The sequence below is a fragment of the Taudactylus pleione genome, unplaced genomic scaffold, assembly GCF_031769625.1.
Source record: "Taudactylus pleione unplaced genomic scaffold, aTauple2 ptg000044l, whole genome shotgun sequence".
NCBI lineage: Eukaryota > Metazoa > Chordata > Amphibia > Anura > Myobatrachidae > Taudactylus > Taudactylus pleione.
Window position 1 is genome coordinate 9225501 of NW_028284446.1, and position 72089 is coordinate 9297589.

At 44.7% G+C, this 72089-nt stretch overlaps 1 protein-coding gene across 1 annotated transcript; it reads left to right on the top strand.

Annotated features, from left to right (window-relative positions):
• The first annotated feature begins 3878 nt into the window (after positions 1–3878).
• APC2 (APC regulator of Wnt signaling pathway 2) lies at positions 3879–58320 on the top strand. The gene is made up of 15 exons (XM_088460387.1): positions 3879–3895; positions 20756–20914; positions 22519–22603; positions 22944–23130; positions 23580–23688; positions 23841–23954; positions 29702–29782; positions 30530–30616; positions 31394–31772; positions 40040–40135; positions 40748–40887; positions 48557–48634; positions 48712–48828; positions 49567–49781; positions 51886–58320. Exons 1-15 carry the CDS (start codon positions 3890–3892, stop codon positions 57071–57073), a joined length of 7041 nt encoding a protein of 2346 aa, XP_088316513.1. The 5' UTR covers positions 3879–3889; the 3' UTR covers positions 57074–58320.
• Positions 58321–72089: the final 13769 nt, after the last annotated feature.

The following is a 72089-nucleotide window of genomic DNA, read 5'->3' on the forward strand; positions in this document are numbered from 1 at the left end:
CCACTGACATCACTAGTGATGTCAGTGGGCCGGCTTCTGACGGGAGGCGTTCCCGTGGGAACGCCCCCGTCAGGAAGGCACGCCCCCGGCACGCCCACCAAAGGGGGCGTGCTGTCAATCAACATCGACAGCACGCCCCCTTTGATCAGACACTACGAGCGAAGGAAAATCCTTCGCTCGTCACGTCTGGCGCATGCGCACGACGGAGCTCCCTCCGTCGTGCGCATGCTCAGTGCAGAACATCGACCCACTTGCAAGCGGACAGCCGCTCGCGAGTGGGTCTGAATCAGGTCAACATTTTAATTTATGGTCTAGATATGATTTTTCATGGCTAATCTACCATGCCTAGCCTTTTTTATGTTTGCATCCTTGAACAAACTGTTTAGCAAAATAATAAAATGTGATCCTTTGAAAATAAGTGAAGAGGGCGATTGACTACATTCATCTTCATTACAAACAAACTAGTCAAATTAGGGATGGTGTTTATTAATTGTGTATGAAATGTACTGTGAGACAGCCAGTAGATGGCGCTGTTAAACTCAGACACTGGCAGTGTATATTTTTGATATATGCATACAGACTTTCAAAAATAACATGGTTATAACATGTTGTCTTATTTTGAAATAGTTTAGATTAAAAAGTGCACATATAAAATGTATATGCTACCTGATTACATTGTAGATTTGATAACAAGCAGTATAGGCCCAAGAGGTCATAATGAGTTGACTTGGGAAGAAAGGGATAACTGGGAGGATGTTTAGTCAAGTATTTTTTCATAAGCAAGGGTAGCAGTAGCAGGGACGTGCAGTCAGGGTAGGCAGAACCTCCCCTGTCATACTCCTGAGATTTGATCTAAAAATGATTACAATAATACTAAGAATATATTTATAACTTATAAACATCTTCTTTGCTTATTGTAATAATTTTTATAGTTAACACTCATCAGCTTTGTGGAGCTCCCTGGGACTGCAGGGAGACAAGAGATGAGGCAGCAACAGCTCAGTCTTAGTCAAGCACTGCTTGCAGAGCTGGGGGCACCTTGGATGTATCATGTGACGAGGAAGTGCACTGCAGTGTTTAGAGATCGGAGCTCAGTCAGAAGCAGCAGGAAGAGAAGACACAGTGATGCAGGTAGGAGAATCAATGTATATTATGTATATTTGTATATGCATCAATGTAGGTGCAGACTACATTGATAAATAGTGCCTACATAATTATACTGAGGTTTGCTCATGAGCATCAGTTAAATATTTGGAGGGTTTACTACTTGGGGACCCATTTATCATTGCATATGTGAGGTAAAATCACCAGTTTTCGGGGGTTTACCATAAATATTAAGTATCCCCCGGATGTATTAAGGAGGGACCACAGCAGATATCTCCGATACCTGCTGTGATCCCTCCATTCCTGCAGGCAGCCGCCTCCCCGATAGGATTCTATGGGGGATGCGATGCCAGATGTACCAATGTCCAGAATGAGATACATTCTCAATATTGGCCCCCTCAGCTAACACCATCTGAAGATGACATTAGTCGCTGTAGTCTATGGCTACACACCGCATAATTAGCCCGCGGAAGGTTCCTCCGGAATCCTCCCCCAGCAATGGCCACCAGTCACCGGGACTGCGCATGCGCAGCAACCCCGGCACTGGCCGGCAGCTCTCTGGAGACATCGCAGGGACAGGCTCCTGTGTCCCTTTATGTCCCGGATGATACATCCGGCTGTTATGATCACATTTTGCAATGCGATCATGGGCGTTACTGACATGCTCTGATCACATTGCAAAAGTGATCATTAATAAATGGGGGCCTTGATCATTATTGTTCTGCTGTCAAACATATGGGGACAGTATGTAATATGCATTAAAGCATACTGGGGCATATTTATTAATCACTTCTGCCCTTATAATATATGGAAACTGCTGTGTCTGCATGCTTAAGACCAGAATGTACCAATACAGAAAACAGATATCAGAGAGAGATATTTGTTTTCTGCCTGCCAGTCCCCGCAGCAGTCATCCGTCCCTATAGTTTTCTATGAGGATGGTATTTAACAAGATCTTCAGATGGTATTAGCCCATTGACTGCAATGGGGCAGCCCTGCCAGAGAGGAATCTTGCCACCCCTTTCTGTTGGGCTGCAGGAGGTCCCGGTGGTGCACATCACGACTTTTGCCACTTTGCACATGCTCAGCTCACAATCGATTACTTTTTTTCTTTCTGAGATTTTTATTAATACATTTAAGTGAATAAGGAATACTTATTGCTGCGATAAGGATTCTTAGCATTCGGGGGACAAGCCCCCCTTTACCTGTACAAGAGAAGCAGAAAGTGGATACCAAAATGTAACCAACTTAAAGCTAATTGGTTTCATAGTTTTACCTACAGTAAAAAGAATTGATATAAAGCAAAAACTAAGTAGAGCCACTAAGTCAGTGGATATGAAACAGCTACTATCCCTCCAGAGGAAATGTTGATAACATACATGACAATCGCTGAGCAATTTTGTATTAAGATCACATTTGAATACCATCCGTGTTTGTATCAATGCTGCACTTTTAATTACATTCAAACAAATAGCAGAACCTGGAGCAGAAGAGCGACAGACATTATATGTAGATGTGATCGGTCAGTAAAATACAGCATTTGTCAGTAAAATACAGTGCAATACAAAATAAAGGGTCCAATCATGGTATTAGGGAATTAGTAGGCATTTCAGTTGCAGGCAGCAGTAGAGAGAGTAGAGGCAGAAGGCACTCTGGTAGGGAGAAGAGATGGATGGATGCAGCCTGGGAGATGATGGAATAGTACAGTACAGTATAGAGCAGTGAGGAAGGAGGGGGAATGTAGTCAGGGGAGAGGAGGGATTGAGATATACAGGGAGGGGGAGGTGAGATGGGTGGAGGAGAGATAGAGAGGAAGGATTCATGGAGGTGGCTGAAAATACAACAGCTCTCAGCATCCTCCTGTTTTCTGCATCATAGCAGGTAAGTGAGAGGCAGGTGAATTATTTTACAATCCCAGTGTGGATGCAAAGGCTTATGTCATTGGAGGGTGTGTAGGGTTATTTCTATATTGTTCCAGCTCTTTTTGTGTTCCATATTAATGATGAGATTGTTTCCGGCTCAGCCACAAGCAGATTTTAATGGAAAAAAAGATCTGTCAGATTCTGCTTGGAGACACAATGTTCTGAGAGCATCAGATATAAACAAAGAATTGGGGGAAAGTGATGGGAGTTGATGGGTTCTGCATATGATGGAAGTGGGTGGGCTTAGTGACGCGTGCACAGAACCGATTTATTTTGCCATTAAACAAAGAAATCGAGAGGTGAGGAAGGGGCCTCTAATATATTCAGCAATAAGAGCGGATGCTGCTGGGTTATGGTGCAGCAGAACAGAGATGGGATTACAGGGAAATAATTGTGTGTTTACATGGATGTATGTGATGGGGGGCAGCTGTAGGTGGGAGACTCTCAGACAGTCACAGTGCACTATGGTTACGCATGTAGGGAACTGATTATAAAAGCAGGAATCTGAGGTGGCTGACATGTACATGTCTGGGATCTGGTAATCAGTGCTATCCAATTATAAAGGACAGTATGTGTGTGTCAGAAACATGTTACTGGGTAGATCTGTACTGTACATGTCTCAGTGGGATATAGAATAATGGTAATAACGCTGCATGTCTCGGTTGCTATTTCAATCATTGAGATAATAACGAATGGCTGGAGGCCATATATAGGCCTTGGAAAGATCCCTGTATTAATTGTGTCTTTATATGAAATGTTTGCATCAGATTAATCAGTGAAATTTGTATTTTATCCCCAGAATGAAGAACCTGGCGGATTATCTTTGGCATTTATACTGAACGACAAGCCTTGTTGTATCTGCAATGGAGGTATGAGGGAATGGAATTATGGATGGTAGTCTCTGACTGTGGCAGAGCGCAGTACATTTTATAAGTAAAGCTTTGTCTTATGCACACTAAATTAGTCAATGTTTCGATGTCACTTATTATTGCTAATACATAACAATAACATAGCTAAGGCAGTGATAACAGTAAGCTTTCTCTTGTGCATGTTCCTTACAACCTGCAAATCCTTCTCAGAAATGGAAAGAGAAATAATGTATAACCATGCTAATAGTCACCCTTCTACTATCAGTTTGTGTTGGCACAAAAACAATAAAATGTCCTTTGGTTAAATTTTTGGTGACATAGATATTATAAGTACATATGAACCTAGATAACAGAATGGCCCCCAAGAGTTTTGCCCGTTAAGCTGTGATATTGATATCAAAATGCCATATAATTGCATTGTATTGACTAAGTAGTGTCTTCTCATCCAGTGATGAATCAACCAAGGATTATTCTGCTATTTTTGGGACATTTTTATGCAATATAAGACCCTAGACATAAATCATGGCGGTCCAGACTTAGGGGCCCATTTATCAATGAGTTTTATCATATGCAACGAGTTTTCAAACTGGTTGCGTATGATAATGAATGCTCCAGCCAATCAGCTCTTGTCATCTGTTTGAAAATGACAGTTGGGAGCTGATTGGCTGGAGCACCATTTATCATACGCAATGAGTTGCATACGATAAAACTCATTGATAAATGGGCCCATTAGTTCCAGCTCACATTCACCACCGACAGCCCTATTACATAGCAGAATTCCATGCCAAGTTTAACAGAACATTGGCAGCAACATTATACAACAACATTCTAGTAACCATTGTACTGACCGTTTTTAAAGTGCACCCTCTCCTTACTGGCTGTGCTAGAAAAATGACAGTTAGAAACTGAGTGGTTGGTACTTTGGGGCTGATTCAGACCTCGCAAGCACTCGCAAGCGGGTCGATGGTCCCCCTCTGTGCATGCGCCGCCTCCGGTATGCGCATGCGCGAGACCTGTCCAGCGACGGCAGCTCAGTCTCTACGGGTCTTGCTACAAGACAGGGCGACTGTCAATGTTGATTGACAGCTTGCCCCATTTTGTAGGCGGGAAGGTGGTTGGCTGCACAAACGCAGGCGTTCCCTTAGGTACGCTTGGCATTTGTGGGCAGCCCTACTGACATCACTTGTGATGCCAGTAGTGGACTTCCTGCTCTATTAGAGCAGGGACTCCACTCGGGCTTGCGAGAGCTGAGACCCTACCACAGGGTCTCCTCGCAAGCCCGATGGTCGCGATAATCGTGACGGGCTCCAGGCCACTCGCAAAAGCTTTGGGTGGTCACCCACAGCTTAGGGAGCGGCCTGGTAAAAAAAAAAATCCCTGCCCTGATTCAGAGCGAGTGCTTGCCAGCAGTGAGCGGCTCGGAATCAGGCCCCTTATCTCTCTCCAAGGCTTGATACATAGGGGTAAATTTACTAAAATTAGAGTTTTAGAAGTGGAGATGTTGCCCATAGCAACCAATCAGATTATACTTAACATTTAACTAGCACCTTCTAGAAGATAATAGCTGGAATCTGATTGGTTGCTATGGGCAACATCTCCATTTCTAAAAACTCTCATCTTAGTAAATTTACCCCATAGAGTGAAAAATTCTCTTTTTTATTATTGTTTCATTTTCCAGTAGTTGGATATCCTGATAACTATGTTATTGTGTTTATGACTTGTTGTTTGTGTATGATTTTTTGAGATTATAGCACACAAAGGGGTAAATTTACTAAGGTGCCGGGTTCAATTCTATGTCATCCGAGATCAATCTCGGATGACATCGTCCGGATTCATGTGTTTCATTCAGGTTACTGAATTTACTAAGCTGCCGAGTTCCTGTCATTCGTGTTGTTCGATGGTGTATGGCTATTCAGAACCAGTCCTGGTTGCCAAAATACAAGGGACGAAAGACATAGGGGTCCCCTGTATTAAGCACAACCAGCACTGGGCTCTGAGCCAGTCCTGGTTCTGGAAATACAGGGGAAAAAATGAGTAGGATCCCCCTGTATTTACCAGAACCAGCACCAAACTTTTTCTAGCGGGGGGAGCTAATGACACAGCCAGGGGAACCTTCTCACCAGGTCCCCCGGCCGAAGCATTAACCCTGACCGCTAGTCAACCCAGGTTGGGGATTCTGGGGAACTGGGGACCCCCTCAATAAAGGGGTCCCCCTCTCCAGGGCACCCCAGGCCTAGGCTGAGAGCCCGGGCCTTTCCCCGGCACCCCTGGGCGGTGGGTGCCTGGTTGATTGTGTAAAATGTGTATAAAAATGGAATTAAGAACCCGCTGGTACCATTAGTCCATTTGTAAAGAAATGTTAAAATAAAGACAAGACACACACTCCGTTAAAGTATAAGTTTATTACAGACATACACACTCACACATATTTAGCTATAATACCTGGACAGGTCCTCTTCTCTATGTAGGAATCCACCATCTTATGCATTTGAAGGTAAAAAGTCGCACAAAAAGACGATCGGCGCTACAGAGTCACGCCACGGCATGTATGACTTCACCATCGGCCAAGGCTGACCATGCTCAGTTTCATGACCCTGGTTTCTTCCAGCCTGGCGGCAGAGCCTCAGGTATCTCTCAGCCCCCACAAGATCTCCATCCAGCACAGAAAACTCTGCCATGCTTTGTTTCTCTTTGTAGCAGGAGAGAAGTGTATGCATATGCTTAACTCCCTTTTAGTGGTCACAGATTTGAGTTGTCAGTAATGGTTAAGTATGTTCAGATGTCAAACTTGAATTGAAAAAGGTGTTCTATTTGAGATTTCTATTTGGGTTCGTTTTAGCATCTTTACGGCCGGTTTGCACTATATTTCGGCCACGATTACAAATTTGAATCCTTAGTAAATTTCCAGGTCCTGTTGCTTTCTATGGCAAAGTGCTGCTGAGTTGTTCCGATGGTCTATGTTTCCGAAAACATGTTACCGGCCGAGTTACAGGTATTGTCGGCAAAGTTTAAGAAATTGAATAGAGCAAAATCGTCAGAGTTTAGCCTTTAGTAAATTCCAAATATGCATTTAACTTGCGATTTTGACGCATTCTAATTCATTCGAGCTTAGTAAATTTACCCCAAAATGTAGCATGGAGTATCTTATTTGGACTGGCAGGCCTAAAGGTGGGTACACATTAGACGATATGTTGCCCAATGCGGCAGATAGGGCCGACATATCATCCACATCGGCAAGTGTGTACCCACTATGTCTGCCCTTGCTCGCTCCCGCAGTGTCATTCATCACATTGACAGATGTGCAGTACATGCTGCTCAATATGTCAATGTGCTCAACGACCCCATGCATTTGGATGCGGCTGGTGAACGACATATCGTGCGGATCTTCACCAGATCGTGCTGTGTGTATGGACTACACGATATATTGTCCGTTGCATCATGGGTCGGCTGGGTCCACACAGCGTGTAATGTGTACCCAACTTGGAATTATAAGAAAATTAGCACAAAATGTCAATTCAAACCACATACATATTTGTCTGCTCTGTACAGTAAGGAGTTGTTTTTTTATTTAGGAAAAACTACAAGCTGGTAATAGTCTTCTTTGTAGATAAAGATGACATTAGTAAGAATTCTTTATTTTATTCTACCATGTCCTTAACACTGGGGCAGCATGTTCAATGGAACGTAGCTAATTGCATGTTAATTAACTTATTACCAAAACTGTTTTAATTCTTTAATACACGTCGAATCCTTTAAACAAATATTATTATCTTTACATTGAAGGAATCATAGGAAATCTGATGACCCTGCCCAATTAGCTTACAATCAAAATATAGGTGTGATATTCTTGATAAATAAGGTAGAGGAATAACTATTGTAGCCATTTCTGGGGATACATGGATACAGGTAAAGTGCTAATTCCTGGTTCTGGACGGGATGTAGTCAGGAAGTCGACGGTCTAAATCCCACCCGCCGGCTTCCCGACTGTCATTTCCCGGCAAGGTACTAAAGACAGACGTCAAAAACTCGACGCCTGTCATTAGACATACGCTGGAAGACCGACGCCCGGCATACCGAACAAAGGTAAGCTGGGCGCCGGGCGCGGACAGCCGCACGGGGGGGAATTAGGGTTAGGCACTCGCCCGGGAGGGTTAGGTGTAGGCTAGGGGAAGGGGGTAGGGAATTAGGTTAGCGATACTTAACTTATTTAGCGTTCGGGATCTTCACCTCTGCCGGGCTTCCACTGTCGTGATTTGAACCCAATACCTACTACACCCTTCTGGACAGCTTTTGTCACAAGCGTGGAATTTAGGAGCTGTGTTCCCGGACTGGGCCTTGGATCTGTATTACTTGGCGCAGACGCTCGCTGGAGGAGGCTTGGCTTAATGAAGTTTCTCCGCATGAGAGGGTGCAGCGAACTGACAGGAGTTTGAGGAATGCGGCAGTAACGAGATAGCTAGGAAGCTACGTGGAGCGGCTGGATAGCCTAGGGTAGACGTTGGTAGCTGAGTGGCTACGTGGAGCGGCTGGATAGCCGTGGGTAGACGTTGGTAGCTGAGTGGCTACGTAGAGCGGCTGGATAGCCGTGGGTAGACGTTGGTAGCTGAGTGGCTATGTGGAGCGGCTGGATAGCCGTGGGTAGATGTTGGTAGCTGAGTGGCTACGTGGAGCGGCTGGTTAGCCGTGGGTAGACGTTGGTAGCTGAGTGGCTACGTGGAGCGGCTGGATAGCCGTGGGTAGACGTTGGTAGCTGAGTGGCTATGTGGAGCGGCTGGATAGCCGTGGGTAGACGTTGGTAGCTGAGTGGCTACGTGGAGCGGCTGGATAGCCGTGGGTAGACGTTGGTAGCTGAGTGGCTACGTGGAGCGGCTGGATAGCCGTGGGTAGATGTTGGTAGCTGAGTGGCTACGTAGAGCGGCTGGATAGCCGTGGGTAGACGTTGGTAGCTGAGTGGCTACGTGGAGCGGCTGGATAGCCGTGGGTAGACGTTGGTAGCTGAGTGGCTACGTGGAGCGGCTGGTTAGCCGTGGGTAGACGTTGGTAGCTGAGTGGCTACGTGGAGCGGCTGGATAGCCGTGGGTAGACGTTGGTAGCTGAGTGGCTACGTGGAGCGGCTGGATAGCCGTGGGTAGACGTTGGTAGCTGAGTGGCTACGTAGAGCGGCTGGAGCGCAGTGGGAAGGCTACTTAGCTAAACTAAGAAACTAGTTGCACTGGCAACTTGTGTGAGCATTGGGGATCCTTTTATAGTGGACACTGGGAGCTGACAGGCTGAGAGAGAAGGAGAAGGCTCCTCATTGGTGGTAGTGGGGTCACATGGGCAATCCAAGATGGCCGCGCCCATGGACCGGAGGACAGCGCTTCCTGGAGGTAGTCAGCGGGGACCAGCGGTGAGCAGGAGCCGGCGTGGGAGCAGCACAGCAGCGGGACCCTCCAGAGGACAACAGCGGAGACTGCCTTGGGAGAAGAGGAAGGAGCGTACAGCGCGGGAGCCGGAAGACAGCGCGGGTCAGCGCCCGCACAGGTAAGCGACGGGGTCTGATTCTGGGGTCTCCAGGCCGGCGTGTGACAGCTTTATTTTTCAGGTACAGCTCTACTAATTGATGATTAAAGTGTAAAAGCCCCCATACATCTGCGACGGATCATTGCGATGTAGCGATGGGATCGGAAATGCGATCCGCTGGTCAAAATTATGTTGATGTTCCACGATCCATTGCAGGATCGGTGAAATTCTACATGTTAAATTTCACCGATCTGCGTTTTTGATCGTGATCGGCATATCTGTGAAATCTAACATGTTGGATTTCAGCGATCCTGCGATGCCAGGTTGCAGGATCGCTACATCGCGACGATCCGTTGCAGATGTATGGGGGCCTTTAGTGCTAGCTCCTGGTTATGGACACATGGTGAATAAAGGTGCTTTACTAGTTTTTGGTTCCTTTGCAGGTGGTGATTACAGATATAGCGTGTACTGCAGACCTGTCAGAAGTTTATTATAATAATGTATATAAAATAATTTAAGTAGAGTTACATAGGCTCCCTTAAAAGTTTTTAAAACAATTCACTGTGTGAACACACAGAGGCTGATCTAGAGTTGGGAGAAAAGCAAAAAAAAGGAGTAACTTTGTAACTGGAAAAGCCATCTTACAATGCAAGGAGCGCAAATACTGCCTGCTTTGGCATATAGCCCACAATTACTGGCTCTGTTTTTATACTGCAGCTTAGCCAGGACACACCACTCCCAACTCTAGAGTTGGGTACACACTACACAATGGTGTACCCAGCCGATGGGACAATGTGATGAACGTTACATCGTGCCGTCCATACACACTGCACGATGCAGGGGACAACGTTGTGATTTGTCGTTCCATACTACATTTAGCCACATGGAGTTGTTCATCACATCATCCCATCTGCTGTGCTGCACAGCAAATGGGATGACGTGATAAATGACTAGCGGGCACACGTAATTGGGCTTACAAACGATGCATTCCGCACAATATATCATTCCAATCTGCGTCAGAACAATATATCGTATGAGGGATTGCATAGTGTGTACCCAGCTTAAATCTCTTTGCACATTTTAAATCTGCCCACCTGTAGTGCAACATGGTTTTGCCAAGATGCAAATATCGCCTTATTTCACTTGCTCCCAATTCTGAATCAGTCCCTTTGTATATAATTCTATTCTGATCATATTTATTTATTAAATATGGGACTAAATTTATCAAATCTTTGAGAGCGATAAAGTGGAAAGAGTTAAAGGGGAGATGTATCAAGCTTTGGAGAAAGATTGGGCCTGAATCAGAGTTGTATGCTTTTGCACATCAGCTGCGGTGATAAAATATGCTAATGCCTGCAGGAGGCGTCTGAATTTAAAAGACGCCACATACCAGCATATCATATCCGATGATCAGATTAGCAAAGGTCGCAATGTTTGCAGAATCGGCCATCTGAGTTAGCCTAAGCTTACACAGAATGGCCACCTCCTGCCTGCTTGCGATGACAATAAATCTGCGTCGGAAGATGCAGACACTGGCCTTGGCACTCCCACAAAATGGGGCCAACATGCTCTCATTTTCTGGAAAGGCATCGCAACGTCCACACCCCCAAATGGCCGCAGCATGTCAATCATGCTGTGACTTGAGGGCACTACGTGCGAGATTGCGGGACCCATTCTGTTCATACTCCGATGGAGATTTACACAAACCATCGGGTTTGCATATATCTCTGAATCAGGTCAAGTGGAGAGAGATGAAGTACCAACCAATCAGCTTCTAATCAATTAATTAATGATGGAACTTCTAGTACCACAAGTATGTAAACTAATTGGTCCCTACATCATTAATGAGATACGTTTTTTATTGTTTTTTTTTCTGGTGGATTTGGTGGCAGTTTGTGAAATTGCAGCTTAAAAAAATCCAGCAAATTGTTTTTAAAACATTATCAACATGAAGATGGTGATTTGTAGAGAGTTTTGTTTAAAAAAAAATAACAATTTTCAGCAATTTTCCCCTGAGTTTGACTTTAATACAGCTGGTAGTTTGCAACTCGACTGTTTGTGAGGTTTTAAAGGTACCACAACTGCATGATATGAACTGAACTAAGATGATGTATATTTGGTAAAATACCCAGTTCTGTATTTGTATGTGCTTTGTGTCATCAGTATCACATCATGAATTTTTGTAGTACGACATGTTCACACGTGATGTAGACAGTCGGGATGCCGGTGGTCAGAATCCTGGCACTGGAATCCTGACAGCAGGCGAAGTCTCGGCTCTAGAATCCCAACCGCTGACATCCCAACGGTAAGTATTAGGGTTAGGGGTTAGGGTAGGGGTTAGGCACTAGGGGGAGAGTTAGGGTTAGGCTGCGTGGAGGAGGGTGAGGGTTAGGCTGTGAGGGGGGGTTAGGGTTAGGCTGCGTGGAGGAGGGTCAGGGTTAGGCTGCGAGGCGGGGGAGGGTGAGGGTTAGGCTGCGGGGGGGGAGGGTTAGGGTTCGGCTGCGGGAGAGGAGGGTTAGGCTGCGTTAAAGGTGTTTTAGGGTGACGGGGAAGGTTAGGAGTTAGGGTACTTACCTCCAGGTGTCGGGATGCCGCTGTCTGTATTCTGATCGCCGGCATCCCGTCCGCCAGGATCCCATACCCAACCCATTCACACAGTTGTGTGTACAGGTTAAGTCTCCCATATCCAAAATGCTTGGGACCAGGGGTATTTTGGATATTGGAATATTCCGTATTTTGGAATAATTGCATATCATGATTAGATATCTAGGGAATGGGACCCAAATCTAACCACAAAATCCATTTATGTATTGTATACACCTCATATACATATAGTCTGCAGGTAATGTTACACAATATTTTTAATCATTTTGTGTATCAAAAAAAGTTTGTGTACATAAATGAAATTATTTATGTTTCATATACACCTTACACACAGCCTGAAGGTTATTTTATAGTATATTTTTAATAATCTGTGCCTTAAACAAAGTTTGTGAACATTGAACCATCAGACAGCAAAGGTTTCACTATCTCAGTCATGCTACAAATATTCTGTATTTCGGAATATTTGGATATGGGAGACTCAGCCTAAATTAATATCTCTAACTTATCTGTTTGCTGCATCTGCAACAGTGTGGGCCAATGATCTAACATATCTTCTGGTCAGGTTGTGTCTTGTCAACATTCAAGGGTACCTGGCCACAACCTACTGTACCTGAATATGACTGTACAGTATTTTTCGGCGGTATAGTTTATCATTTTGCATCTTTGTTTTCCCTACCTGAGAGTGTCACCTGTGCTCATGCAAAGCCATCTATAGTCATCTTCTTTCTCTATGCCCTTCCCCTAGTTAAGCAAATGTTACTGTTATTTAAATGCTCATTTGACTTGAATCTAATAAAGTCATTAAACTCCTCAGTGTAGTGATCTGGGGCCTGATTCTGAGTTGGAAGAAAAGCAAATAAGAGCAAGTAACTTTGTACCAGGTCCAGGATAAATCATGCTGCACTGCATGGGGTCATACTTACCTACCCACCCAGAACGTCCGGGATGCTCCTGAAAATCGTGTGGTGCTCCCGGCCATCTGGAAAAGTGGGCAAGTCTCCCAGCTGGCCACCACCCGTCTGCATGATCCTGGTTAACCCCTGCACCCCGCCTGCATCGGGGGGCCTAAGATGTGATACGCGCTGAATCGCGTCATCGTGGCCCTGCCCCCTGATTCACAATGTCGGTAATCTCAACATTGTGTAGCAAGGGTGGGGCAACTATGCAGCAAAGGTGCGGTCACGCCCCCCTGCTGTGCCCAATTTAACAAGATGTCCTCACCATGCCCCCTTATGCTGCGCTATGCCCACCCCCATCCACACTGTGCTGGCATTTTTCTTTTTCTTTTTTGCATGCAGTGTAACAATGACTGTTTTTGCATGTAGCCCACAAATGCTGGACAGCTTTATTTTTACACTGCAATTTAGATTTCAGTTCAGATGCGGCCCTCAGTGCAACATGGTTTTACCAAGAGGCAAAGTTACTTGCTCTTTTTTGCTTTACTCCCAGAATCAGGCCCCAGTTCTGTAAGCTTTAATGTTTTCCTTTCATTGAACAAATGACTTTACACATCCATTGAACAGACATAAACTGCAGCCTAATTGCTCTCTGTAAAAGTATAAAATGCAGGAAGAAAATATGACCCATCGTGACCTGCAGATTTTCTAGCTGTATTATAGGCCATCCCAAAAACAATCATCTGAAGCACATTTTACCTCGAACCACCTATGTTTTATCAGCCATAAGTTTCCCCCTGTGACTATAAGTGGATGTACCAAGCCTTGGAGAGCGGTAAAGTGGAGAAGTTGGCCAAAGCAACAAAATCAGCTTCTGCAATTTCAAAGACTGTGCTAGATGACAGATAGAAGATGATTTATTTCTCTCCAAGGCTTGATACATATCACCCTTTGTTTTTATCTATATTAATGTAGCGGAATGTAACGTTAATCTTGTTAAAATATATGCTACTTTTGATGCTATTCATTTTTTTTCCTAAATGTATTTTATTTCTTTCTAATAGTCTGTGTGATCAGGTGGATGTGCGTGGTTTTATTTTACTCATTTACTGCATTTATTTGTACATTTGTGTGAAAAAAAATCAATTCCACATATGAATTATTTTATTTCTATACATGTGGTTTTCTCCATTGCATATGTGAATAAAGCAACAAAGCCTGTGTGTTTCTTGTTGAAGTATGAATTTGTATTTGAGGTACTGTATATAATTTTGTATTGCAAATGTTTATTTTTCTTATTGGTATTTATCACATTTCATTTTATGCTGTCTGACGTTTGAAATGGCCAGTGAGGGACTCCTTACATTTATTATCATTTTAAAGATGCATTATAGGTCAGCCCCTATTCCGTGATCAGTTAGTCTTACAGGCCCAGGCTACAAACCATTGCTGTGTGACTTTTTGGTGGGTGGTGTGACTGAGAGGACATTGTGGCTTCTCATTGGCCCTCCTGCTCCCCCCACCGTCCTTCCATTCTGCAGGAATTTTAAAAAGGTCATTAAAAATTTCCACTACTTTTGGTGGTTTTACAGCTCTAGGGCAAGATGTATGAGGCATCGCATTCGGGGTACGATGCATCCTGCCGCTCTTCACCTGCATGCTGCAATTGGTAATGCTGGTATGCATATAGGAATGTGCAGAGGACCACTCTCTCAGTAAGAGCGGCCCTTTGCAAATGAGGGACTTCTGGTTTTATGACCCAGAAGCCCCTCTGACATCCTTCTGCGCATGCGCAGAAGGGCGCACGTGCCGTAGGGGGTGCTGGGAGTGATCTGACTGGATCCCCCTCACAGCACTCTCCTGATAGAAGCCCATTAGCTTCTATAGGGTAACGCCATCAGGAAGATGCGTTACCCATTGCAAACAAGTCCTGGAGTGTATCATTGGCTGATTTACAAATAATCCTAGAAAAATATTAAATTACTATTTGAAAGCCAACCAAAACATTTTTCTGAGTCTGATAATGAGTTTGTCCGTACAGAATTATATTATACTAGACCCAAAGAGAGACAATCTGAAATGAGAAACGGACCTGTGGCTCAGGGTCCAAAAGTAATAGTTCTGAGGTATAGGGCCTGAGTTGAACGTAGTGTCTTCCGTTTGTGCATTTTTTGCCAGTCGCACATCTGCAAATGTATTAAAATAGCAGTACAAGCCCTTCCCTGGTGTACAGCCTGCGTCTGACTATGCGAGGACCGAGATGCCCCCCTTCAGCACTCAGATACCACTTGGTGTGTCTTTACATGTGACCATTGGTCGCACCAGGCCTATGCTAGGTGCAGATTTTCCATCTCAGCAAAGCCTCCAGTTAAGCCTCTATTTACACCAGCACTTCAGCGCCACGCATGCGACACAACCATTACACACCCATACGACGGATCATCTTCGTGCATCTAAATAGCCACCTCCCTGTCACCGCCCAGGAACGCCCAATACATTTTCAATACACAATTGGAACACATGTGCAGGGTGACTGAGATGCATGGGCAGTAAAAAATAAATTGCTTAACTGCGTCCAACACCAACTCAGAATCAGGCCCATAGGGGCTATGAAGGGGGAGCATAGGAGGCTCATGCTCTCACAATAATGCTGCTCTGAGCATGCCCATGAGACTCTGCCTGTTCTTTCTCCTCTGAGGCTTAGCCCCCTTCTCTCCTTTACCCTATTTCTATCCTTCTCCTCCCAGAGGCCCTGCCCCTTTCTCTCCATTATGCTATTTGACTGTGGATGATGGTAATGACACATATGCTGCTCTAAGCTGTTTTGTACAGTTATCAATCAATAAATTGGGCCCTGAATGTGTTAATTGAGCTTGTGGCACAATTCCACCATTCTGTAATCATTTCAATCAAAAGACCTTGCAGTGACAGTATTGCTTCCACTCACTTCTGACCCTTTGACTTCCCCAGAATGCAATTTAGTTATAATCCCCTTGGGGTTTGAGGCATTAATCCAAGTCTCTGTTTAATTATATATAAGAATCTATGTATCTAGGTTACTTTGACTATATTGATACAGTTAGTAATGCTGTACAAGTAAGATTATTATTTATTACTAGATTATACAGTACTGCACAGTCTATGGGTATTTATCTATATCTATGGTCATTGTGATGGATTGATGTGCCTCTGATGTGATGGAGAAGACCAGAACTTCCATCTCACATATATATATTTAATAGTCCTTATTGTTCTGCAGTAAATGCCCATTATATAACGGCTGCAGCAGAGTGCATGTGTAAGTGGTGTGTATGGAGGACAGTGTTACATTCTTCTTACTGGAATATTCTTCATCCTCTCAGGCCCTGTCCAAAGTGCTGAAACATTTAGCTGTCCTTTGTCTCTGTTTCTTCATAGCTTACATTTTCCTAGTCCCTGGATGGGCTGTAATGGAATGCACTATAAATATATTAATATTTATTTGTCAGGCTGGGGCCTGGGATAGTACAGCTACAGAGAATAGAGAGATGTGTGTGAGAGAGAGGGGTGGTGGCTGAGTTATTGTTGGTATAATGGGCTTCTTGTTCTGTTGCCGGCAGGGACACATCTTTTCTATGCTGGTCAGAGCTGCCCAGGGAACGCTGCTATTAGCTGTTCATGTTAATGCTCAGTAACCAACACATTTAGCAGACGGCTAATGTATCTGATAATGTTGTAAAATAGAAAACATCGCTGTCTTTTGAAGCAGCGCACAACGCATAAGCGCACTGTCTCCTTTTTGCTTATGCAAAAGAAGAGCTTATGGTTGCCTTTGTGTGTCATTTACATAATTGCATGTTACAGTCCAGGACCATGGTGATTTGTTTATACAGATGCCGGTCCCTCTAGATTCTACATATAAACAGCTAATTTAAAGAACTCATTAATTTCTGCATGTGCCCCAGATGGTCAGTCAGCAACGGCTTGTCAGAGATTTTTATATGTTTCACTGCATAATTGAATACCTCACACACATGAGCAGAGCTGCTGGGTCATGGAGACAGACATTCAGCTGTACTTTGTAGAGATGTTTGGTTATGTATTTTAATGGTATGAGTGGCCCTCAGGGTCTTGTTCATGAAGGCTTTCAAAAAGGTATAAACCAATCATTGTATACAAATTTTTCTGTATATATTAAATAATATTAAATCTGTTTAATTTCTTTGTGGTTTTCTTAGGTTGTTTAATTCAAGAGTGGACACAATTATGTAGAATTTAAGTTTCAGGGGGTGGTTCAGCACTGGACAGAGGGCCTGATTCTGACCCGCTCGCGAGCGCTGAGCGCTCGCAAGCGGGTCGATGGTGCCCAAGTGCGCATGACAGAGACGGCTCCGTCGTGTGCATGCGCGAGACCGGAATAATGACGGCCAAGCCAAGCCGTCGTTAAGGGTCTCGCACCAAAGGGGGCGTGCTGTCGATGGTGATTGACAGCAGGCCCCGTTTGGTGGGCGTGCCAGGGGCGTGGCTGCACAGTTGGAGGCGTTCCCATGGGAACGCCTACCGTATGGGTCCGGCCCCACTGAAATCACTAGTCTGATAGAGCCAAAAGCACTCCTGGGCTTGCGGCAGCGAGACCCTACCGCAGGGTCTTGTCGCAAGCCCGATGGTCGCGATGCTCTTGACCATTGCGACCATAATTTTGGCCGCTCGCTATAGCTGTCAGAGCGTCCGGCTCTGAATCAGGGCCAGAATGCAAAGCTGTAAGTAAGCAGCTTTGCATCCAGTGCTTGCTATTATTTAATGCAGCAGTGTCACTCCTCCTGCATGCATCAATGACCGGGCTGCGTCCACATCTGCATGATCCTTGGCCGGCTGAGTGACCATGCGGTTAAGCAGGCCGGCCATCACAAATGTCCAAAAAAGGCCAGGAAATCTCCATCTGCTGACGGGGACCCTGGCCTATTCCCTCACCCCCAACGCCGGCAACACGCCTCCATTTTGGGAAAAGGAGGCCGTCGTCACCACCCACCCTGCCCCCAAGTGGCAGCAGACTGTCAATCACTGACAGTGAGTCTTCTGCTGCTCTGCTTCCGATCACACAGTACCCGTTCTGCACATGCACAGAACGGGTCCTGTGCATGCGTAGATTCCGGACTGTTGTGCGCTGCTGAATCATCCCCTGAGGGGATAAAATCTAGGAGACAAATATATTTTAAGGAACTAGTGTTGTGCATTCCTTAACCTCTGCAGAATGGCAGAAGTCAGCAGCAATTGTATTAGGCACATTGGCGATCTGATTCCTGGAATTTATGCAGCCCTGGATTCATCATAGGTCTCTCAGTTCACTGTGTGATAAAACTAAACTGTTTATGCTCTGGTTGTAGAGTGTGATCTTCCTCTCAAGTTGGCTTTTCTTATTATTGACATTATAACTGGAGGATAAGAGATTATTGTATAAATTTTTGTTAAAGATTTTTAAGTTTTATATATTTTCTAGCCTCAGCTGTGAAGGTCCTATAATAAAACTTCCAGGTCGCTGTTTGAGTCACTTAAATGGAGGCAGCCACGGCGGTTATCAGTGCAGGAATTAATATGTATGTTCTATACATTGAGGCCTCCTGTTGTGTAAATTGCAGTGGGTGTCTTTAGATATATAGAGTAATCTTGCTACCAGTTTCAGGTGATAGTGGAGATCTAGGGGAGGGAAGCAAGCAACCTATTTGATACATGAGGACAGCAGTTCTTAAAATGGGCTTTGTAACTATATTTTTAATTATTCATAGATCTGGGGCCACAAATTAACAAACTTTTGAATACAACTGAAAACACCACAAAGCATAACATAGAATCACAGTATACATGATGAATGCTTTTATAAATGTAGTAGTAAAACAAACATATTTGCGAGACAAAATAGCACTATTAATCAGAACCCATTAAACATATTGAAACCTCTTGCTTAATTGTATTATGACAATTAGGGGTAGGATAAAGTTTTGTATTGGGTAGAATCTTGTAGGTAATGTACAATGAAGCAGTGTGCCTCTGTTTTATCTATTTCTGTCTGTCACATCTAGTTTTTCTCACAGCTCCCTTCATGTTGTTATTCCTCACGTTCTGCAAGTGAGTTATCACACATTGCTTTATAATGAGACTTTTACATGTCTGTATCACAGGTCATTTGTAATGGTTACTCTCTGTGTGACCTACCTCTAATACCTCTGTTTTGCTGGATAACTGTTTTGTTTAGGTCTATCATGTATGTTTCATGTTCCAATAAGATCTGTGAATGGTTTGAGATCTCCTAGTGTATATAGGTATGTGTGAGGTATATCCATGGTCACACACAATCCAGGTCTCGGGGGGGGGGGGGGGGGTTGACACTCAAGTCTCTGGGCATGATTCATTATGGATCGCAACTGCAATAGTGTACGCAGGTCGGCCGATGGTGCATACCGTGCATGCTTATGCACTGTGAGTGCGTGAGTTTGCATTGTGATCGCACTGCGATCACCTACGCAGATAGGAATCCATCGCAGAGTGACTGACAGACCGTGAGCATTTGGGGGTGGTGATGGGGGAGAGGTAGGAGAAACACAGGTGTGTCTGTCTATTTGGACGCCGTTGCATGGGCGTGCATAAATTAGCCACTGCGCGGCATACGCAGGTTGTGTACTCACTGCGTAAGATGAGGTTAGCAATTCCTAAGTAAGGTCAGACCTGTTGTAATTGTGCGTGAGGGGCCAATGTTACTCGATGTTCCTGATGTATAGGCAGGACTACAAGGTATTACGGATGTGAGATAGCGGTAGTGGGCGTCTCTATGCTGGCTATGCAACGGCATGCAACATTCATTTACTTATTTTCGCAGCGGTCTGCATGCATAATCGCAGCTGCGATCACAATAATGAATCAGGCCCTCAGTTTGGAGAGATCTCTCAGATGTTTCAATGAGATGTAATTTGCGCAAGAGTCCGATCCAATTTAGTCCAGGCAAATTATCAGAAAGAGCCTCTTTTCTTCCCAAATGATCCATCAAGTCTCTGAGACTAGTCTGTACACCGATGTGATATATATCACATCTATTAAATAGATCCTTTATATATGTGTATGATGGTGATTTGTGTATTTAATCTTTACTATTAAGTTGTTGGTGTTTAATATTTAGATTGATTAATGAAATTCAAACCAGAAGGATATTTGGGCCTATTATGTTTTGCAAGGTTTAATCTAGATGTATGAATTTACAGATGGGTCTCTGTGGGACTTAATGCAGCACTATAATGTATATTGTTCCTTTGTATTTATAAGAATGATACAATAAATGTCTGGAATAATATTTTTAAATCTGAACGGAGCTCAAATTCCTGAACTAGCCCTGTTCTTCCTATTGCAATTTGCTACCTAGATACAAAATACATCTTTCTCATCTACTGCCAGAGATCAGATCAGTGGATCGGGATTGGTTGTTGCCATGATATTTTTTTTCCATGCCTGTTACAGTGATTGGTTGACTTGATTCACCATTTACATAAATGGGGTCGACTTGAGTTCTGTACTCACAGACAGTGACATCACAGATGTACTGCTATAGAAATCATTTATTTTAACTCTAGTAGAGACCTGCAGTGAATAACACATTCTCTGCCAGAGGCAGTTACTAAATTATTTGCCTCTGCACTGTTACTGATCTTCATAGTAGTCATTCATCCCTGAATAAAAAATGTATGGAAAACAATGATAACCTCATATCTGATGAAAAGAAATGTTTTACCATGTTGTCAGCATGCTTGGTGACGGTATTTTCACACATAACAGTGTTTATGTATGTTTAACAATCATTATATACAAGGTTGAGTAATTGATGTAACCCAATCAGGTATGTGCCAGAATTGGATTGGTTGGCTCTCCTGCCTCCTATGATCAGCTGGTCCGTCAGGTAGAGGACCTGAAGAAGGAGAATTCTCACCTTAGGAGGGAGCTGCAGGATAACAGCAGCCAGCTGAGCCGCCTAGAGCATGACACATCAGACATGAAGGTGAGGGTGGAAGAAAGTATGTACTGGGAAAGTCAATGGAATGCTATACAGAAAGAGAGCAAAATAGTAAAAAACAATGGAGGGAAGATGAAAGGCATTGCAAGAATAATATGAGACACAACTAACATAGTATAAATATGGTTCTGGAGAAAATAAATCTATATAAGCACACAAATAAAAGGACACAGCACCAGACAATGATGCAGTGGTCCTTGCTCATTGCAGGATTTATTCAGATAACCTAGTTCACCATATGTGTGCTGCTTTTAGCATACGGTTTATCAGTGCATTGTAATTGGTGTTTTTGCAACAGACAATGAGAAGAAAAACCTTGTGAAATCCGTTAAAAGAGCAATTTGCATAATTACCATGGCCAGGCATAGCATGACACTAATATCAGTCTTCTGTATAAACAGACTTACTAGACCAGCAGGGAAGGGGTTTGTGGTGGCTGGTAAATGTGGAGTAGACTGTCTTATCTTACAAATTTACAACAATGCTGAACAATTTTTTTATAATAAAAGATAATGTTACTATTAGCGACCACTTAGTGGGAGAATATTGCTTTTTCCACAACCACTGAATTAGTATCGATAAGCAAATTACAAATTATCTAATGTAATACTAATAAGACACTGTAATACTACAGTGTCTTATCTGTATCAAATAAAAAATACTTTTATACAGGTTGGATGTATGATGTATGCCAGACCTTTTTATGTTTCATACAGTCACGCCATCCCATTATTATTACCAATTGCGCTTCTCACTATTATCATGAGCATACAGATGTACTGCTTTTTTTCACACACTGTGGGAGCCAGATGGCGGAGCTCAGGAGAGAGCTCCAGTCTCCGGCTGCAGGGAAGGAGCCGCCAATGGTAACAAAATTTCAGCGAGCGCTGGGCAAATGGTGAAGACTGTGGCAGCGCCTCTCCAGCCCGGCACCAACCCTGTGCTGGATGCGCAGTGGATGTGCGAGTAGCAATTAGTCCATACAACAGGTCAGGGCAGTAACTAGGGATGTGCGACCAGTGCTGCCACACAGAGCGCAGGGCTCGGTGGGCATCACCGTCTCTGCCCCACGGCCCTTACTGGAACAGCACCCTACAGCCAGTATCACAGTATACTTTGGACGCTACAGGCAGACACCCTGTCATGTGTACAGCTGCCCGGAGCGTCTTGAAGATGCTCCAGGCACTGCTGCACTTCTGGGTGCTGGAGGCCCCTGTCCCCTATGCACAGCATCATGACATCATGCACAAAGGGGGCGGGGCTGGCACAGGGTGCTGTTAAGCCCTTTTGCGGCCTTGCAACAAGTAACTTAACCAGGTAGGAAAACAGGTGGCGCTGGACACAGGGCTAATCACAGGTACAGCTTGCAAGTATGGTGCCAGATACAGCCTGGATTGTATAGGGTATGCTGGGCATTGTAGTGCGCTGGCTTGTATTAGTGCATAAGCCCTGGTGGCGTGTAGCAGTATGCTCCCTATGGCTAATGATAGTGACACAGGGTATTGGGGTACACTGTAGGGCCTTCTATCTGAGCACAAGACACATACATGCAACAAATGCATAATGTATTCATTATCTCTTGATCACAGGAGGTTCTGAAGCATCTTCAGGGAAAACTTGAACAGGATGTGGGCACATCAGCAGGGCATTCTGATGTATTTGACCAGATGAAAGGTGAGGGAAATAACACAAAACAATATGTCCACTTTGTAAAGATCCAAGTAGTCCTGCTGCATTTATTATTTATTATACATTATACAATGCTCCAAAATGGCTTTCTTTTTGGTTATTTACTTTTTACCTGCCTCCCTGTTCCTCTTTGCTAGACAGTCCCTTCCGAAAGCCATTGGCAGTCTATTAAAGGATAGTATAGTCAAATGCAGCACCAAACATTCATTTATGTTTTATGACAAAGTTAGTTAGCTAAATGTTTCTCCAATGTGATTCTATGAATATGTCTAATGATAGGTCCACTTTAATCTATGCTGACCCCATGATATCCATTGTGTTACAGCCCTGCAAGGTGATATCCCTGGACTGTATAACCAGTATGCATCTTCAGCCATTGGTCCTCCCGATGCCTCTGTGGGCTTGGGTCGGGCTTCTGGAACGCCATCACTGCAATCTGATACTCCTCAGAAGAAAGGAAGGGGAGAGAGTCGTTCCAATGGAATATTAAAAGCAGAACTGGACAGGGAAAGGTAAGAAAATGCCAAGTGTTAGCAGCACAAATTAAGGAATGGTTCAGGTGATGAGGATTAACATAAAGACTTCAGTAAATAGTGTAGGTGCTGCAGAGTGAGGTGGTATGACATGGTGACAGCCAATATGTAGATAGTGGTGAAATGTTGATATATCAGAATGTCGACATATCGTCCCTGGTGGCCCAGTGGTGACTTACCTGCCCTGGGCAGCATACAACAGGATTTATGTCCAATTTGGCCCCACATGTGGTGGGCCACACGGCAATGATCTGGTTTGTTGCTAAGATAATATGATAATCACTTTATGGGTTATTATTCATCCAATTTGGATGGTTAATATTCTGTATGCCAGATTTGGTAATTGAATAAACAGATTAGCCTTGATGATCACCCCAAAAAAATCTGATTGATCCCAATGAAATTATATGAAACATTTATCTTGATAGATCTCTGTTGTTGGGAGAGATTGATAAGGAAGAAAAAGAAAAACTCTGGTATTACTCCCAGCTTCAAAGTCTGTCCAAGCGCTTGGAGGAACTGCCGCAGGTGGAGACGGTGAGATGCTCCGAGACCTTTAAAGTAGAAAACCTGAAGGTCATATGCTCTGTGTATCTATTGCACTATTTGTCATCCACCACACTATTACTATCTCTCATTTCCACAACCTGTTCCTTTGCCTTACTTGATAGTCATTTATTCTGTTTCAGTTCTCAATGCAGATTGATCTTATCCGACAACAGCTGGAGTTTGAGTCCGAGCATCTGCGCTGCGTGTTAGAGGAAAGATTTGGTACAGCAGATGAGATGGTGCAGAGAGCACAGGTAGGAACTCATAGTGTGAGATAAATATAAACCATGACCAGCTATAAACCATTTAAAACATTAATAATACAATTTCCTGCTTTGTTCCAATGTTTCCTTGACTCAGTAAGGGGACGTCAAGCCGCGTGCCTGCTTGCGCAAATACAATAGATGAAATATATTAGGGATATATGACCAGTAGCCTGATACATTATGCTGTACTGTCAGGTGTGGTATAAGAGATAAACTCCCCCATATCGCCGTTTAATACAACTTCCCCTATGTCTCTCAGGAGTAATTAACGTATTTGTGCCCTGGGCCCTGTAATGTCCTAAAGCCAAATTACCAGGAGTCATCCAAAGTATCTAGGAAGGGACACATCTCACCATATTCCCTGTCCATTGTTTCCTTCCTCTATGCCCACGTTCTATACTGGAGCAGCTGCCCTGAACTCTCTATTGCTCCAATGTGCACCACTCTACAATTGTATAGCCAGCGGCTATTTTTTTAAGGCACCCAACAGAGCACTTCAATTGTTTCTCCATCTGAGTGTAATAGCCGCCTGCACCGCCATTTCTGCTTGCAACCTCAGGGGGATGCTAGCAAAAATGTGCAAGGACTTTAGAGGGGTTAAGTCGTTCCACACGACTAAACCCATTCTAATAGGGCGTAAGGAAGGCAATAATTAATGAGCACCCAGAACAGTTGAATTGCAAAACTTGGTGCTCATTAATTATCGCCGCCCATGCAACATCTACTGTTCAAAAAGGAAGGGAATGTTGGAGTCCCATTCCTTCTGAGCCCAACATTGGTACAAGGTTCTGCTACAGTAGGAATATGCTGTATATGACATGTGTAGAAGCCTCTGATAACTGGAGACAACATCCACTAAAAATATAGAGCTAGAAAACAAGCATAACCCAAACCCATTTGTCTCATTTCAATGTAGGAGCTTTTAAAATGTACTGCATACAGCTTTCTGAAAGCTATGTACTATATCCAGAAATGTGAGTGTTGTGTTGCTGAAAAGGAAATTATCATAAAAAATTAATAAACACTCCATTAACTCAAGCCTGACCACTCATGTTATTTTGGGTGTTGTCACTTACTATGTGCAGGAGAAATTACAGGTTAGATATACAAGAATAATTCCTTTCCAGGGTGGCAGCCATGCCTAGGCAGGGTACGCAGTCGGGAAGCCGGCGGACGTAATCCTGACAGCCGGCTTCCCAACTGCTTTATCCCAGCGAGGGTTAAGTGATAGGCGTCTAAATCTAGACACCTGTCATTTTACAGACGCCGGGAGACCGGCGCCCGGCATCCCGATCGAAGGGATGCCGGGCGCCGCCGTGGACAGCCGCTGGGGGGGGACTTAGGGTTAGGCACCCCCCCGAGAGGTTAGGGTTAGGCAAGGGGAAGGGAGGGCTAGGCACCCCCGCGGGGGACTTAGGTTTAGGCGGCGGGGAAGGGGGGGTTAGGTTTAGGCTCTGGGGGAAGGTTAGGCACCCCTGAGGAGGGTTAGGGGGGGGAGGTTAGGTTAGTTAATACTTACCTTGGGACGATCTGGATTTTCAGCCATGTCGGCCAGCCGCTGTCGGGATTTGAACCGCCGCACTTGCGTCCGCCGGTAATTCATACCGATTCCCTGGGCAGCTGTGGCAAACACTCATAGGTTAGTGTTCTCTCACCTGTTCCCGACTCCTCAAAACAGTACCTCCAACTGAGTTGTTGACACTCTTCAGGCCATAGGTCCTAGCACACAGTTTCCAGTGTTCCCCTCACTGTCATTATTAATGTCATCCTACATTATGGGGAGGACATCCCACACTACAGCCGCTGCTAAACTGGAACGTTCTGTCCGTTCATCTACCCCTCTGGTGCCTGCGGAGGGTCCTACTCCATCTTCCTTACAAGCAGCGCACAATGTTGTCCAAAACCTCCACCTGAAATCACCCTGCAACAGGTACTTGATGCAGTTAATAGCAGCGTGAAGCGGGTTACAGCAAAAATAGGGGAGGTGCAGTCGGGTTCATCCCATCAACGTCAGGATTTGCAAAAAGTCTGCGAGCGTGTTGGTGAAGCTGATACTCCCATTTCCACCCTAGAGGACTCTCACTGTCTTCTTAAAATGCAAGTTGAGACTGGCCTCCCGGATGTCCAGTATACAGGAAAATTATCGAATGTGGAGTATCAAAGCATGCCTAGTTTGGGATTTGGTACAAGGGGAGGGGGATAGTTGGGTTACCTCTCTTTTTTTTTTAGGTTCTTTATATTTTGTCCTTTTATTTATGCATTTTTTTTATCTTGTATGTTTTTGCTAATGTGGTGTTGCAGTGGTTCCCGGGAGGCAGTGGCCTCTTATACCAAGAGTTTGGGGGTATTTATGCACTTGCCAGTTTGCTAGGAGTTTTCATATGCATGGTACCTTGGTGGGTCTGGAATGGGTTGTCTCTTGTTGTTCAGTCGATAATTTGTATAATCCATGTCTGCACAACTGCTTTAGGTACTGATGTGGAACATCAGGGGGTAAAACGACAGGTTAAAATGCTCTTTAGTCCTTAAACAAGTTTGGCACTATAGTTCAGGTATTATTTGTATAACAGACTCATTTAGTGGGTGGCAGACTTTTATCTCTCAAGAGACCATGGGTTGGTTGGATTTAACATGCTTCTCATACCACCTCCTTTAGAGGTGTATCTGTCCTCTGGAAAATCTGTCTGTTTTGTGTTGGACTTTGGTTTAGGGCACTATACATACCTCCCCCATATTCTCATGATGTTCTCAAGAGAGTTGCTGAATTTGTTACCCTTTCCCCTGGCATTCTAGTGTTGTGTTCAGGGGATTTTAACACTGTTATAGACCCTTACTTGGACATGTTTGCTTCTTTTGTGGCAGACCTGGGCCTGGTGGAACCCTGAATAGTTAAACATCTGAGTTTGAAACAGTACTCTTGTTTCTCTCATTCCTATCACTCTTTTTCAAGGATTGACCTGGCCCTTGTCTCCCACGGCTTGCTGCCTTCAGTGCGTACAGTCGATTACAAATGTAGAGGTAATTCCTAACCCTGGATTTGGGCCTAGCCTGACAGAAAGTTAAGGTATTTTGGAAACTGCATCCATTCTGGTTACTGTAGATGGGGGCTGGCTCTGAGCTGGAGGCGATCTGGGGTGGTTTATTCTCTGACAATATTAGGATGGCCTCATTACCAATTGTTTGGGATAGTTTTAAAGCATATTTATGTTGGTACAGTGGGTGCATAATCAAGAGATCGAGTGCAATATGACACAGATGCATTTAGCACGGACCATGGAGATCCGTGCTACATGCATCTGTGTCAGTGACACAGAAGCACGGACGGGTCAGGGAGACCCGTCTGTGCTGCTGTTTATTTCAATGACACAGATGCACGCACCGACCAGGAGATCCATACTACTTGCATCTGTGACATTGACACAGAGCACGGACGGGTCAGTGAGACCAGTCTGTGCTGCTGCAGTCAAAAAAAACTCTGTAAAAAAATGAATAAATAAAATGGCGTTCCCCCCCCGAAACAAAAAGAGCAACCAGCCCCGGGCTTTTAGTGACCCAGTGCTGGTTGTGCTTAAATACAGGGGACAAACGACGTAGGGGTCCCTTGTACTTAAGCACAACCAGCACCAGGCTAGTCAGAACCAGCCCTGGTTACCAGAATACGAGGGACAAATGACATAGGGGTCCCCCGTACTTTGCACAACCAGAACTGGGCTCTGATACGGTCCTGGTTCTGGAAATACAGGGGGGAAAAAATGAGTAGGGTTCCCCTGTATTATCCAAAACCAGCACAAGACTTTTAGCCGGGGGCTAATACCACAGCCAGGGGAGCCCTTTCACCGGGCTCCCCAGCTGAAGCATTAACCCTGACCACTAGTCAGCCCAGGCCGGAGATCTCTGGGGAGCTGGGGACCCCGCCAATAAAGGGGTCCCCCTCTCCAGGGCACCCCAGGCCTAGGCTGATAGTCCAGGGCTATCCCCGCCACCCCTGGGGCAGTAGGTGCCGGGTTGATAGTGTAGTGTAGTGCATTTCAAATAGTTAAAAATATTGTCTTTTGCTGTGGAACTACAGATCCCAGCAAGCTTCCCCCCCATACTGGTACTTGGAGAACCACAAGTACCAGCATGCGGGGCATTACGGGCTCGCTGGTACTTGTAGTTCCACAGCAAAAGCAATATTAAAATAAAATAGGACACAAATCGTACAAAGTAGAAGTTTATTAAACATACATGCACTCACACATGTACACATACTCACCTATGTAGCCCATCGGTCCCCTTCTCCAGTAGAATCCATAGGGTACCTGTAAAAAGAAAGAAAATGTCCATAATCACCATCTCCTATGCGAAGTTCAGGTCCTTTTCATTCCAAAGTAAGCAACCCATGGGGTCTTGGCAAAACAAAAACATGAAAATACGCGAGTAACCAGACTTTAGTACCGTAAGGATGGTACTTCCTGAATGAAAAGCTCAGCAGCAGGGTATCACTATGGAAACCCTGCCACTGAGCGCTCATTGGCTGAGAGGGATGAGCTTTCCGCCTCTCAGCCAATGAACGGTTCCCACCATTTTTTTTTTTTACCGCAGCAACACAACCGGGTCTCACTGACCCGTCCGTGCTCTGTGTCAATGACAGTGCTTCTGTGTCCATGCCTGTAGCACGGATCTCCCTGGTCCGTGCTACATGCATCGCTATCGTGCATGATGTGCACAAACACCGTACGATGTTTGTCACATCGTACACAATAGGTCGAAATCTTACTGCAGGTTCAGTTGATCTACGATGCCGATATACGACGCCGGGGACGCGCATCGCAATTGTACTGGAATACCACTTTTTACACAATTGGTCATTACGAATTATCGAAATTGGCCAAATTGTGTAAAAAAAAAATCACACCGTGTATGGGCACCTTTAGAGACAGGTCTAATCGTAGTCTACTGTTTTCAGCTTATTCTCACTACACTTTTGCTGAAAGGACAAGGGTCGCAGAGAGGGGGGAGGGTACTACTTACCTGGGCCATTTGGAGAGACCCAGTGGGGGCCCGACACAGTGACCACCCCCACTGCTCTGCCCTACTACCGCTGGCCTTACCTGTATAGCAGCACAGCCACAGCGGCACATCGGGCAGTGAGAGAGTGGAGACTACAGCTGTTGATTGGTTACACCACAATACTCCTTTCTATTTTTATGTTTGTAATTCTATTTGTGTTATTTGTTACTTTCTTTATTCTGTAAACTGTGAAAATGTTTAATAAATATCAAGTCATGTTTTTAGTATTTTCACTATGCGTTTTGTCATGTGCGCCTGCAATCCCGCAACAGCATCCCTATTATATAAGAGTAGTTGCATAAAGTAGGATATGGACATATACCAGTGTAAATGAGGCAAATAAGTGCATTCATACAACTAAACATGCAGCACATCTGCTTAGCAGATAGTGATTCGATTAGTAAATATATTACACTGTTTACTATGTTAGATGTTTTTCTCCTTTATTTCCATCTCATTTTACCTTGCACGGCACTATATTTTCTCCTATCAGCAGATATTAAAACTATTTTTTTTTCACAGAATCCTTCTCCCCATGCCTTGAATAGTATACTAAATGTGGTGTCATTCCACCTATTAGTTAGAAGAACTACAGCCAGCTTTGAACAGAGAAACTTTAATCATGGCCATGATGTATATAATTTGAGAACTTATTGATTGTGATCTGTCTCCTATCTCATCAGATTCGGGCATCTCGTCTAGAGCAGATTGAGCAGCAGTTGGAAGAAATGCAGAGAACAGGACACAGGGAACAAACTACAGAGGTAAAAGCTTCCCTGCAAGGTTACACTCTATAGCAGTGCTGTCCAAGTCTGTGTGCATACAAAGCCGGACTTATATTTATTAGTTATATTATAACTATGTGCACGCACGATTAATACTCCATCCAACCCACAGGCTCACAGCACCGTCACCATCAGATTTGTTCCAGTCCCAGTTTTAGTATATATTATGATTTGTAGTTTTTCATGTCTTCTGTCCTTTTGTACTCCCCTGGTATTGGACTGGTACAGTTTACAATAGGCACTTGGAGCCAATTAATACTGGCAACTGCTTATATCTGATTACCCCTGCTCCTACCCCACAAGCCTCATTCCTACGTATCATATATGCATACATACTCTCTTTATACTGCTCCCATTTATTTGGGCATATTTATTAAAATTGTGATAAATGCCCCAAAAACTTTTGTTCCTTATTGTCACTACTCACTGCGATAAGCAGCTGTCACAGCGATTTCTAAAAGTTACGCTTTTGCCACTAATGATGGTGATGAAAGCTTCTTAAATGTCAGTGTTACATGCGCACTGAGAGCCAGAGGAGACAGAGGGATCAAATGGATTCCTTTCTGCACTCTGGACCATCTTCCAATAGGTAAGAGCTAGCTAATGTCATCTGAAGATGGGTCAGCTATCAGAGTCAATCTCTGAAAACTTTTAGTTTGAATAACTAAATAATATTTATAAATAAATGTCAATAAATAATTAAAATTAAGGATATCATGTTCCCAGGCCAGTGCAAGTCTTGAACCTGCAGAAAAAATAATGGCAGAGAATATATCACAACCAGAGGACAACTCAGGCCATCAGGAAAACAAGGTAATTGTGTAAGAATGATGTTGGTTGTAACATTAGGAAACAAAGTGATTCAAAAAAAGGTTTAAAGATACCTCATAAGACTTTAGGCCTGATTCAGACCCGCTCGCTAGATGCGGCCACTCGCTCCCAGCGTATGGAAATTCAGCTAAGTGACGTCAAGGCAGGAGCTCGCACGGCAAGGCATAAGCACGCCCACTATGTCTTGGCGTGCGATCACTTTGTGTTTACAGACGCCAACCAGCCTGTCTTTAGCTGCCCACTAGCGAACGTCATCTCCAGGAAGTATATACAACCATCTGTACATCAGGTTCCATCGGATCTGACCGCATTGCTTGTGGTTGACTGTACCCTACCGCAAGCACTGCGAGCACTTCAGTGTATAGCTCAACCAGGTGACGTGTACTATGACGCTGCCTGTTAATTATGCACGCCTCTGAAATGGCATTAAAACACTCAGGCATGCCTGCGTTCGCAACTCCACTCCCCTGTTACTACTGTTACCACCCACAAACGGCCTCTCCTGTCACTCATTCCACTGGGCTGTCTTTGCAAGGTGAGCGAGCGCATCCCGATTTCTTGTACTAGTTTCCGCACGGGCACTGCGAAGTATACGCATGCGCACATTAGTCTGCAACGAGCGATCGCTTGCTAGCGAGTAGGTCTGAATCAGGTCCTTTGCCTGTACGCACAGTGATGATATATTAGCGTACAGAATGATGACCTATTAATGCTATGGTTATAAAGCAATACGACACTGATATCAACGGTTTCCCACAGGTTGAGGTTGTATTCTGGCTTCTGTCCATGTTGGCCACACGTGATAAGGATGACATGTCACGCACTCTGCTGGCCATGTCCAGCTCACAGGACAGTTGTCAGGCCATGCGCAGATCTGGTTGCCTTCCACTGTTGCTTCAGATCCTGCATGAGACGGAACGGGATGTAAGGACGCACGAATCCCAGGGCTTCAAGGATGCCCGAATCCGAGCAAATGCAACACTTCATAATGTCATCTTCTCACAACCAGATGAGGGACAGGCCAAAAAGGAGATGAGAGTCCTTCACATATTGGAGCAGATACGTTCCTATACAGAAACCTGCTGGGACTGGATGACTAGCTATGAGCAGAGGAATGGTGTGCAAGACATTATACCAGGTATTTGTACATGATACATAACTCTGCTTTGTGACATTAATGTATAGTAGTGTCATCTGCAGAATGTTAAGAAACTAAATAAGCACAGGATTGCATAACATTATTAAGAGTTATAAAGCAGGGAATAATCATGTATAATAACGGGTGTAGTAGTATTACCGCCTCCTTTAGTGCCTAAGCCTAACCCTCCTCTAATTGCCTAAACCTAACCCCCCTTCCCCGCAGCCTAAACCTAAGTCTCCCTGGGGGGTGCCTAACCCTAACCCCCCTTTTCCATAGCCTAAACCTAACCCTCCCGGTGGGGGGTGCCTAGCTCTAAGTCCCCCTGGAAGCCCTAAAACCGAACCCTCACACCCCTTCCCCCCCCCCCCCCCCTCCCCCCGTGGCTGTCCATGCCCAGCTTATCTTCGTTCAGAATCCCGGCGTAGGTCTAATGAGAGGAATCAGGATTTCGACGCCCATCATTAGTGCCTTGCCGGGATTAGACAGTTGGCATTTAGACCGTCAGCTTCCTGACTACATCCCATAATTACATGTGCTGACCGGAGGAGGCGACTTATGTCACATGATCAATAGTTAAAATGTAAATTCACGAAAACAAAAGAAATTCTAGTTTTCAACCAATGGTAACATGATCTTAAAATAATGAGAGATTAGAGCCAGGGATGCCTTCTGCACTGGCATATATAATATATAATGTCAGCCAGAACTCTGGATTTGATGGAGTAAAAAAACCTTTAGATAAATATATGTTTTAGTTTATTTAAATATTGTAAACTAAATTGTTAGTTCGAATAAGGGGGTGCTACATAGACACAAAAGGCTGATTCAGAGGTGGACGCAGACGCAGCCATGTCTTTTGGAGGTCACCCGTCTGAGACTTTATGCCAATGCCGCTACCCTTCCCTGGTGTACATCTGTGTGTATGGGAAGCAATCGGGAAGCCGACTGACTATATACCGGCAGCCGGCTTCCCGACTGTCTTATCCCGGCAAGGGTGAAATGCCGGGCGTCTAGATGTAGACGCCTGCATTTCCCTGATGCCGGGAGACCGGCGCCCGGCATCATGATTGTAGTGATGCCGGGCGCTGCGAGCGGACAGCCGCGGGGTGGGAGGGTTAGGTTTAGGGCTCCCGGGGGGGACTTAGGGTTAGGCACCCCCCTGGGAGGGTTAGGCTAGGGGGAGGGAGGGTTAGGGTTAGGCACCCCCGTGGGACTTAGGTTTAGGTAGCGGGGAAGGGGGTGGTTAGGGTTAGGCACTTAGAGGGGGGATTAGGGTTAGGCACTTGGGGGGGAAGTTAGAGTTAGGCACTCCTAAGGAGGGTTAGGGTTAGGGGGGTTAGGTTAGTGGATACTTACCTATCCACGATCGGGATTTCCAGCGCTGTCGGGCTTCTGCTGCGTCGCACTCTGCTCCTGTCGGGCTGCCGCTGACGGGAATCGAACCCATTCCGTGTGTATGAATGTGCGAAGACTGAGATGTCCACTTTCAGCATCCGTACACGCTGTAATACCAGCTGGTGCGTCTTTATACGTCACCATCAGTCGCACCATGGAAACGTGCACCAGTCCTACGGTAGGTGCAGATATACCGTCTGAGTTTAGTATCAAAGTGAATGATTGGGTGTCTGAGTATGCAAACACTAGTTCATCGACACCCGCCACACTCCCATAACACACCCATCTCCGTTCGACTGCTTAGCCACCGCACAGGTATGCCCAGCACTTTTCCAAGCCATCTCTGATAGAGCGCATCTCTATCACAACAGCACCTTCTGTGTAACGCCTGCGCTGAGCGACTTTTTAGGGATACACACACGCAAAAAATCGCGTGAACATCGCCATCTGAATCAGGCCCAAATACTTAAATTCAAGGAGAGGCATTAAGTTCTGCACACAAAATAAAATAATATATAACTTTTATTAAAATATTGTTCCATATGTTGTTCAATTAAAAAGGATGAAAAAACTGAAATTATTAAAAATAAATGAATACACATAATTTCTTATGAATATGCTCCTAAAATGTGTCCATTCAACAGAATTCTAAAGGAAAAAAAGGCTTAGAGACATGTATCAGCATTTTCTCTAGATGACGCCAGGTACAGGAGAATGAAGACTTCCTAATTTCTCACAAATGAAAGCAACACCTGTGGTGTACAAAGAAACATAATACATATCAGGGCTGTGGGACTGAATTGACACAGATCGCAATTGCAACCATGTACGCAGATAAGCAGATTGTTGCGTACAGCGCAATCCTATGCACCACACAGCGCGTGTGCGGAGATTGCACTGCGATTACACCTGCAGACAGGGATCCAACACAGAGTGAGTGACAGAACGTGAGCGTTTGGGGGTGGTGACGTGAGAGTGGTTGCAGAAATGCAGGCGTGCCTGTCTGTTTGAACGCCATTGCATGGGCGGGCATAACTTAGCCACTGTGATTGCAGCTTGAGTACACTGCGCGCGATGAGACTTACAATTTCTGAGACAGGTCAGACGTGCTGTAATTGTGCCTGACGGGCTGATGTTATCGATGTATACGCAGGACTGCGAGGTGTTACAGATGTGAAAAAGCAGTAGTGGGCATCTCTATGCTGGCTGAGCGGTGGCAGACAATAGAATATTTTTGCAGCTTCATTGCGTGCGATTACACAGCTGCGATCACAATTGCGATCCGTGCTGAATCAGACCCTGAATCAGATACTCGGTGGTTCTCAGGTGTGCTCTGCTCACTAGAAGGAACTGTACACACTGGCATGCTACACATTTTAGAGGAGGGCACAGACTTCTGTTGAATTTACTAGGACTGTCATTGCTAGCTATCCTGGTTGCCTTTCCTCTATTGGACTGCAACAACCATTTTGCATTCACCATTGTATACTAGTTAAATATGGCCCATTGTATACTGGCTAAACTGTATAAATAGGGTTTACTATACAAATCAGAGCTGCATATAATGATGGTTAGAATTCTAACAACTTAGAAAGGTGGCTTAGGGCTGTGTAGTATGAGTGCCATTTGGTGGCTGTGGTTTATGGAGATGTGACATAAAAAATATGGTAAAATATGGTAAGGCCTAGCTAAATCTAGTGCAGCACATTTACCTCATGAACCCCCCCTCTTTAATTTTTGCATTGCACATCAGTGCTGGAGAAGTTTATAAGATTAAAATTAGTGTGTGTGGGGGGAAGGGGGTGTAGGGTTAAACAAAAAACAGCAGTTAATAAATCCATGCCACAGTACATGTAATGAATTCATGCTGGCTAATGTATGCATTGCTAGATGTTGCATGACTGATGAAGGGCCGGGATTTGGGGACTTAATTAAACGGTATTCAATCGGGATCCGGCTGACGTAAGCCTGACAGCCGGCTTCCCGATTGCTTTATCCTGGCGAGGGTTAAATGACAGGCGTCTAAATCTAGACGCCTGTCATTTCTCCGACACCGGGAGACTGGCGCCCGGCATCCCGATCGAAGGGATGCCGGGTGCCGCGAGCCGACAGCCGCAGGGGGGGAGGGTTAGGTTTAGGGCACCCGGGGAGGACTTAGGGTTAGGCACCCCCACGGGAGGGTTAGGGTTAGGCTAGGAGAAGCAGGGTTAGGCACTTTGAGGGGGATTAGGGTTAGGCACAGGGGGTGAGGTTAGGGTTAGGCACCCCTAAGGAGGGTTAGGGTTACGGGTGTTAGGTTAGTTTGTACTTACCTAGGGACGATCGGGATTTCCAGCGCTGTCGGGCTGCCGCTGCCGGGATCTCTGCAGCTGTCGGACTGACGCTGCCGGGAATCGAACTGCCGGCCATGCGTCAGCCGGTATTTCATACCGCTTCCTATTGTGAGAGAGATTTGTGTATAATGGTAACAACTGTGCTGAAATTTGAAAATATCTGGTCTAAGTGTCTGAACTCTAGTTATGCATTCGGGTAGGGGGTCTCACTTTGGACCACCCGTGGAGAGACCCCAAGCTGTTTTCTGGCATTACCATTTGTAACATAGTCAGTATGTGCTCCTTGTGTTGTTATTTTATCATAGCTGTGCTGGTAATATATCTGGCCCTGATTCAGTGATGGATGCAAATGCCGTAGCGACTGCATCTATGTACATGTAAGAGGGGCGTGTGGTGCATGGTATTGCCTGTTGCTGTGCAGGTGTAGTTCCGTGGCTTACCTTGCATCGCATCTTCTCACCTTCAGGCCGCTGGATAACAGACGGTCCTGGTATGCAGCCTGAACTCGGATACAAATAAGGAGGTCTAGGCAGGGCTGGCACTACCATTAGGCAGCTGCCTAGAGCGCCAGGCTCCCTGGAGGGCGCCGCTGAACCGTCTAAAAAAAAATAAAAATCCTTCTTATACGTGGTGCAGATGGCGGCTGCGGCCCACGGGACTTTTTATCTCCGGCCTGCCTCTGTGGGCCACCTGACCTCCCCTGCACCCAGGCAGTTTCAGAGGGACGAACAGGGCCAGGGATGTATTGGGCCACCACCGGGACATCGGGTCAGTTCCCACTGTGTCGACCAAGATGTGTCTCCCGCCCCCTCCTCTCTCAGGACAAGGGGAGTCCCAGTGCCTCCTCTGAGTGAAAGCCAGCTCAGGCTCAGTGTCTAACACTGGCTGCGCTAGCTTTTGGGACAGAGGGAAGCCATCACCAGCATGTGCTGCAGTGCAGACGGGACTAAATGATCAGACACAGGACCAGGAGGAGGATCGAGCGTGGGCGCCAGCTATCATCTTCACTTTCCAGCCGGCGCAGCGGTCAGTCCAACCAGATGCGGACTGTGGAGGGTAGCTACCCAACATGAGGATGCCGGCAGGAGATGAGACAGCACCAAAGTGTGCAGGTTAGTGTGCTGGAGATGTGAAGGGGACAAGGGGTAGGGGGTATTTTGGCAGTGTAATCTGGAGAGGGGGCAGTGTGAGTGGTGAGGGGGGATTAGTTAGATGTAAGTTGAGGCATTGTGAGAGGGAGCAGGGTAGGCTGTGAGGGTTAACAGTCATAGCTATGAGTGGGGGCAGTGTGAAGGGGGCTGTGAGGGGGCAGTTTGATCTGGAGGGGGGATAGTAACCTGTGAGTATGGTCAGTAAGCTGTGAGGGGGTGCAGTAAGTTGTGAGTGGGGTCATGGTAAGTAAGGCAGTGTGAGAGGTGAGGAGAAGCAATGCGAGCTGTTAAGAGGACAGTGTAAGTGTTGATCAGGGCACTGAGCTGTGAGGGGGAACATGGAGAGGGGCAGCAGTGAGGGAGACATTCATAGCTATGAGTGGGGGCAGTATGAAGGGGCTGTGAGCTCTGAAAGGGGAACTTTGTTCTGGAGGGGACAGTGATCTAGAGGGGGCATTAGGCCGGGGGGGATGTGTAGTGAGCTATGAGGGGGCAGTAAGCTGTGAGTGGAGTCAGTGTAAGAAGAGCAGTGTAAGGAGGAGCAAAGTGAGCTGCTAGAGGTGACAGTATGAGCAGTGAGTGGGAGCAGTGTGGTCTAGAAGCAGTGTCTTTGAGAGGGGGCAGTGGTAGCCCCAAGTGCACAAAAGCAGGCTGCACAGAAATTTAGGGTAGTTAGCGGGGTTAGTGTTAGTTTTTTTGGGGGGGTTAGTATTAGGCACCCCAAGGGGGGAGGGTTAGGCACTCCCAGGGAGAGCTTAGGGTTAGGCACCCCCTGGGAGGGTTAGGTTTAGGGAGCGGTAAGGGGGGTTAGGGTTAGGCACCCCTGGGGGGAGGTTAGGGTTAGGCACTACTAAGGGAGTTTTAGGGTTAGGGGGGTGACAGGGGAGGTTAGGTTACTTACCTGCCTCTATCGGGATCTTCATCCTGTCGGGCAGCCGCTGTCAGGAATTGAACCAGCTAAACAGCCACCGGCATTTCAATCCCATTTCTCCTAAACTACAGTGTGTCACACTACTACACTTTCTACAACAACAACGGCCTGGCCCTCAACTCACCAGCCTAACAAACTTTAACTGTGTGTATGCTCTAGTGCAACTCAACAGTCTGTTCTAACAAATTTGTACGCATATAGCATTCACAAAGACACAATACACAAGGATAAATCATGGTACTGTCTCTTTGAATCCTGCCTAAGCAGAGCTGGCCAGCTCCTCCTCACTGGTGGGGAAACAGGCTTTTACAGTGGGGGCCAGAGAGTCCTCCACTTTCCTTGACAGACCTCTAATGACAGAAGGGGGCATTGTCAGGCCTCAGTCTAATGCCCAGGCCCACCAGTGAGAGCAATTTAAAGCCTGGACTTAATGCCCAGGCTGAAAACTTGTTGGCACAGACCCACCTATCTGGGGTTCGTTATCTTAAACGATAACTGGAGCTTGGGCCTAACGCCTGCCCTACCTGGGGCTAATACCCAAATCACTTATAAGGGCTCAGGCCTGCCTGTTTAGATATATAGTGCCATCGGCCTAATGCCCAGGGGCACTTTACAGGGGCTCAGGCCACTGGCCTGTCTACTGGAGGACACAAAGAAGGGACTTGGGCCTAATGCCCATACTCTCTTTACTTAATGGGGCTAAAGGCTCTTGGGCCTGCCTACTTTGGGCACAAATAATGACCTGGGCCTAGTGTTCAGGCCACCTTATCAGCGACACAGGCTTGCTTCCTGCATAACATGCCCCACAGGCCTAGTGCCCGACTACTCTGGTGGTCAAGGGAGGGGTTAATAATACCGGTGGCTCAAGGCCGCCTATCGGTATGTTGGGAGAGGCTGCAGTGGCGAGCTTCATTGGGTTCGATTCCCAATACGGCCCTAACTGTGTGCAGTTTGTTTATTCTCCCTGTGCTTGCGTGGGTTTCCTCCGGGTACTTCGGTTTCCTCCCACACTCCAAAAATATACTGGCAGGTTAATTGGCTCCCAACAAAATTACCCCTAGTGGGTATGTGTGTGAGCATGTGGTAGCATACATTGTAAGTTCCGCTGGTGGCAAGGACTGATGTGAATGGCCAAATATTCTCGGTAAAGCGCTGTGGAATATGTGTGTGCTATATAAATAACTGGTAATAAATAATGCCATGGGAGGGTGGAGCCATGACCATTGGCTGCTGGTCCGCAAGCCGTGATTTGCTCACGTCCGGCGCCAAATTTAAACAGGTACTGCTGTTTAATGGGCACCGGTCCGTGAGCTGCAGTTAGCTCGCGGATGGCAAAAAGGCTGCCCGCCGCTGCTTTTTGACACACTGTTCCAATGCCAGCTATTGATGTGTCCCTCACTGCGCTGCAGTCCATCATAGGACTTTGTATGGTCATGCAGAATGGCTAACAGAACTAGGATACTGGAGCCTTAACAACTACGCAGGGTGAGAAACGCCCGTGAAAGTCACGACACACCTGCTTTGAGTTGCCACCACCCCCATTACCACCCACAAACAGTCTCCGATTGTCAATCCCCACTCCTCAGTGTGTCCCAGATGCATGCGCAGTAGAGAAAACATCAGCATTGTGACGGCATCTGAATCATTATGTTTGTACTTTTGTTATACTTGGTTTGTATAAAGTGATATGGCATGTGATATTATATTTTAAGGGGTTTTTTTCGCTGCTCTCTCCTTTATTTGTAACTATAATCTGTAACTTTTGTCTTTGTACCTAAACAAAAATGTCCTAAAAAAGGCTCAATCCAAAAGACAGCAGTAAAGAAAAAGAAATTATATTTTTCATTTATTTTATTGTCATTAGGGGTATATGAAATATAAGAGTGGTCATCTCTGGCTTGAGCTAGGTACACACTGTAACATTTTCCCAACAAGGCTAATGACTAGGCCAGTGGTTCCAAAACTGGGGTTCCTCGGGGCACTTGCAGGGGTGCCTCGGGTTGGTGGTCATATACCAAATTAAATGATTTTAGTCAGTGTGATAGGAAAAACCAGGGCTGGTGACTGCCAATCAAAAAACATGTGGACAAAAAGAAGAGCAGCCCTGTCACCCACCACATAACTGACCCTAAGGGTGACATATAAGTACAATTTACTTCATTTAATTTTTGCTGAATTGAATTTCTCAATAAGAAACTTTTGGCCTAGTGGTGCCATGGAAAAAATGCTGATACTCCAGGACGCTGTGATTAGAAAAAGTTTGGGCCTAGACCAACTCAGACTGTCCAAAACGATCCCGAAAACAGCTGATATGCAACGTACACACCATCCAATAATTGTTTTATGCGTACACACTACACAATTATTGTCTCTGACAGATATAAACACGTTAGACAAAGAATGGCATAGTGTATACCCAGCTTTAGAGTAAATTACAAAGTGTCTTTCTTTTAGCTCCCGCACCTGTGGAACCACAGATCTGTCAGGCAAGCTGTGCCATTATGAAACTATCGTTTGATGAGGAATATCGCAGAGCAATGAATGAGTTGGGTAAGATATTTAAATGTCCTCTGTATTAACTAATCTTACCTTCACAGAGTATAGCCTTAATTTAATGCAAAGCAATTCCATGAATATGTATTACTAATGCTGCATACACACATAACGATGTTAGTAACAAACGATTTTAGTGAACGATTTTTGTTCAGTTTTTCCCTTGGAAAAATCGTTGATTACTAAATTAATGAATGATTTTCATGAACGATAAAGTATATTTTTAATCATGCACACAGTGAATGGACATCGTTCATTCTGTACAACATGAACAATTTTCTGAACGAAAATAGTTTGTTGGACAGTCAGAATGGACGATGAACTACAAACGTGAACGAGCATGAACGATTATCGTTCATCGTTCACCTTAAAAAGATGAACAATTTTATAAACGATTTAACGATAACGACGTTGTTATAGTTAACTCGTTCAAAAAATCGTTGTGTGTACGCACCTTAAAACATACAGCAGTATTACAATTAATATGCCACATACAAGACACCATATTTGCACCCATTGTCATACCTCCATGCAAAAACCATTATTACCATCTAACCCTGCAGCTACTGGCTCTGCTTATGAAGTCTGTGTGTCTCATGTTGTCCATAGGTGGTCTACAGGCAATTGCAGAGCTGTTAGAGGTAGACTACCACATGCATGGAATGACCAGCGATCCTCTCAGCTTGGCCCTGAGACGCTATGCAGGAATGACACTCACTAATCTTACTTTTGGGGATGTTGTGAACAAGGTGAGAGGAAACTCATATCTTAGCATGAATAGGGCAATGTGTTCTCTATCAGAGGTATCACAGGAAGGATCTCCCAGACCAAACAGATTGAATTCAGGGCCTGATTCAGAGCCGCTCGCTCTGACAGAGTGCTTGCCCTGAATCAGGGCCTGCCTTTTTTTTTTGGCACGGCCTCTTGGCCGCTCGCATAGCTGTGGGTGACCACCCACAGCTATTGCGAGCGGCCATGATGATGATGGTCAAGACCATCGGGCTTGCGACGAGACCCTTGTTTTAGGGTCTCGTGGCCGCAAGCCCCAGAGAGATTTCGGCTCTAACAGAGCCGGAATCTCTCCACTGACATCACTCGTGATGTCAGTGGGGCCGCCCCCACCCCCCCGGCCCGCCCACCAAAGGGGGCGAGCTGTCACTCAACATCGACAGCTCGCCCCCTTTGGTGCGAGACCCGGAGCTACGGAATGCCCGTCGCTAGCCGGGTCTCGCGCATGCGCTGTGGGCCACCATCGACCCGGTTGCGACCGGGTCTGAATCAGGCCCTCAGTTCCTACAAAGCAGAAACTGCATCACACTCACTGCAAGTAACACTCATTGTGTCATTACCCCCTCTCCTCCATATTTACAGAAGTGCCAGCATCTGATGATGATATGAATGTATCATGTCCATGTCCATCTTGTGACATGAGCACTGTCTGCCCCCTCTGGGGCGAAGGAGATTCCTCTCCCTAGTTTGAGAGTCTCCTGGATATCCTAGGAGGGTAGGCAACTATGTGTTACTCTATGTTTTCCACACCCAACATAGAAGCAGGAAACAAAGATATGAAACTTTGTAAAGTAGATAGTTTGTGCTCACAGGCCACCTCAGTGCTTTAAATTGGGGATATTTTACTGTCTTTATTTAAAAGGTGTCTAACATCCTGAAAAACTTATTATATTGCATTTATTTTCAGTATCGGACTAGGGCATGGAGGGCCCACTGGGAAAATGCAGTGGTAGGGGCCCATGCTTAAGGGGTGTGGTCATCCACCAGAGGTTGTGGTCAGCCACCACAGACACTTGACTAACCCTTAAGCAAATCTTGGTGTACAGTAGTTTCTATAGAGATGAACCAATCCCCCATGCTGATCAGTGGTTCTGCTCCTCCATGTAACTGACCGTCTTATAGAGTAACAATCTATAATTTGAGGTCTGGAACCTGATATCTATAAGAGGAGTGTGGGGCAAACCTGGGGATTTCCCCTGTACCCCTGTGGGCCTTTCCGACCCTGCTTATTTTACATTATAAATCTATGCTATAGCCCATGGCAACCAATCAGATGTTGGCTTTCATTTTCTAAACTGTACTAGAAGAAACTGAGGTACCTTCTAATTGAGGTGTTTGACTACCCAGTTGGGCATATTGCTCCCTATTACATACCTCCCGGCTGTCCTGCTTTGGGCATCTAGAACGTAAGGGGGAGAGCCTGGGGGCAGCCCAACATCTCCGGGAGTGCTGGGCACGCTCCCAGTGATGAAAACAGGAAGGGGGGCATTTGCCATGAAGGCACACTCTTTTTTGGCTCTGCGTCTTGCATCCCTATTTTAGAATCCCATATTTTGGAAGGTATGCTGTTATTGATAGCAGAAAGACAGAAGACTGTATTGACATGTTATGGGTCACATGTCTAATAGCTCTGAAAGCTTTTCATGTGTTTCAACAATAATATTTATGTGACTATTGATGGATAAGATACATAGGGCTCTATTTACTACAATCTGCATTTAGAATGCAGATTGTAGTGTGATATTACCCACTGAATTCGCATTGCAAATTCAGGCAATATCACAGGGATTTACTAAAAATCCCTTGCAGGGAACAGAGCTTGCGATAAACTCTGTCCCTGTGAATCCCCTCCGCACACTTATCATGGTATTTTTCGAAAAAAAAAAAACACCGTGATAAGTGCCCGCTCATGCGCCGACCGACTGCCACTAAGCCCTGCCCCCCGCGATTGCTACCCCCCCCACCCCTTAACTACTTACCTCCTGTGATCGGGGCCCCGGTGATGTCCTCCGTGGCTCCGGTCAGCTGATCTCCCATCCTGCACTGGGACCCGGTCAGCTGACTGGGTCCCAGTGCAGGATGGGAGACCAGCTGACCGGAGGCAGGACATCAACGGAACCCCGATCTCCGATCCATGGACAGGTAAGTTTTTTGTTTTTTTTTGGCAGTCATCAGCTTGTGGTCTGTTTAGACCACACAGCTGATCACTGGGGCCAGCTCCGGGCTCTGCTCTGCCTGTTAGAGTGGAGCGGGAGTCCGGTAACCCTGGATAACTCCACCTCCAAGTGGCGTTATCACAGGGCTTCCCCCGGTATTTTTTCACAATTTATTTTTAGTAACTTGCAGACAGATCACATTTCCCATTACAATTATGGGAAATGCGATCTGATTACTAAAAAAATATGTGATAATTAGGGCTTGGAGTAGAATTTTACGAATTCTACTCCAATTGCCCTTTAGTAACTTTAGGTGAAACTAAAATAATGTGAAAAGGGTGTGAAAACACCCTTTTTCACTTTATTTTAGTAAAAATAATGATAATAAATAGAGCCCATTGAAAAAAAAATTAATACAACACAGCAGTTTCTAGGTGTTCCCAATGAAGCAGGAGTCCTAAAACCTAGGACGGCCTCATGCAGCTGGTGGGCAAGTTGAGCAGCATGGAATTTTTTTTTTCATTATTATAGATATTTCATTTATATGAAAATAATTAAACAGACAGGTACAACTGAATGCCATTAAAGTCAACAATACACAGAGATCACATTCGGGGAGGTTTAAGAGCGAAGGGGCCCATGTGCAGTCTCTATGTGGGCTCCCTCCTGTCTTGTAGCACAGGTGCGAGTAGACTCTGGTACTAAGCCAGAGGCAACTGCACATGCGTATCTCTCCGGGAGCATGTTCCCAGTAATTTCTATACAGTGCATGCGCAAATGTATGCAAAACGGGGGCCGTGCCTTTTTATCGATGAATTCTGCATCAACAGACTCCGGAGAGATGAGTATAATGTATGGCTGCACCTATTATAGATGTATCACCTTACCATATAAATTTAAGTCAGGCCTTATGAATATTAGACAGACAGGGCCTCAGTGATGTCACTCTTCCCTAACATTATGATAGGCTGTATACTGCTTTCATCCACATGGTTGATTCAATTGGAAGACATTTATGAGGCGCACTCGATGCACAGTGCTAAATTGTCTTGTCTACGCTTCGGTCTTGGGAGATGCCTGCACAAAGTAGAAGGGCGCATAGCTATGTGCAATCATTGAAAGATCTGAAGAGCAGCATAGTACTAGATTGTAAACCCGGAGGAAACCCACAAAAACAAAGGGAGAACATACACTCTCCACTGATATAGCCCTTGCTGAGGTGAACTCATGACCCCAGTGCTGTGAGGTAGCAATGTTAACTACTATGCCACTATGTTTCCCATAAATCTGCTTCTCTGCCGAAGTTGTCTCATTATTAGACATATGAAGACACCCACCAATGCAGTTTATGCAGAAATTAACTCTTTTTGCAGGGTGGAAATTACCGTACACCCCTGTTGCACAGCTAAAAATCCCATAGCAAGTGACCCCCTCCCCCTTTGTATCAATGTAATATGCTAAAGGTGCATACACACTAGAAGATATGCTCCCTGAGCGATATCGTCTAGTGTGTCCCCGGCAGGCTGTGCTCAATGTCGTTCATGACATTGAGCACAGCCGCTGAACGATATCATTAGCGATATCGTTCAGCGCCGGGCTCTCTCACCCATTCCCTGACATGCAGCAACCTGACGAGGTCGTCAGGTTGGCCTGCATGTCAGCCCGATGAACGAGGATGACGAACGACCCGCGGGAACGCGTGTCGTCGTCATCATCGTTCATCTTTTTTGTGTTAAACATGGACGATAAAGTGGACGACTGAACGATAACGATATCGTTATCGTTCAGTCGTCCACTTTAATCGCCCAGTGTGTACGCACCATTACTCCACAAATTGAAATTCTGTGTCTTTAGCCTAAGTGCCACAAAACTCAGCACTTTGCATCAGTCAATGATAGGTGATAGGAGAACATTCTTTGTAAACTTCTGTTCCTCTGCAAGCGTTACCTTACTCCATAAACCTATGCACTTTGACAAAAAATAACCATAACGCATCGGTGATATCCAACATGTTGACTTGCTGATCACGATCAAAACAGGATTGTGATTACTTAGCATGCGGATGTTCACCGATGCCCCGACAGATCGGCAATCATCGATGACCGCTGATCGGCATTACCAACCTGTGGATCGGTGTGTCCAATCTGGTCAGGGAATTTGGCAAATCTGTCATTAGATGTTTGGGCCCCTTAACTTTGCAACTTGTCAAAACCATGTTGCATTGTTGGTGGGGCAGATTTAAAATGTGCAGCAAGATTAAGGGGTCTAGTTACTAAGCAGTGTTATGAGACAGAGTATAAAAGTGATAATGTGCCAGCCAGTCCGCTCTCAACTGTCATCTCACAGGCTGTGTTTGAAAAATGACAGTTGGGAGCTGATTGGCTGGCACCTTATCACTTTCTTATCACTTTTCACTCCGTCTCATAACACTGCTTAGTAACTAGACCCCTTAGAGTTGGGAGCGACGTGTGAAAATAAAGCTGTCCAACATTTGTGGACTACGTGCAAAAATAGCCATTATTTACCCTGCATGCAAATAAATATATAATCTACTAAATAAATTCACTACTATACAATTATAGAATATATTACAACATGTTTTATCCAAATGCAATTATTTTTTTTGTTGCTTTACTCCCAACTCTGAATCAGCTCCATAAGTGCTCAAAGCATTGAATCTATATTTTAATTCTACATCATGCACAGAATGTTTGCTACAGAATGCAAGATAAGTATTAGAAGTGTTTTTGTATACATCAAAACATTTAGCTTTTACTTGATCTATAAGATGTCATCCTTATGTGACTAATAGTTGTTGTTTTTGCTTTTTTTTCATATTTACTTACCCTGCATTTCGTACCAAACATTCAGTGTATAATGATACTAAGGGGCAGATTCAATTACCCGCTGTGTTTAACATCCAGGGTGGGGTGCATCAAGCATCGCATTTTGCATGCAATGCATCCCGCCACTCATCGCATGCATGTTGGCGTTCGTAAAGGCAGTATGCATGAGTAAAATCGCAAAGGACAAGTCTCCCGATAAGAGCTGTACTTTGCGATGGAAGGACTTCCGGGTTTATGACCCAGAAGATCCTCTGCGCATGTGTCGTATAACACGCATGACGTGGGGGATTCGATTGGATCCCTCTCACAGCACACTGTGGTAAGAAGCCTATAGGCTTCATTGGGCAATGCTTTTTTTTATTGGTAAAGCTTTGCTTTCTGAAGCTGGTGCATATGAGAAATGCGGTCAAACCCCCGAATGGAGTTTGACTGCATAATTGATGATAGTGCATACCGCCCTCAGAGCAATTCAATTATTAGTCAGTTTCCCCATGTCGTAAACCCAAGAGTAGCGCATGTTAACCCATAGATTCCACCTTAAGTGCCCACGAGGGTGTACTTAATGCAGATTTTTTTCCTTGCAGGGCCTGAAGCTGTGAGGAAAAATCTGCGTTAAGTGCACCCTTTGAATAGCGCATGGCTGATCCCAAAGAGAGCTGAATATGCCCTCAAAAGCAGGTGTTGTTTGTAGTGTAGTGTACTTTTTCACCCTGTTATTTGAAGCATGGTTTAATACACATTCCAGCCTACGTTTGGTATATTCCAAAATAAAAATCCTATTCAAAACAAGACCCTAAAGGCAGTTTTGAGCTGATGAAAAGTCCTTTCATGTCCTCTATAATAGCTCTCTGCAACATCAGTATTTTTTCAGGTTGCTAGAGGTAAACCAGACAGCAACAACTGCGGCATGTACTTGGTGTCACTTGGTTTAAACTCATGGAAAAAATAGCTATTTGTCCAAAGATTTAAGCTAATTAAAGTCTGTGTCATTACACAGCGTTAGGAACGGTTATGTGTATGATTGCCTAAGGCAACATGAAAAACACACTGAAGATGTGGTAAGTCATTAAAGTCTCATAGAACTATGGACCTCATTCAGAGTCGGTCGTTGCGGCCGCACGGTCGTACGCCACCGATGTTCGCTATACTGCGCATGCGTAAAGTTCGCAATGCGCGTGCGCAAACTAGCCGCTACGATCAGAAATTTCTCTCTCCTTGAATAAAGCCAGGTCGGTAGTTTGAGTGACAGATGGAGGCATTTGTGGGTGGTAACAGGGGAAGGTGCTTGAAAACGGGGGAGTGGAGATCTGAACGCAGGCGTGCCTGATTATGTGAACGGCGTTTTATGGGAGTGCATACGGATTATGGGAGTGCATAATTAACAAAGTAGCGTCATGGCACATGTGACCTGGGAGGTTTTTACACTGACATGATCGTAGAGCTTAAGAGAGGGTATGGTCAACCTTAAACTCTACGACCAGTTCCGATGGTCTCGATTAATCCTTATATGCCCGGAGATGACGTGCAATGCGTACGAGAAGGGGGCGTATTTTTTTGTGTTCCGACCGCTTCCTCCCCTTGGTCGGCCAACTACCGATCCGAACTTAGGGACGCAACTTGCGAGGGAATCATTTGCTTATCCGGCCCCTTTTTCCGTACGACCGTGCGGCCGCTTCGACCGACTCTGAATGAGGTCCTATATCTCACCCAATGTAATTGTAGTTCTGTAGCAGCAGATATTGGTTAACGCTAAGGGGGAACTTTTTATACAGTAATATTTGCTAAGAGACAAACACATACATATGATCAGGGCTACATCAGAAATTGTGGGGCCTGGTACTGATCATATAGGCAGGGACCCCCTGGGGGGGGAGCACTGGGCAGGGAAGGTTGGAGTAGGGGGGAGGCACAGGGAAGGGAAGGCTGGCTGGAGTATGGGGGAGGCACAGGGAAGGGAAGGCTGGCTGGAGTAGGGGGGCGGCACAGGGCAGGGAAGACTGGACTAGGTTGAGGAACACAGGGCAGGGACTATATATTTACTGCAGATATGCACTGGCAGTCAGCTAGTAACAGCATCAGCGGCATTTCAGGAGTGAGCCCTCTAGTCTGAAGGTGTGGGAGAGGGCTAGATTATGTACTATATACATATCTCCCAATGTGTGGCAGTTTGGCGGGACAGGTCGGGTCCGAATGGGGGTAAGCAGACCGCTGAACACGAAGAGATAGCCGAGCCACGGCGGCAATGATTGGCACCGGGCGCAAACCAATCACAGCTGGTGGACCGACAGCCAATCAGGAGCGGCCACTCCCGATTTGCTGCCGGTCCGCAAGCTGTTATTGGCTCGTGGTCGGTGCCAGATTCGAAGTGCCACCAGTGGCGCAGTTTCTCCCTGGCTGCGGCGCATATCTGCAGTTATGCATTGCTGCCACCCGGGCAGTCCCACCCCCCTGATGGTGGCCCAACATATGTTATTTAAGATTCAAAAATAGTTTTAGATTATTTATAAATTCTGTAATGCTATATCTGCAGCAGGGTTCAGAGTGGTATGCGGACATTAATGACATTCTCTTTTGTGTAATGTGTATTAAAGGCTGTTCCATTCATCACATATTATCATTTCACACAGGCCACACTGTGCTCACGACGTGACTGCATGCAGGCGATAGTGGCCCATTTGGCCTCTGAAAGCGAAGAACTTCAGCAGGTTAGTTGTTGTACCTGATTTGTAATGTTTCTGTTACACCAAAGTTCAAAGAACAACATGAATTCTGCTTACTGCAGGTGGCATCAAGCATCTTACGGAATCTGTCCTGGCGAGCAGATATCAACAGCAAGAAGATACTGCGTGAAGTGGGCAGTGTTATCAGTTTAATGCAGTGTGCACTGCGAGCTAATAAGGTAAGGGTTAAAAGCCTGAAGTATAGCAGGCTCACATAAGAGGAATTAAGGACATTTTCAGTGTCCTCAGTAGGCAGTCATTTGTGCAGAGTGCTGCCACCTGGAACAGGGTGTATAACAATAATATGAGTCTGTAATAAATTAATATAGGAAAACTCAGTATATAGGGGCTGATTCAGTTGGGTGCAATGCTGAACGCAAATTCCAGATTATCGGGAATCTGCACATGCACGGGACCTATTCTGCGAGTGTGCAGAATGGGTACAGCGTAATCACAGGCAGCCCCTTCTGTGCCTCTGCCTGATTGACAGGCAGAGGCATTTAAGGGACGATGCGGGGTCGGCTGGCATGCCTGGAAACGGGGTTGTGTCCACCACGTTTTCCAGGAGTGGCAAGGCCAGGGACTGCGTCGCTGATGCAGTTTCCTGGCCTCGTAAGCCGGCCATTACTCAGCTGGCTGGCGGACCAGCGCCGTCCACCATCACGACCATCGATGGTCGCGATGGTGATCCCAGCCTGAGACCTCGGTCGCTGTGCTGAGATCGCAAATGCAGCAGGGGGTGTCATACACTTCCTGCTGCATTTGCATATTAGCAAGGACGGAACTGCCTGTGTGCAGCTTTGCAATTCCGTCCGATGCTGAATCAGCCCCATAGACAAGAATAAAATATTGTGGATATGCTGAATAATTTCTATATAATATGTGGCACAGAAAATTACAGATTTGTTTTACTGTAGGAGTCGACACTGAAAAGTGTGCTGAGCGCCTTGTGGAATTTGTCAGCCCATAGCACTGAGAACAAGGTGTCTGTCTGTTCAGTTGAGGGGTCCTTAGGTTTTTTGGTGAGCACCCTCACTTACAAGTGTCAGAGCAACTCGTTGTCCATCATAGAGAGTGGAGGAGGCATTCTGAGGAACGTGTCCAGTCTAATTGCCACCCATGATGACTACAGGTAAGAAGGAGTTATCTGTTCATTACTCACTCTCCCTCATTGTTCGCGCTCTATACATCTTTCATCATTATATTCTCTGTTAGAATGTCTTACTTTGGTATAAAAGGTTCCCTAGGAATTCTAATTATGTGGGCCCACTGCTATGTCTGTGAAATTATAACTATAGAAAGATATACAATATATATGTTTTGAAGAAAGACTAAATTGATTGTCTACTCTTATGTGATCAATGAGACATACCATTTGAAACTGTGACATTAAGGAACATATGAGTGTGAGTCAAAAATTAACCGCACTCTGGCTGTAGAATTAATTTTAATCAACTTTCAAAAAAGTCAAATTATTATCCGACATAATCTCCCTGCTTTTCCATACACTTTGCCCATCTGTCAACAAGCTTTTGTATTACCGCATTAAAAAATGTTTTAGGCTGAGCTGCGAGCCACAAATGCACCACTGTCTTCACCTCTTCATCAGACGTGAATCTTTGTCCTCTTAGGGCTAATGATTTGCAACATAATCCACTGTCACTCGTCTATCCAACAGAATCAGTTCACGTGCACGCTCAACGCTCTCATCAGTTGTGGATGTGGACGGGCATCCGGCTCCTTCTTCATTGTTTACACTTTGCAACCTTCTTTGAACTTCTCTATCCATTCATTTCATACACACTTCAATTCATGAAAAATTGAACATTAATACCTATACATTATTTCTAGATGATAAATAGGCTCCATACAAAACAGAATTTATTGTGTATCTTATTGATGAGGTTTAAACTGAAAATTAGATCAGCGTTTTTCAGGGTAACTTTCTTTCATCTATCCCAGGGCAAAAACCCAGCTTAGTCCCACTCATTCCATTCCACATACACATCTACCTAAACACATTTGTTCTTAAAGGGTATAGGGTGCCCCTCAGTGGTCACAATCACTTTTTAATTGGCCAATTAATTGTAATTGGCTTTAAAAAGCAACATTGTCAGACATCGCCATATGCCCCTCACATCTACCCACATGCCATCAGCCTCCCCACACACATGCCCCTTACATGACCATCAGACCCCCCCCCATATGCTCTTACATGCCATTGGACCTCCATTACGTCATCAGATTCCTCCATTCTGTATTGCAGCTGATCCAACCTATGATTGACCACTAATAAACTAGTCGCACACTACCTACCCCAAGTTACTAGAAATATACAGTGAGGTGTCAGGCAGTGTACCCATAGCCTGGGAATGGCAGAGCGCTGTGTGAGGAATAAAGTATGTGTCTGTGGGAGTGGAGACCCCCTGTGCTTACTTTCTCTCCATGGTCCCCCCTGATCTGCTGCTGTCACAGTCATTCACATACCAACTCCGCTACCAGACACTGTTGTGAAATTTGCTGCCCTCCATATGCAGTCATGTGTTGGGTCATTCAGCGTGACTAATGGATACCCCAGCTCCCCCACACACTTCCAGTGCTGGGGCTCATGCTCCACCAGCCCCCTAGTTTAGACACTGGTGTTTTCCATTCATTTTTAGAATACTGCTACCAAAGATTTCATTAAGAGTAATACATGGATCACGGAAAATGTGGACCCTCAATTCTTCTATATTTGCACAACTGATCCAAATTGTCCACTAACCACATTTCAAGGTGCACTCTCCCTTTACTGACTTCTGAACCCCGTCTGTAAAAACTACATAATGGAAAAAGCCGCAAAGTCACATTAAAGTCTAACCTTACTTACATTTTAAGGCTGCCATTTCATTGAGTTCAGGTTTTCAGTTTTTTTAAATACTGTTCGGTTTCTGTTTTATATTAAACTTGACAGTGAGAGGACCTTTGGTCTTATTATATGTGTTTCTTGTATATTTCAAGATTTTGATTACAGTACTTAAGTGTGCCTAGAAATGCTGTTGATCAATCTGGAGAACTCAAGTCAGCTCTTCTAAACAGAAAAGAACTACAGTTGGAAGTAGTTACATTTTCAGCCATTCTGACTGGAACATATCAAAAGTACTTAAAACAGCAAGCTAACTGATAGCTATAGTTACATATCAAAAGACAAGAAATTGCCATTTTTATAAGAACTTTTTCTTTTTCTTATTTTACAGGCAGATCCTGCGAGATCACAACTGTCTGCAGACTCTGCTGCAGCACCTTAAATCCCACAGTTTGACCATTGTGAGCAACGCATGTGGGACTCTGTGGAATCTGTCTGCTAGGTGTTCACAAGATCAGGAGCTACTGTGGGATTTGGGAGGTGTCAGTATGCTGCGCAACCTCATCCATTCCAAACATAAGATGATCGCCATGGGAAGTGCAGCTGCCTTGAGAAACTTGCTGGCACATAGACCACTAAAGTACAAGGATACAGCTGTCATATCACCAGGATCTTGTATGCCATCACTCTACATGAGAAAGCAGAAAGCACTGGAAGCTGAGCTTGACGCAAAGCACTTAGCTGAAACCTTTGACTCGATGGATAAACAAGGGCTTAAATCGCAGCCAGTCAAGGGCCCCTTACGGCACATAGAAAGCCTGGTGAAAGATTATGCCTCTGATTCTGGCTGCTTTGATGATGATGAAATTCCAAACACATCAATCAGTGCAGAGACAGGGAATTCATCTGTGCTTTCTATGTACTTAAACTCCTCCTTCACCCAGGGACAGAACATGCCAAGAACCGGGTCTTTAAGGAGGGGTCTAGAGTCGGAGAAAGCAGACAGCAATAAACTTGAGCTAAAGAAACCACAGGATGAGATTTCTTTTGGTGCTAACAAGCTGGCTACTTGTGCAGTAGCAAAAATAGAAAGACTGGTGGAAGACATTTCCACAATGCATACATCGTCTGATGACAGCTTCAGTCTCAGCTCAGAAGATCACTGCATTGACTGGCCATATGGCTCAGATGAGCTTCATGAAGCCAGAGCCCAGTCCTGTTCGCCTTGTAGACTTTCTGACAACAGTGGCATGGTGAGGAGAGATAACTTGAGCAGAGCTCAAGCACTTTTACGATTGAAAACAGCTTACACTAGCCTCTCTAATGATAGCTTGAACAGCGGAAGCACAAGTGATGGATACTGCCCAAAAGAACATATGAAACCGTGCAGCAGAGCTGCATTCATGGATTACAAGGAAGAGCTGCAAAGGTATCAGAAACGTCCTAGTCGTCTGGATCTAAAAAATGTGCTCGTCATCAAACCAGAGAGAGATGATCCTACTGAGGACCAGGTGAAACAAGGGCAGCTCAGAGAAGAACAGAATGAACTCCTTAATTCAAGGAAAAGAAACCTATCAATTCCCCAACTGAAGAGTATGGACATTATTGAACAGAAAGATGACTCCAGAAAGCTTTCAGCAGAGACTTTAGTGCATACCATTAAACTCTCTCCATCTTACAAGCACATATCTGGCATTGACAATTTACCAAATAGTGGGGCTGGATTTCCTGTAAATATTTTTCATCAGGCTCTTTCTAAGAAGAAAGCATGGATGATTCCACCACAGTCTTCTGACATGTTTTCAAAAGCTGTAGAAAAGGTCTCTGTTCACTCTTCCTCAACTGGAGAGCAGGAATCTATGCAAAAATATGCAGTTGAGGGAACCCCAATATGTTTTTCTAGATGTAGTTCTCTCTCCTCCCTTTCCTCTGGGGACAACCTACTAGATGGACAAAGTCATAGTGAAAATGACATAGACAGTGACTCTTCTTTGGAAATTCTCGAAGTGGAGGATGGTCACATTGATAGTAATACGGAAAAACAAGGGAGGCAAAAAATTATTCACAAAAATGATCTTTCCCCCAGTGTATCCCAGCCTATTGGTATTCCTCTAACGAAATCAGAGAAACATTTCCCCCGAGACATATCACCTTCTAGGAATGAAGATATGACTCCATCCAGCTCCTCAGAAAACTACATTCAGGAGACACCATTAGTGATGAGTCGCTGCAGTTCAGTCAGTTCCTTAGGGAGTTTTGAGAGTCCTTCCATTGCTAGTTCCATTCAAAGTGATCCCTGCAGTGAGATGATCAGTGGAACAATTAGTCCCAGTGAGCTGCCAGATAGTCCTGGACAGACCATGCCACCAAGCAGAAGCAAAACACCAAACTATGACCCCAGTAGCTACCTAGAAAAGGAGGCCAGTCAGTTTAACATCCAATGGGAAAACAATGTGAAAAAGTTCATGGAGATAACAGACTTCAAAGAGAGATTTCAGATTCCAAGAGATATGGACTCCATGATATACTTTACAGTGGAAAAACCCACTGAAAATTTCTCATGTGCATCTAGCCTGAGTGCTCTCCCCTTGCATGAACATTATATTCAAAAAGATGTTGAACTGAAACTTATTCCCCCCTTTCCTGAGAAAAACAGTTTGAACTTTGTAGCACATGAGAAATGTGTAGACAGTCGAGAGGAGAGACTCCTGGGAATTATGAAGAAATCTGAGATTGAGCTGGTTTCAGATGATGATATTGACATTCTGAAAGAATGTATAAACTCAGCCATGCCCTCTAGGCTACGAAAAATGAAAACATCGGTGCTCTCCGGACATATTGTTAACTCCCAAACTAAAAAACCAGTCCAATTACCCGTGTACATGTTGGTTCCTGCTCATACAAAGCTGGCAGTAAACAAAACCTTCAGTTCCAAAAAAGACTTAGTTAATGATGACTCCTCTTTTACAGACTCTGCAGAGGGAACACCTGTGAACTTCTCTAGTGCTGCTTCTCTTAGTGATGAAACTCTCCAGCATCCTTTTAAAGAAGATCAAGACTTGAGAGAAAGGCCAAGGAGCCGTAAGGAAAAGAGAGAATATGGAGCCATGTTAGAGAGTCATCATCAGGCCGAAGGAAGAAGGCTTTTTAACTTAGGAAGTACAGAAGCTATAGAGGAAAATAAGAGCTATTTCTGTACAGATCCATCAAAAACCAATAATAAAGCAAATAGACCTACAAATGCAGCTTATACTTTGAAAACGCATCAAACAGCAGATGTAATCAGAGGCTTTGATGCACATCATAAAATTTCTTCAAACTGTATTGGGAGCACTAAAAGAGGAACCAGTTCTGTTAGTCAGCTAACAAGACATGATATAAAGCAGGGAGAAAATGTGCAAGGCAACTTTGCTTTCCCATCTTTTTGTCACACTACACCAACAGAGGAAGCAGTTTACTGCTTCTATGAAGATGATACTGATACAGTAAATTCAACAAAAGATTATTCTAAGAGAAAAATAGAACCATCAAAATCTCCACGAAAACACTGTCAGTCCTCTGGAGCAACAGACAGAGAGGCCAACAAACCCATATTTGGAAATAAATGCAGTCAGTCTACTGCTAAGTTTAGCAATTTGATAGAAGATGAACCAATACCTTGTTACTCTCTCAGCTCTTCCATGAGCTCTCTCAGTGACCTTGAGCCTGTGTGTACCCAGGGAAAGAAAGCTAGACACCCTAAACATTCCTCAAGGACACAAGGATGGGCATCAAGTAACCGTGTTGGATACAGAGAATCTTCAGGTAGCCACACATCAGATGAAGAGAAATGCACAAGTTCAGTAATGTCCAGAAGGAGACGACTATCCGCTCGCAAAAGAAAGCACAAGCTTAGGAATATGGAGAACAAAAATGAAACTAAGCGCATCACTACTGAGAAAACACAAGATGGAGAAGATATCTCTGATCTAGACAGTGTAGACTGGGAAGCTATCAAAGAAGGTGCTAATTCCATAGTCAACTGGATACACCAAGCTGCTGCCTCTATCTCCAGGGAGTCTTCAACTATTTCCAGAGCCCCTTCTTCTGACTCCCTCATGTCTAGCCCTTCTGTCTCAGCCCGACAGACTCTTTTTGGGCAGCACAAACAAAGCAAAGATAGATCTCTGTACTCTAAAATCCCAGGATCAAGTCAACTATCTAGTAGTAGTGAGGGTTCCAGGAGTAACAGAGGTGCAAAAGTGGTTAACCAAAGCCAAAATCCATCTTCTAATATCCCAATGGTCTTCCGTGGAAGGACCGTGATCTACATGCCAGCACAACAGAAAAAATCATCGACCAAGCAATCATACCAGAATAATACACCTCAGGAAGTCACAAAAGTCCCTAACTCTATGCGCTCTCGGAGCCTTCACCGGCTAGGGAAATCTTCAGATCTTGCAGTAGAGATGACCTTGCCCAAACGAAGTACTACACCCCCAGCTCGAATTAGTACTGTTCCTTCTTCTAGCTCCTCAAGAAATTCCACCCCATCACGCAAAGCACAATCCCCAGTGACTCCACCATCTCCAAAGTCGAAGGGGGTCAGGAATCCTCAGGTTCCTGGCAATAAGACTCAGAAGTCCCCAGTAAGAATTCCCTATATGAAAAAGCCAAGTACTCGTAGTCCACCTGGTCCTTCCCCATTGGCTTTTGAAACTTCCAATGTTAGTCCTCGACAGAGTCCTAGCAAAAGGCCCTCTGCCCAGAGCAGTCGTCTTAACCAAGTGCGAAACAGTGAATCTGAGAAATCTGGAATGTTGCGTCAGCTAACCTTCATCAAAGAATCTGCAGCAGGCATGAGACGTCAGCACTCTGACATAACTATATCAAACCGACAGCACAGGGCTTCTTCCCAAAACAATGCTGCTTTGCCTGCAGTATTCCTTTGTTCCTCTCGCTGTGAGGAACTGAAAGTGCACAAATCTCCTAAACCTAAAGTTCCCTCATCTCCAAACAGACCCCCACGAAGGACAAGTTCTGAAAGTCCATCCCGCCTACCAGTTCGAAACATGCCACCCCCACCTGAAGCTTTCAAAAGGTACTCCTCCTCTCCTCACATCAACCTTCCATGGTCACGTGTAGAGGGTAGGACAGGCCAGGGTACCTCAAAAACTGAAGCATCAAGAGTTCCAAGGATTGACACTGCTCCTGGCTCAACGAGAGCAACTTGGAGAAGGATACGAGATGAAGACATCCCTCACATTTTGAGAAGCACTTTGCCTGCCTGTGCTCTGCCCCTTTCTGAGGAACCCATTGAGCCACAAAGAAAAATGAGTGATGCTGTAGTTCAGACAGAAGAATTTAACATAACCAAGACAAACTCCAGCACCTCACCAACATTAGAAAGCAGAAACAGGCCTGGTATGGGATCTACAATAATGCCAGAAACAGGGAAAGTGCCCTTAGCAGTTGTAAACTTACCCACAAGCAGGCACAATTCCCCCAGTAGGGAAGCCAGAGTGACTCCATTTAACTATGTGCCAAGTCCCATCATGACAGTCACAGAGGATGCAGCAGGTAAGATAACTAGTGAGTGATTGGACAGACAAGCAGCAAGTTGTGTCCACACTCTCTGGGTGATAAAAGCCAGATTAATACGTCTGGATCAGATGTGCAGGAACTGGATGCCACTTTATTTTGCTTCCTTACTGCTGCCGACCCACAACATATGTGCACCTTCAAACAATGACATTGTACTACTTATAATGCCGTTCCCCAGTGCATTAAAGATGTTTTGTTGCAGATAACTTTTGGCACTTTATGGAAATTGAGAAGTCTGCACAGGCAATAAAACAACATCCAGATATATGTACACTATAGGTTGAATAGCTTAGCAATGAGGCTTTATTGCTAAAGGACAGTCTCTACTATCACATTTAATATTGCTCCAGAGCTCAACTGCCAATAGCGAAGACAAATACTAGACATTTGGGGGATTAAGATCAATTTTGCAGATCTCAATCAGAAGGTAGAATTCTGCAGCCTTGTTGAGATACTAATTTGTCTTGGACTTTTTCCCGATAACTACAATCAGACCTAACAGCAAATCTGAATATGCTTTAATTGAAGCCTTAATCAAGGTACAGGCTGCATGTTTTTACATATAGTAAACACTTATGTAGCATAGCCATTGCACAGCTTGAAAATAGAAAGAGGCAAAGAGCATTGCGGCAGTAAATATTCTTGCTCTGAGTCTGAAGAACAGCAGAGATTTAATGAGAAATGCTTCAGCAAATCTTTTTGTATTGCCAAAATTAATTATTCACAGTCAACATTGTCAAGGACAGCAACTGAGAACTTACGCTCCAAGAATACTGAACTTTGTATGTATGGAATATATTTTGCTCTTTCTTGCTCTTTTATGTCACGTAGATAGATATCCCATGTGCCAATCTTTAAAAAGTTCATTTATAACAGATATTCCAATTCTATATTTGACTAGTCAAGGCCAGAATGTGATGTCATGCCCTAGATACCCAGAATCATTCACGCTCATCTAGAAGGGAATACAGACAGAAGGAGTCAACAGCTTCCAATGTACAATCAATACTGAGGCTCTACTCATTCCACATAGGTTTTTCTTTAAAACCTATTAGGAAATCGAGGAGCATTTCAGTAGGCTAAAGCATTGGAGATGTACAGAGGGATGGTTGTTGAGACTTCATTTGTAACGCTAGCACAAAACAGGAGCTTTGCATCTCATTATCTACATTGCCAACTTTGTTTTAACTGTAGATGAAATGCCACTTGTTTATTCTATATATGAAATGTAAAAATAAATAATATTGCAATTTATGGAATTCCGTTTTGTGTCAGTTCTGTAACTGCTTTTTGTAGCAATCTTTGCCTATCTTATTATATATGGTACACTATAGGGCGTTTCACTCACTATTGGCACCAATGTTTTTCTTATAACTTTTAAAGTAATTGACGTAATCAGGATCGGCTCCAGGGATAATAGCGCCCTGTGCCGGCCGAGTTCTCTGCGTGGACCGAAATTGGGGGTGTGGCCTAATTACCATAGGCCTCCTTACGTGACGTTATCTGAGGGGCGTGCCTGCTTGGCACGCCTCCAAATAACGTCAGGCTGGGGGGAGCCTCACTAGCTGGGCTTCCCCCAGCCCTCTCACGGCACTGTATGGATTCCATGCACATGCGTGCAGCATCCATTCAGACTCCGGGGTCCCGGCACCGCCGCACAGCTGCGGGGTGGGGGTCCCTAACCCCCCGATTTGACCACCCACGGGCCCTTTCGGCCCACTGGTGGAACGGCGAGACAGTACTGTCCTGCTGAAATTGGCATGCTGGGGAAGATTGCGCCCTCTATGTGCGGTGCCCCTGTTCGACCGCTCAGGTTGAACACACCTAGAGCCGGCCATCGACGTAATTTAGTGAAATGTGACACAGACATACCTTGGCCTATGAGAAACATGAGGAAGTCATAGCAAGTGTTGCATGTTCTCCATTAGCATCCAGGCCAGCTGTTCATGCATGCGCGAAGTGAAAAGTGAAGGCCAGCTGTTCACCACCCTTGTCAGCAGCGCAGTCCAAAATTCAAATAGGGGAGCTACGCCAACTGCCAGCGAGGATGCCAGTGAGGAGGGCAGTTGGTGTGGCTCCCCTATTTGAATTTTGGACTGCGCTGCAGCCCCTCCTCTAGAGCCGCCACTGCTAGTCAGTACTGAGGTGTCACATTCATTGTGTCTGTGTATTACGACTCAGTTTTCCAGTACGTCAGCTGTGTACCAGTTCATAATGGCACGTAACACACAGACACAAGGTGGGTCTGTTTCAATTTCACTAAATTACGTCAATTACGGATGGGCGTAGCCACGGAGAGCATGCTGTGGCACAGGTTCTGGTGCGCTCTCCGGACCCTACTATCTGGCTTGCATATCCTGACCGCTCCCCCTGGACCCAAATCCGGTGTGCGGCTGGCGGAGTGTGAGGTGACTGCAGTGTGCGGCGCTGGGGAGGAAACGAGGGCTGACTTACCCGGCAGCAGGCTGATTGTAAAAGACGCGGCTGGCCTGATCACGTGCGCCGCCGGCGCCATTTTCCTTACAGGGCAGAGTCCTGCAGCGGCTCCTGAGAGACGGGAGGTGATACTCCCTGACGGCTTGTGGCGGAGCTGTGGCATACCCCGCACTTTGGTCATGTGAGTGGCTCAGCTTTCCGCTCAGCTCTCCTATCTATAGTACAGAGCTGTGACTCCTGGTGTGTTATTTGCAGCCCCAGCTTCTTCTTCTTCTACATTTAATCAACTGGCAGCAGCTATTACGATCAAGGTGCCTGTCTGCGTCACATCTATAAAGTATTATCACAAAGTGGTGTCACCTATACTCATTGCTATATAATTCTATATTCTGCTATATACAGCATTAATCAGTCAGCTCCTCCCCTATATACCCTCATGATGGGGAAGAATTCAGCTGCTGCGGCTAAACTGGAAAGTTCTCCAGGGTACCTCCTGCCCTATCCACTTCTGCGACACAGCGAGGCGATTCCCCTCCTACATCCCCTGTGGAGTCAATAACCTCGGCTGCGTCCTCTGACACTGCGCTTCAACGTGCCCTTGAGGCAGTGACAGCGTGTGAGACTAGGTTGTCAGAGAAGATTGGGGAAGTTCAGTCCGATCTTTCAATTATACACCATGACCTGCAGTGTGTGCGTGAGAGAGTTGGTGAGGTGGAGACGCGGACTTCTACTTTGGAGGATAAGGTGACATATTTGGGTGTCCGTGTTGACACTATGGATTCCCAGATTATCTCCATACAGAGGAAAATGAGTGACATGGAGGGCCGCCTAAGGCGCAATGATGTCTGTTTTGTGGGGTTGCCAGAGAAGGAGGAGGGAACCAATTCTGAAAAATTCCTGGAAAAATGGTTGTGCGACACGTTTGACGTTACCTCTTTCTCTTCATATTTCACAATTGAGAGAGCTCATCGGGTGCCTTCTAGACCTCTTCCACCTGGGACGCCACCACATACTCTCATAGCGAAGTTCTTACATTTCTGTGATCGGGACTCTGTCCTCAGACTGGCCCGCACTAGCGGTCCTTTACAATGGAACGGGACTCGCGTCTCCGTATTTCGCAATGGAAATACAAAAAGATAGGGCCCAATTTCTCCCGATTAAAAGACATCTACGAGATCTTAATATTTCATACGCCATGTTTTATCCATCCAAGCTTCCAGTTATTGCTGATGGGGAGACCAAATTCTTCACGACTCCGAGGGAAGCGGCACTGTGGCGGGGCCGCCGCAGACCAGCCAGGGAAGCACTGGTTAATGATTGACATCCTGGTTGTTTTTTTTTTCTTTGATCTTGAGTTATATTAATTATATGTAGTTACAAGAATACTGCATATTGTATTTCCGTTATAGCGTTTTGTTCTTTGCTCTACCGATATTGTTTTTGTGTAGACGAATCAGTATATATAAATAAGGGCTTGTTGCTGCTAATGTTACATATCTATAGATATATTCATAATTATGTATAGTGGGTAACATTCCGTTTTATATGGGTAAATCAGCATATGTTTTTGTTTTGTTTTTCTGCTGGATAGACACCGGTTAATTTCTACTGCATTTTTTAAAGATGTGTCTATGCTCCCGGGGGAAGACTCCGTGTTCGGAGGCCTCCATGTGATTGTTCTTTAGTCATTATATATTTTGCTCCATTTACTTTGAGTAAGTAAGGTAATATTATATTTTATCGTATTGCCTAGTTTAGTTTATTAGAGTGGGATAGGGGGTTCAGGTACAAAGTATGCCTAGGTTGGGTGTGGTGCCCATACCAGTCGTATGGGAAAGTTTGTTTATTTTTTTTCTTTTCAAATATAGTGTTTTCCTTCTATTTTGTGTGGTATCATGAACGCGCTTTCCATAAGCTCTCATGGTTGTTTAGATTTTGTCACAGTTACTTCAAATGACAGCTTCACAAAATGTTAATATTCTTCTTGGAACGTGTGGGACTTAAATGATAAGTTTAAGAGATCGTTGGTGTTCAGACAAGTTAAAAAATATGCTTCAGATATAATTTGCCTAATGGAGACTCACTTGACCGGTGGGAGATTGTTGTCGCTGAGGAAGCCGTGGATAGGATGGACATATCACTCTTCACATACCTCAGCGTCAAGGGGTGTATCTATTTTAGTACGCAAATCTGTCCAGTTCTCTTTAGAAAGGGTGCAGTGTGATGCCTGGGGTAGATATGTATTCTTAAAATGTATAATTAATTCTATGTCCCTATTATTACTGGCTGTCTATATTCCATCACCGTACTCCCACGATGTTCTCAAGAAGGTCGCTGAATTTTTGGCCCTATTACCGGGTACACCCGCTCTTTGCGTGGGGGATTTTAATAACATATTAGACCCTCTATTAGATAGGCATAGAATGTCTGCTTCAGTTACACAGGGAAGGGGAACTGGATTCTCGAGTATGGTTGGGGGAATGGGCCTGGTTGATGCCTGGAGGATGAGGTATCCCTCTGTGAGACAATATTCCTGTTTCTCTTACACACATTCCTCGTTTTCCAGAATTGATCTGGCATTAGTTACACCGGATTTATTACCAAGAATACACAAGATAACATACGAGACTAGGGAAATTTCTGACCACTCCCCTATAACAATTAGTTTAGACTTAGAGGGACAGAGGGGTCAACACTTTTGGAAATTCAACCAGTTCTGGTTATCACGCATTGGGTTCAGGTGCAGAGTTGGAGGCGGAGTGGAAAGAATTTTTTGAATTGAACAGTGGCACTGCATCTGTTGCAGTTATATGGGACGCCTTTAAGTCATTTTTAAGAGGTTCTTTGATTCGTAGAGTGGCTGGTTTGAAGTCTTCCTATAAAAAAGCTGAAATGGATCTGGAGGCCTCTTGTAAATCTTTGGAGTTAGCCTATATCGCTAACGGGTCAGAATCAAATAAAACAGCATGGTGGGGATGCCCAAAAATTATGGAAGGATTGTTTGATAGACAAGGCACAATACAAGATTCTGTTTAATTCACATGTGCATTATGCATCAGGTGATAGACCCGGTTCATATCGAGCTAACCTGTCTCGTATCGAACAAAAGTCATCCAATACAGTGGTAAAATTAGTTGGGTCAGACAATGTTGAATATGTACGTACCCCAGATATTGTGGGGCAATTCGTTAAATATTACCATGACCTATACAAATCTAGGCTGGTCTATGCCCAATCGGAGGTGCGTGAATATTTATCTACTGTATCACTCCCGACACTCTCCTCGGAGGCAAGGGACTCTCTTGATTCTCCACTGTCACAAAAGGAAATAGAGGTGGCCCAAACTCGTTTCCAAATGGTAAAGCCCCTGGCTTAGATGGGATGCCCCTTGAGGTATACAAAAAACATAAAAACATATTTGTTCCTCAATTACAAGAGCTCGTTATTCAAATTTCCATAAACAATACACTGCCAGATTCTATGCCTGAGGCATTAATAATTGTCTTACCTAAATCAGGTAAAGATACCACTAGGACTGACTCTTATAGACCTATATCATTACTCCCTACAGATGTAAAAATCCTGGCAAAAATACTGGCCTCCAGGATTAACCGGGTCATAACCCAACTGATCAGACAGGCTTTATGCCCAGTAAGTCCACGGCAGTAAATCTACGGCGGTTATTCACACACTTACAGGTAACACGTGGGGATCCACAAACCTCCATTATTGTGTCATTGGATGCCGCTAAGGCGTTCGATTGAGTGGATATTTCTTTGGGAGACCATGGAACGGTTTGGTATTGGCCCGGGTTATATTAAGTGGGTAAAACTGTTATATACGGATCCTGTGGCGAGAGTGTCAGTGAACGGATTTATTTCCACATCATTTTCACCCATTCTCTTTGCTATGGCAATTGAGTCCTTAGCTTGCATGATTAAAGATCATTCTGACATTCACGGATCTCAGCTAGGATCAAGGGTAGATAAAATTGCGCTGTATGCAGATGACATACTATTAATCACGCAATATGTTACCTCTATGCCTAAGGCTCTTGAAGTTTTTGATTTATTTAGGAAATACTTATTGATTAACTGGGATAAATCATGTATACTACCCTTTAGGGGGACTTGTCCCAATGATCCTATTATTAATCTTCCTCTAAAATGGGTGAACTCTCCAATATCCCTCAACAATATCTGCCATTGAATATGTTGCCGCAAATTGAATATCTTAAGTCTCGTGTCCCAATTTGGAGTAAACTGCCACTAACTTTAACGGGAAGAGTAAATTTAGTTAAAATTAGGGGTGTGCACCGGCCACTTTTCGTGTTTTGTGTTTTGGTTTTGGATCTGGATCTTTCTTCGGGTTTTGGATCTGGATTGGTTTTGCCAAAACCACCCTTCCGTGTTTTGGGTTCTGGGTTTTGTGTTTTGGATCTGTATTTTTTTGAAAAAAAGCATAAAAACAGCTAAAATCACAGAATTTGTAGGTTTTTCTGCTCCTATGCTATTATTAACCTCAATAACCTTAATTTCCACTCATTTCCAGTCTATTCTGAATACCTCACAATAGTGTTTTTATGTCCAAAAGGTTGCACCGAGGTAGCTGGATGACTATGCTAAGCGACACGAGTGGGCGGCACAAACACGTGACCCATCTAGGCGTGAAACTGCAGTGGCAGACAGGATGGCATTGAAAAACTAGGCCCCAAACTGTACATAATGCAAAGAAAAAAAAGAGGTGCAAGATGGAATTGTCCTTGGGCCCTCCCACCCACCCTTATGTTGTATAAACAGAACATGCACACTTTAACAAACCAATCATTTCAGCGCCAGGGTCTGCCACACAACTGTGGCTGAAATGATTGGTTCGTTTGGGCCCCCACAAAACAAGCTGGCAATTAATCTGTCCCTGCACAAACTGGCTCTACGGAGGCAAGAAGTCGTCCTCATCCTCCTCATCCACAGATTCCTCACCCTCTTCAGTGTTATGTACATCCTCATCCTCACAGAGTATTAATTCGTCCCTGCTGGAACCACAGGTCCCTCTGTACGTTCTGGAGGCTGGTCTCCCTGGAAGAGTTGATCATTCATTTTATGAACATCATCTTCTCCACATTTTGTGGAAGCAACCTCCTACGCCTTTCGCTAACAAGGTTCCCGGCTGCACTAAACACTCTTTCGGAGTACACACTGGAGGGGGGGCAACTCAGGTAAAATAGAGCCAGTTTGTACAGGGACCTCCAAATTGCTTCTTTTTCCTGCCAGTACAGGTACGGACTGTCTGACATGCCTACTTGGATGCTGTCACTGATGTAATCCTTTAACAGACAGACGCACGCTTGTCGCTGCTGCTTTGAGGATGCAAGTGTGGCTACATCGCACACAAGTCACAAACACATAAAAAAAATTTTTTTGATTTTTTGGAGCACTTTGAGAGTTACAACACCCTTTAACAGACAGACGCACGCTTGTCGCTGCTGCTTTGAGGATGCAAGTGCGGCTACAGCCCACACAATTCACAAAGACAGAAAAAAAAAGAACAATATTTTAATTGTTTGTGTAGCACACTTTGAGGGTGTCACCACCCTTTAACAGACAGACGCACGCTTGTCGCTGCTGCTTTAAGGATGCAGGTGCGGCTACAGCCCACACATTTCACAAAGACAGAAAAAAAAAGAACAATATTTTAATTGTTTGTGTAGCACACTTTGAGGGTGTCACCACCCTTTAACAGACAGACGCACGCTTGTCGCTGCTGCTTTGAGGATGCAGGTGGAATCTAGACGGGATTTGGAACCGAGGACACACTACCTCCATCAATTGTCTAAATCCCACTGCACTAATGTCGGATACCGGACGCACGTCTAACACCAACATAGCAGTCAAGGCCTCAGTTATACGTTTTGCTTCAGGATGACTGCTGTCGTACTTCATCCTCATCGCTAGGGACTGTTGGAGGGTCAATTGTTTAGTAAAAGTAGTGATGTTCCTACTTCCTCTCTGGGATGATGAACAACTCCCAGCAGCAGCAACAGCACTAGTAGGAAGTGGTTCTTGATCTTTCCCTATTTTATTTTTATCAGAGAAAGTTTGGTCCTCCATTTATGTTATATTGATATATATACGTGCGGCTAAAGCGCACACAAACACAGAAAATATTTTTTTATTTTTGCTGGAGAGTAGTGCACTTTGTGGGTTACACCACCCTTTAAGAAATGAGCCAGCCGGCTCTTTACTTATGGGACACAGGCGCACGCTTGGCGCTGCTCCTTTGTTGATGCACGTGCAGCCACAGTGCACACAAGTCACAAACACAGAAAATATATATTTTTTTGGTTTGGAGTGTACTTTGGGGGTTACAGAACCCTTTAACGGTCAAGCCAGCCGGCCCTTTACTTATGACACAGGCGCACGCTTGGCACTACTTTGTTGATGCACGTGCGGCTACTGCGCACACAATTCACAAACACAGAAAATATTTTTTTTTCGGTTTGGACTGGAGTGTACTTTGGGGGTTACAGCACCCTTTAACGGTCAAGCCAGCCGGCCCTTTACTTATGACACAGGCGCACGCTTGGCACTACTTTGTTGATGCACGTGCGGCTACTGCGCACACAATTCACAAACACAGAAAATATATTATTTTTTTAGCACTTGGGGGGAGCACCCCTGATGGACAGAGCACCCCCTGGACAACACTACAGCACCTCTTTAGGACTGGGACACTGCACAGGACTTTGGAGTGGAGACAGCCCCTATGGAGAACTGACTGCACAACACAGTCCAGCCAGCCCCTATGGACTTTGAAGTAGTGGACACAGCCCCTATTAACAACAGCAGCACAGCACAACACAGCCAGCCCCTATGGACTTTGTAGTGGACAACAGCAGCACTACACTACACTACACAGCCCTAACTCCCACCCTCCCTCTTCACTGTCCACAGCCGAGTGAGAAAATGGCGCCGACGTGGGTACCTTATATAGGATCCAAAACCCGCGAGACTCGGAAGGCGGGATGATGACGTTTTGCCTCGATTTCAGATCCGAGTCAGGCGGGAAAAGTCGAGCCTGATTCGGATCGGACTCGGATCGGGGGGGCTCGGGGGGGTTCGGATTTCAGAAATCCGAACCCGCTCACCCCTAGTTAAAATGGTTCTCCAACCTAAAATCCTGTACACTCTCTATCATTCTCCTGTGTATATCCCTCAGAAATTTTTTAGACAGATTGACACCCTTTTATCTTCACTAATCTGGGCCAATAAAAGGGTCAAGATCAAATTGGATACTTTAACTAGACCTCGTGATTTTGGAGGTTTGTCATTACCCCTTTTTAAATTTTATTATTTTGCTGCACAATTAACACATATGGGAGTGGATTAATGATCAGACAGATAATTCCTTGCCCGCCCTGGACATGGCTCATTCCAAGACAGGTTTATCACCATTGCAGCTAATATTGAGTGACAATATACGTATAGTTAATATGCCCATAATCAGGCAGATCATCATGATTTGGAGACTGGTCTCACGTCTATTACAAGCGGAGGGCATAGATCTAGATACTCCTCTTGCTCATGCTAATTGCTTTAGGGAGCTCTCTGCTCTTCATGTAAGAGAAGCCTTGGGTCAGTGGGGCGTGGTGTCTATTGGACAGATAACTCAGGCAGAATCTCTAAAATTCTTCCATCAACTGCGGCTAGAGTTTGACGTCCCTAACCATTTCTTCTATCGATACCTCCAGCTTAGACATGCTATCAATGCTCAGTTCTCTGATGTTCCTCTGTCTTTACAGGAGTCTCCCATTAAAACCTTATTGCAATATGCTAGTTCTAGCTGCTTAATATCTACGATATACTCTAATTTATTGAACAAGCATCATAAGTCTGATTTATTATCGTTGAAACAGCAATGGGAAAATGATATTGGGGTAATGGAGGAGGTTGAGTGGAGAGTGGCTCTTGCCAGCCCCCGCACCACCATCTCGTCTGTTAGATATCAGCAGATACACTATTTCATATTACACAGAGTATATATGACACCCGCTCGATTAATGAGAATAGGAGGTAGGTCGGACTCAATGTGTCCTAAATGTAATTCAGCCGAGGGGAACTTTTGGCATTTATTATGGTCATGTCCCTTGGTACATACCTTTTGGCAAGGGGTATCCCGTGTTATTGTCTCTACGGGTATACCTCAGGATATTATTACCCCTAGGTCATGCATTCTGGCGGTGATAGATGCAGACATAATCGACAAACATGCCATACGCTAGACTACCAATCTCTGTACACTTGCCAAAGTCTGCATAGCAAGGGATTGGATGGCGACCACTGGGCCAAATATGGAAACTTGGTTATCCTTGGTTGGGGCGGTTGCTGCACATGAAAAGTATGTTTATACCGCTAGAGGCTCTTTACGGAAGTATTATGATATCTGGGAAAGATGGCTTGATTCTCCCTATAGCCATTCAAGGTTGTTGGCACCTAGCCCGCTCAATTTCTAGTCCCAAGTGTTTATATCTAATTATCAATAATAAGATTTGATTAGTGCTCTGCAAACTGTTTTTTCCGTGTATAGTTATGCCCAGATAAGGTATTTGTTGTTTGATATGTATGCCGTGGAAGATATACAGTATACATGTTATTTGGATAAGAAGAAGTGAAACCACACACACAAATTTTTTTTTAAGTATTATTATTTTTATTGTATTGTTTGTATTGTTGTATAATGTATAATGATTAATTATTGTATATTTAAAAACTCAATAAAAAATTATTGGATAAAAAAAAAAAAAAAAATTACGTCAATTACATTAAAAGTTAGAAGAAAAACTTTGGGGCCAATAGCGAGTGAAACACCCTGTATATCATATTTAGTTGACATAATGTATGTTGTAATTCAATGGGTGATACAATCTAAAGCTTGAAATACAACTAATTCTTACAACATAATTAGAAACCTATTTAATATGTATATTATACACTGTAGGAGGTAACACATTAATATGCTTTTAAGAACCACTAAACCTATAATGCATATTTGTTTTAATAAAATAAAACTCCAGACAGATCTGAATCAATCTCAACCATCTTTGGTGTACATGGATCCTACACACATTCATTCGTGATTTCATGTTTATTTGATGGAAATCAGCTCCATTAGTCAACAAAGCCACGATGTGGCCACCCCATAGCTTATACAAGTATTTGTTTTCTTTTTTCAGGGTTCTCATTTCTTTCATTTATCTATATTTTTTCTATGCAGTGCATTCTGTTTTAATTGCATAGCTCCATACTTCAACCAGATAAGCCAACATGTGGCTGTTTTGTCATATACAACCACAGTGATACAATACAAAAGCTGCATGGTTGCATTAGATGTATGATATACATATTCATGGTATCAACTGCAGACTATGGTGGCAGCTTTATGCATTGGGAAATAAATGCAGATCTCCATCTTTAGTCAGCTGGTCACATCTACGCAACCACGTGGCACCCATCAATATGCTGGTGAAAGTAGCTATCATTAGCACACATTTACACCAGTCATATCCCTGTTGCAGGAGACGCATCTGAAGTTGGATTGATCTATGCATGACACATAATGCCGTCGATAAGCCCATGTGCGGACACCTAGCTGTTGCCCAGTAACACCTACTAAGTTGCGAGTGAAGATTCAACTGATGTTTATGGCTTTGAATCGCCTGTATTTGGTCTAAGTTGTATATGCAGGCCCCAATGCAATATCTGTACTCAGATGGGATTGCATGCAATTATAATTATTATAAATATGGCAAAAGAGTAGCACTGACTAAATAGAAAAACAGGAGGGGGTAATTAAGACTAATTCACCCATCTGTTAAATGCAAAGAATAAAAGTCCATATTCTTTGAAAAAAAAACCAAGGCAAACAAATATTTAGTATACCCCTGTATTTTACTGCCTAAATTCCTGAGAAGCAGTGCAGTAAAGGTGATTATATACTGTATACACATCACAATATTATAAGCCCAACATAGATCACCTGGTTAATACTGAGTAATAATCCCAGTTAACTGCTTATCTGTTAGTACACAGCCAGTCCCGTGTATCTGCAGTGAGAATCCTCCAAGCAGAACTCCAGCCACTCTCATTAGCTGTCTGTGCCTGGCTCTGAAGCCGCGTGAGTTTGCTGAATGAATACATGGGGAGGTGTGGCTGAATGCGCCGTCAGCGTCCTGCTTCACTCAGGACACCTGATGTTATCCTAGCCTCAGGTGTTCTCCGGAGACTACAGTGTTACTGCGGTCCATAACTATGACGTCACCCACGGTGCGCCCGCACATCAGTGGTGCTGCATCCTGGGACCGGTTAGGCCTCTCTCTCCCACAATGCCAGCAGCATGTTGCTGCTCTGTAATCCCCTCCGGCGGTCCTCCAAAGGGAACAGTTGGGGTCCTGAGAGCGGTGGGTGCTGTGGAAGCCCGGGGAGGTACGAGACACAACGGCCCTACAGTGCAGTCATGTGAGTAATAATGTACCCGGCTGCTGTGCTCAAAAGCGACTTGCCAGGAAGCAGTATATACAGGCAACAATGTCTTTTACATATAAGCACAGCACAGTACAGACGGTGTAATGGTTAGCATTACTGCCTCACAGCACTGAGGTCGTGGGTTCAATTCCCACTATGTCCCTAACTGTGCGGAGTTTGTATGTTCTCCCTGTGCTTGCGTGGGTTTCCTCTAGGTGCTCCGGTTTCCTCCCACACTCCAAAAATATACTGGTAGGTTAATTGTCTTCCTACAAAATGTAACCCTAGTGTGTATGTGAGTGTGAGCATTTGATAGGGAACACAGATTGTAAGCTCCACTGGGGCAGGGACTGATGTGAATGGCCTCTATTCTCTGCAAAGCACTGCAAAATATTTGTGCGCTATGTAAATAATTGGTATTAAATAAATAAATAATAATATAACATGTATAAAGCTTACCTTCTCTTTTGCCAGCGGCAACCTCACATGTGTGTCTGGTAAGGATAGAGACCCAGGGACTATGTAGTTTGGTGACTCTCCCAGGGGCCGTCTTTAGAGTGGGATACAGGGTTTATCTAACTCCCACTCTGCTAGTGCTTGTCGCGTGTTGCCAGGAACTAAGCACCCAAACCAAAACAGCAAAATAAAGAACAATTAAACCTAACTAAAAGCTAGGACCTAGCTAGTGCCTTAAAAAGGCAGAAAACAAAAAAGAGAAGGCTTAAGGTGGAAGGGCAGGCTTTATATAGGGGACGGGAGCCAGTTTCAATTAGAGTCCGACTCCACACCTCACTACACATAACCTAGAAGTAATGGCATCCCCCAGATGGATGTAAAAGGAATGGCATCGGCAGCGTGGCAAGTTAGTAGGGAGCGAGATCAGCCACTTGCATCTATGACCTCCAGGTACTGTTCACCATACAGTGGGGGTTACCGCTGGTCAGATAGCACTGGAGTGTCGGGAGCAGCGTGAAGGAAAAGGCGTCCGGGACTGCAGTCAGACCAGGAGGCTGTCTTCAGCACTGGAGCCGGTAAGAAAGGTCAGCGGCCACGCAGGGGGACCAAACTACCACCAGAGGGGCAGTGAGGGTTAAGGCACCCATGGTGCATGTTTCAGCCAGATACCACCAGGAAAACAGGATAATATACAGAGGTTAGGAGGGAGAGGCCATGCACCCATCAGATTTTGGTCTGTATTCAATTCGCGGCAAAAACAGCCATTTTTTTCGCCATTGTCCCAAAATTGTGCGGTTGTTTTTTGCCAAAGTGTGCAACTTACAAAATTTTTGGGGGGTCATTTATCATTAGGGTGGTGTCCAAAGGGTTCTGAAAGAAATCCCCACATTTTTAGACAAAAATAGGGATTTTGCATTTTTTTTTCGCCTGGTCTGGGATGGAGAAAACTTTTCTCTAGTTTTTTTTTGCGCCAATTGCAGTTTTCGCCTGGTTTTTTTGCAAAAATATCGCCTTTTTTGTCGAAAAACGTCCGTTTTCGCCGCTAACTGAATAAGTCTTACACATCTGATAATCACAAATGTTTTATAGACATCATAATGAAAACATATCATTTGAGCATTTTTGCTAAAGAGAGCCACAACTATAAAATATTTCTCTCGCTTGATCTCCCATTTTGTTTTTAAATATGCCTTGATGTGCAGGTTGATAAATTTAATTGCTAGAAGCTGCAAAAAAAATTAAAAAATTTAATTTATGGTGTAGAAAAAATGCAGTCTGAATGAAGGTACAGTAACCTAAATTACTAATGAGACAGTACTATTATTTCAAGATTTCTCCTCCAGAATGGTGATAAACAAAAGGAACACTTTCATCTACATCCCATTCTAGCACATAGGTAGATTAGCCAGAAACTGCCCAAAAGAACTATGCAGAATTGGACAGCATCACACAAAGGCCAACATGTGTAAAATATACCTGTTATGTTAATATAGAGGGACCTAAAACTCCAACAGAGGAAAACAATAATACAATAGTTTAAACTGCATAAACCTGAAATAACTCCACTACAAGAGTATTACTGGCACAAATGTGACCCTAATGT

Excerpts from the sequence above, each read along its gene's own strand:
- APC2 (XM_088460387.1), top strand. Across the intron at positions 23,689-23,840 it reads AACTGCCGCAGGTGGAGACG|TTCTCAATGCAGATTGATCT; the intron begins GTGAGATGCTCC and ends ATTCTGTTTCAG. Across the intron at positions 31,773-40,039 it reads TGTGCAAGACATTATACCAG|CTCCCGCACCTGTGGAACCA; the intron begins GTATTTGTACAT and ends TCTTTCTTTTAG.